At 33.5% G+C, this 60,706-nt stretch overlaps 2 protein-coding genes across 2 annotated transcripts; both read left to right on the forward strand.

Annotated features, from left to right (window-relative positions):
• Nucleotides 1-6,720: 6,720 nt before the first annotated feature.
• LOC107031779 lies at nt 6,721-19,784 on the forward strand. Its single transcript, XM_015233252.2, has 10 exons — nt 6,721-6,976; nt 7,072-7,327; nt 11,062-11,247; nt 12,853-12,945; nt 16,484-16,666; nt 16,750-16,852; nt 16,936-17,121; nt 17,558-18,672; nt 18,838-19,238; nt 19,316-19,784. The coding sequence occupies exons 2-10, from the start codon at nt 7,109-7,111 to the stop codon at nt 19,377-19,379; spliced, it is 2,550 nt and encodes an 849-aa protein (XP_015088738.1). The 5' UTR covers nt 6,721-6,976; nt 7,072-7,108; the 3' UTR covers nt 19,380-19,784.
• Nucleotides 19,785-46,150: 26,366 nt separating this feature from the next.
• On the forward strand, nt 46,151-51,218 carry LOC107031259 (probable serine/threonine-protein kinase WNK5). The gene is made up of 7 exons (XM_015232562.2): nt 46,151-46,588; nt 48,656-48,921; nt 49,013-49,236; nt 49,325-49,482; nt 49,807-50,128; nt 50,201-50,557; nt 50,637-51,218. Exons 1-7 carry the CDS (start codon nt 46,493-46,495, stop codon nt 51,023-51,025), a joined length of 1,812 nt encoding a protein of 603 aa, XP_015088048.1. The 5' UTR covers nt 46,151-46,492; the 3' UTR covers nt 51,026-51,218.
• Nucleotides 51,219-60,706: the final 9,488 nt, after the last annotated feature.

Below are 60,706 nucleotides of genomic sequence, written 5' to 3' on the forward strand. Positions count from 1 at the left end.
TTAGAATACTCTTAGTTTAGTAATTTGATCATAGATGTTCTTGTGGTGATGACTTCCAGATTTTTGGGGAATAATAGATGTTGAATTTTAGAAGTTATTGAATTGGTTTTTATTTATGAGTTTAAGTCTTCCGCATTACTTTCTGTTGATATTATATTGAAATGTTAGGGTTTAGATTGGTTGGTTCGCTCACATAGGAGGGTAAGTGTGGGTGCCAGTCGCGGCTCCGTTTTGGGTCGTGACACACACCAAGAGGGTAAGACATCAGAAGTCTTGATGCTTTGTGATGAAAGATGTTGGATTCAAGTCCCTCATTGATTTATGGCATAAGACGTTGGATTTAAGTCTCAATGCACCATATTGATGATATTATGATGACTAAGGAAAATAGTGAGTTTTTGATAAAATTAGTCATTAAATATATCTCGTTAAAGCAGATTCATTTTCCAAAGTGAATGTAGCAGTGCATAAATGTCTAAAAGAAGACAATTGATTAAATGATGAACATGAATATGGAATGAGGTACTAAGTTATCAAAATTTGATGTACTTAGATGATTGTGTTCCATTCATGAAGAATGAGAGCCTTTGATAAATGGTAAAAATACAGATCCATTCTTTAGAGTGAATGAGGTGATAAGCCACCGTGCTAGACGTGAATTTTCATGTAGTGATTGTTAGCAAGGCAAGCTAATTGTGAGACCATCATAAACGAAAGTTGAGATAGAATTCCCTGCATTCTAGGAACGTATACAAATATTTGTGGATCTAGTCATCCACCTAGTGGATTGTTTAGACATTTAATAGTCCTAATAAATGTTTCTTCTATATGGTCTCATGTGTGCCTATTATTATCTCGCAACTTGATGTTGCAAAACTTTTGGCACAAATAATATGTTACATGCACAATTTTCTTCATATTAGTTCTTTCAATTATTGAATCACGACTCACCTAAAGGGTGAAGTAATTGAGAAGAAATAATTACTCTTGGATTAATAAAATTGAAATTTACTCATATAATAGTAAATCAGAAATTTACTTAAGCAAAAGGCACATGGCGTAGTAAACTTGGAGTTTACGAGTACTACTAATTTAATTAGTTGGCATGAATAATTTGGTCATCCCAAAGATATGCATACTGAGTAATGGACATACATTGAAAAACTAGAAGATTCTTCAAGAATTCTTTTGTTGTTTGTTCTCATGACAAGTTGATTGGATCAACTAATGTTGAGATTAAATCTCTAAATTCTGAAAAGTATAAAAGGTGAATATGGGTCCGTTCCCCTATCATGTGACATGATAAAAGGATGCATCTATAAGATAATCACATGTGCGTTTGTTGTCAACCAGTAGTTTGACATTCACAAATTTATTTGTGCAAAAATAATTGAGTTAAGAACACAATTTCAAAATATGTAATCAAGACAATTTATCTTGATAATGTTGATAAATACTCAAGATGTTGTGACATTAAATGTCTGAGATAGTGAAATCATTGTCTATGAAAATAAAGCTCCATATGTTGATTTGAAATATAATACCGCATACAAAAGTAATTGTATGCATCAAACCAACAAATTATGATCAGATTTTCTTTCTGTTGATTTATGATCAGGGACCAAATATTTTTCATATGATTATTTTGGTATGTAGTATATAATCAACGAATATACAATGATGCACAAAGATAGATTCTCCAAAAGATTGAAATATATGTTAGTTTGTCTAACATAAGGGGGAGACTAGAAGCAACACAAGAGTTGTAAATACATCTATTGAATGTCCCTTAAGAATAAAGTCTATGATATGCATGAAGCATGATAGACTAATCAATTCTAAATAAAATAATTCTTGAAAAAGGGGGAGGATCAAAGAATCAAAATGATCATAATAAGGATACAATGTGCTTTTGGAGAGCCTACGACAACACTTTATAAAACCTCATGAGAGGGGTAGCTACCTAAAAATAATGAAGTGATGAGATCTCAAGAAGTTTTGTCGTACTGTGAATCGATACAAAATGGTATATCGTTGACGATATCTTTGATACAATAGCGCTCAATATTGTAAAAGATTATGAGGATATGAATTCTACATATATTAAAGCATACTTGTGTAGAAATAATTATCAAGTAAAAAGTGGAATGACGCATCATGGTAAGCGTAAAGCTTATTTGACTTGCAATCTAGGCACTAGAAAATGTCATACATCTAATATTGAATGTTGTTACTTGACAAAATTGATATGAAAATATCCAATGGGTTCTAAATCTAAAGCATATACAAGTTTTAGGAAAACTTGTTTGTCATCCTCATAGGATTAAATAGATTCAAAATGCATAGAGCATATTATGCAAGTTGATGACTAGAATTGAAACTCTTGGCAATAGATTATTTGCTTAAAGAAGTTGAAGTAAGGAACTTGCAGAAATCTTTGACCCTGAAGGGAAGAATTATAAAAGCAGATAGAAGAAACATACTTCTTCAAGATTTTTCTACACTCACAAGCTCCCAAGAATGGTGATATCAACATGCAAGAGGCCTGTTCAAGTAATATTATTGTTGAATTATTCACCAAGTCTATACCAACTACAACTTTCAAGAAGATGGTGCACAAGCTTGAAAAACGAAGATTCTAGTCTCTGAATTGATGTTTTCATAAGGGGGAGTTAATACGCGATGTACTTTTTTTTCCTCACGAGGTTTTGTCCCACTGGATTTTCCTTGTAAGGTTTTTAATGAGGCATCCATAATGTGTATTATTAGATATGTGTACTATTTTTTCTTCACTAGATTTTTTTCCACTGGGTTTTATCTAGTAAGGTTTTAACGAGGCACATAATCTACCGACATTCAAGGGGGAGTGTTATGAACAATTTGTATTATAGTGAATGTCTAATTATGTGTAGTCCTTATAGGATATGGTTAGGAATCCTACTTGGGGACCAAGTAAGGTTTTCCATATAAATAAAAGGTTTTCCTTCATTATAAATAAGATTGGTGAAATATCTATGAATCCTGAATATACTATGAATAAGAGATCTTTTCTCTTTGCTCTACTTTCTTCTTGTAATTTTATATAGTTTCATAACAATATATATATATATATATATATATATATATATATAATATTTTAAAAATAAATATTAAATATATTCAGGCATTACAACTAGGATCAATTGACTTCTTTTTATAGTAAAAATAAATTATTGTGTTATATAAGTTTTTTTTTTTTACTGTATGTAGTTTTTTTTGGTTGTTTAAAGTGCTTATATGTAGAATCAAGGAATTGCTTCACTGTGTGTATTTAATTAATTTCAATAATAAATATGAAATGTATTTAATTAATTATTATTAAATTCTATTTTCATACTTTTATTAAAAATTAAAATAATAATTAATAATTAAAAATTTAGTAAGTTTTTCCATAAATAATTTGACTTGAATTAAAATCAGTAAATAATATTTTTTTGAAATTCGTGGCTTTGAATTACACATATATAAAACATTTTCAACTCTTATAGTATTAAATATTACATGTAAATAGTTGAAATTTTACTTTTTATAAGAAAAAAATACCTTCATAATAGCTTAACATTAATATATCGTAACATAAAAAATATAATTGATCATAACTATTAGAATAATACTATAACAAAAAATTTATATGTATTAAAAAAATTCATAAATTATTTTTATGACATTTGAAAAAATTCGTGCAACGCATGGATATAAATACTAATTGATATAATATCCTCTACTAATATCTATATTATAAGAAGATTAAATAATGCACTTCCGTATTATAAGAGTACTAGTGCACTTGATTCAAGATTAAGATTAAGTTATTTACTTAGAAGACTAGATATTAATTCTTGCGAAACAATTTTTTAGTCCTTTTCTAATGCACTTATATCATAGAAATTTTAGATTTGCTATTAAGTACGATAGTACATTTTGCACGAGACTTTTGTCATAGTTCGTTCATCGTAAAAGCATCTCATTAATCTTTTATTACTAAAATCCTCCATTAGAAAGTAATAGTAGCTTTATGTTAATTAAGATTTTGATTGGTGCAAAAATACAAAAATAAATAAATAAATTATATTTGATGTTCATGTATTACGAATGTCCCGACTTGCATACTCATGTGGTAGTTGTCCAAAATTTAATATTTGTTATAAAGTGGTAAAACTTTAAAGTGGACCATTTCCCACAATGCTGACCTCTGATCATGACACATCCATCCTTTAATTTACCTACCTTCCAAATAAGGAAAATAAAACAAAGAAGAAGAACAGGAAGAAGAAAGAAATCGTTGAATTTGTGGACTGAATTATCTTAAAATTATAATCTTAGAATTGATCTAATGGACTTATGTTGAAAAATTAGCGAGTAAGTTATAGTTAGGATTGAAATATCACTCGCACTCAGAATTAGCTGGTCTCCTCAATTGTATTTTTGTGGTTATGTAATTATAATAATAAAAAATAAGATAAATTAATTTCAATTTTTGATAGAACAAAATAAGATTTGTAGAATTAAATATGAAATAAAATTTTATGATTTTTTTATAAACAGTAAAAATTTATTTTGGGATTAACTTATACTATTAACCAGAAATAGTATAAATTTATTAGGGGTATCAATTATGATACAACTCGAGATTATTTATAAAATTTACACCATATCATTTTTTCAATCATTTATATTATAAATAACGAAAATTAGCTTTCATAACCATTCAATTATCTCAGTTTCTCTTTAATGTTGATATGATTCGATTGATTTTCTTTATATTTTTTAAAAAAATATAAAAATTAAAACACATTATCATGTATATTTGTGTATGACTTTTGACACCTAGAAAGAATATATATAGATTCATCTCATTATATTATGATAGTGTAAAATAATATTAAGAACGAATTTTTTTTTTTACTATCACATGAGTGAAAATCAATCAAAATGAAACTCAAAAACTGGATTTACTTAATTTAAGTATCCAATAAGAAAAATTTAAACCATAAAAACGGAAAGTATATAATGATGTGTAGCTTGTTATTCAAAATAGTTGCAATACATTGTAGCTTACTAGTTACTATTCGAGAATTGAGATGTTATAACTAGTAAATTTGTTCGTGTTTTGTGCTATTATAAAAGACGATATAATGTTAATAAATATTTATCCAGAGATATAATTGATTTTGTTCAAAAAAAAACATTTGGTTAGTAGCTAGATGACTTCCAACAAAGTCATGAGTTACTCCTTTTAACCAAAAAATGTAAATTACGATAATTAATTTTTTTTATAAAACACAAAACAAAGAAAAATCATAAAGAGAGCTACAAAAAGGAAACACTATTCTTACCATTTTAATCTTAATTACTAAAAAGAAAAAAATATGAAATCAATATACAATCTTCTTGTCGACATCCATTCTCAGACAAGCCGATCACTATCAATAACCTTCATTTTATTCTTCATGTCAAACTAAAGAATGAATAAAATGAATATCCTAAACATAACAATTTGAAAGACTAATATGATCATTCTTCAAAGTCTTACAATACTTCTATCTATGAAATAAATAAAATTTTAAAAAAAAGATTATAATAAAGATGTTCAAGAGACTCAAAGACATTATTATGTAGATTTTAGTGTCATTTAAAACTTATAGTGAAAGATTTGTAATTGAAAATTCATCAATTTTTTTTTATTTAGACATTTTGAGGAAGTAAAAGGTCAAGTGATAGAAGAAAGTAGATAATTATGTGGTTTGATTTGGAAGAATATGATGAAGACTATTGAATGATGATTGTGGCTTGTGAAAATGGATATCAACAAGAGCTCGGAAGGCTATATGTATTGATTTCATATAATTAGATGTTTTAATGATTAAGACCATAAGAATGTTGTTGTATTATTTATTTATTTATTTTTCTTTATTTTGTATTTTATGTTGATTTCATATAATTGTGTCACGATGACTTTGAGTGTTAATTATGTTATCGTTTGTAATCACTTTTATATATTATCTTGAGTCTAAGGCAATTTTTTTAATGTTTTATTATTTTAAAGCTTATATAAAATTTAATTATTAGATACGATTCAATATTCTTTTGATTTATCTTTATAAGATAAAAAATCTATGCAATTATTCGATACGATTATAAATTTTTATAATAATTATCAATTATATTTAGAAAAAAAAACCTAAAAATCAGTTCAATTTATTTGATTGAGTCTTTTTTTTAAATACCATTGACACCCTTAATTTTTGACAGAGTATTTGTTTCCTCTTTATTTTTTTATTGACTATATACAAGCCATCAAAAGAGAGTAGGTGAGAGAGGATTAGTTCTAGGGTTTGAAAGAGTTAAAAGAGGAGTAATTAGACTTTTTTTTTTCCAGTCTACTAATAAGACTTGGACCAAAAAATAACAACATTTACTAGTAAGTAGTTACAATTTAATGATTTTTGCCTAAAAATCAAGAATGGTAAATGTATTTATCCAGAATATTAGTACACCATTATTTCAATCACCTAATCCTTTACCCAGACCCCAACCCCCAACACATACCCCCCAAAAAAAAGAAAAAGATTATATTATTATTACAAATTAAAGAAATACATTTTAAAAGCAGACTCTATTTAAAATCATTTTTGTTTTTTGTTGAAATAATTAAATTAAAAAAAGAAAACAGATTCTGGGACAAAAAAAAAAACCAACTACTAAATTCTCACTAAATGCCCAGTTTTTGAAAAATTAGTCTTTTCTTGATTCATGTTTTTTGAGTTTCATTTTTCTTGGAAATTTCAACTTTGATTTTGGCTTTTGTTTTTCTCTTCAATCTTTTCCCTTTTCTTCCATCACTCCCAAATTCCCCTTTTCAGAGTGAAAAAAGTTAGAATCTTTTTCATTCTTTACTCTCTTTTTGGGAGTTTGAGTTGTTGTTTCATTGAATCCAGTTGAGTTTCTGATCAAATAATGATTTGGGGTTTTATAATTAAATTGATAATAGCAAAGTTTTAATTTTTTTGTGATTTTTTTGGGTGTATTTAGGGAGCCAGACGACGGCGGTACAGTCGAGGAGCAGGAGATGTTGGTACCATCACAGTCACCGGCGTTCTTGTTCTCTTCTCCAGAGATACCTGCAAACCTAACTGTTTCTGATATTGGGCCTCAGAGATGGGCGGTGGCGGAGAAAGTTACTCAGAACATTCTTCGGAGAGTTCAGCCAACTACTGTATCAGAAAACCGAAGACAAAGAGTTATTGAATATGTTCAGAACTTGATCCGAGGTTCACTTGGTTGTGAGGTAAAGTGTTTTGATTAACATTACATTTTTAAAATTGTGTTTAATCTTTTGGTTGTTGGAAGTGGAAGTTGGAGCTTTAGCAGTTTAGTTTAGTATTTCTTTTTAGAAGCATAAGCTTAATGTTAATGGTTCAATTTGCTTGTCTTGTTTAAATTCCCACTGAAAGATAGTGGGTGCAGGTGCACATGCTGCTTATATACAAGATTCACGTAAGCTCGTGTTTGATTTACTCATGTTTATTATGTTACTGCATTATGACCTACAGTTCATGATTAAGAATTCTCACTACAACAAGGTCTTCTTGACATGAAATGACTGATTGATCTGCAATTTATGGACGTGATTTTTCATGATTGTGAAGTAATACGAGTAGGTCTACGTGGATGTTGTGTTCATTGGGGAAGGGATGTCAAGTAACTAAGTGATAAACTTGGTTAAGCATGACTTTGTAAGTTGAGAGTCATTAATACGGCTTCAGCTTATACAATTTAGAGTTATTGCAGTTTTTTGAGTAGTAGGTTTTCTATCGTGAAATTTCTTTTAGCTGGAAATAAATTTTACTTGAATGTTCTTAGTATTAGGAAGTCTTATACATCTAGCTGGAGTGCAGCATTTATATTATGTTGAGAGAGTTGTTTGGTTTATCTTTATCAATTGAAGGAAAACAATGTTTGGTTTGAATTCTAGTTTATGTAAGTGATAATTTTGATCAGTGTAGCTCATTCATTAAGTGCTATATTTATTGACTCAGTGTATTTATGATCAGGTTTAGGGCATGGTTTACTTACATAGAAACTTACTCGTTGATTGTCCATGCTATTACTATAATTTATTGAACATAGGAGCAGAATAACGGTGGAGTGAAGTCAAAGTATTAACAAAAAAGGGTGGGGCAGTGGGTGCAGATATCAAGAGGAGAAGGAGATTTATATGCCAGTGATACCAAATAGGTCGATCGCTTCAGTTTATGGAATGGGAACAAGGTTGCAAATTTTCCACAGAACAAACCATCAAGAAATTCCAACTTTAGCATGGTTTGGAACTTGGTGAATAATGGGTCTGTCCTTCCACCCTTCTCCACTTACATACCACACTTTTGGTCAATGGAAGGGAATGTGCACCTAACTTTCACATCATACACTAGGCTATGGTCATTTGCAACCAGTGCCCTAGGGCATTTTTTAGATTACACATTTCTTAATTTATATATATATATATATATATATATATATATATATATATATTTGAGTCAATTTAGATGGAATATTTAAGGTATACAATGGTAAAGTTTTTTTAGAGAAGATGGGTAACATCACATATCTCTGAAGGTTTGATTTGTAGTTAAAGCCAAAAGATGTTTGTAAATGGTAAAACATGAGGAGAATGATTTAAATTGCTAAATTTAGCATTCCAAAATCGCTACTGAATCATTTGATGAGGTCACAATTTTAATTTGCTACTGCATCTGTGAATCGTGGTTTAAATGGTGCTAGATGCATGGTTCAGGTGTCTAAATTATCTATCCATAATAAAACTTCCTTTCAAATGCACTACTGTAATTAAGGTAGTAAAATTAGAGTAGAAAACCTTTGGACTAAACCTAAATTACAAGAGACACAACTGCTCAACAAAAAGAAGATAGCTAGGCAGTATAAACAGTAATCTTCTAACCGTAGTGACTTCTTTCCATTTCAAATATGTTATGAATGTTTAGTATGTTTGTCTTAAACACCACAATTTAAGAAAAAAATGCTTTTGAAAAAAAAGTGCTTCTGACCTAAAAACGCTTGGCCAAAAGGCTCAATATTTATTGCCTCGGTATGTTATGATCATGTTTAGGGCATGGTTTTGATTACTTAGAAGCTTACTTGGTGATTGTTGATGCAGTTGCTATATCTTATTGAGCATTGGAGCAGAATAATGGTGGTGTGAAGTCGAGTATTAACGAGAAGGGGGTGGGGCGGTGGGGGTTGAAAGATCAAAAGGAGAAGGAGAGTTATATAACAATACTACCTCTAATAGGTAGATCACTTCAATTTATGCAATGGGAATAAGGTTGCAAATAGTCATAGAACAAACCATTGAGAAATTCCAACTGAAGCACAGGTTGGAACTTGATGAATAATGGGTCTGTCCTTCTACCCTTCTCCACTTACATACTACTCGACTTTTAGTCCATGGGAGGGAATATGCACCTAACTTTTACATCACGTACTAGTGTATTATCATTGAAATGAATAGGTCACAGTTTTTTCTTAATTCAGATGGAATATTTTGAGGCATAAAATGGTGAAGTTGTTAAGATAAGATGGTTAACATCACATTTTTCTGAAGGTTTGATTTGTATTTTAAGTCAGAAAGGCTTGTTAATGATACATCATGCGCATAATGATTTAAATTGCTAAATTTAACTTTCCAAAATTGCTATTGGATCAGTTGATGAGGTTACAGTTTTGATTTGCTAGTACATCTATGAATCATGGTTACCTGGTGCGTGCATGGTGCTAGATCCATGGTTCAGGTGTCCAAATTGCTTATCCTTGGCAAAACTTCCTTTCAAATGCACTACTATAATTAAGAAAGTAAAATTAGACTAAAAAGCCTCTGGACTAGCCTTCTAGATGACAAGATATCCTATGTTGCTTGGACTCTTTAAAAATGATGATGGGTGCATGTCTGATCCTCCAAAAATAGTGCATTTTTGGAGGATCCAACATGGGTGCGGCATCAACTGTGGAGAGTCCGAGCTACATAGAAGATAGCTAGGCAATATTAACAAAAAGAAGATAGCTAGGTAGTATGAACTATAATAATCTAACTGTGTTAGGTGACTTGCTTCCATTTCGGATATGTTATTAATGAAGACCTATTAATCTATATCTTTTGTTGGGTGATGTACCATGGTTAATTAGAGGTAGTGGGACATATTTTATTTTTTTTGGTTTGGAGTTTTTCTTTATCTTTTTTTGCAAAGGTTTGACAGGTCTTCGTATTTCTACAATTTTAATTTGATGCGTCTGTGATTTATGGTTATGCTGGTGCATGCATGGGGCTAGATCCATGGTTCAGGTGTCCAAATTGTTTATCCATAGCAAAACTTCCTTTCAAATGCACTGCTATGATTAAGAAAGTTTCATTAGACTTGAAATCCTCCAGACCAATCCTAGATGAGAAGATACACAACCATTCAACGAAAAGAAGATAGTGAGGCAGTATGAACAATGTTCTAACCGTGTTAGGTGACTGCTTTCATTTCGATTATGTTGTTAATGTAGGCCCATTTATCTATATCTTTTGATGGCTGATGATAGCATGGTTAATTAGAGTATGGTGACATGGGGGCTTCTCTATTTAGAGTTGGTCCCCATGAAGTATAATATGAGTTCAGGTTTAAGGGGAACATCGGTGGAGGGAAAAGGACAGCTAGGGGTAGGGAAATTGGTGAAAGAACAGTAAATCTCTTTCTATTTTTTTTAAAATAAAATAAAATAAAAGAACAGTAAATCTCGTTTGACACATTTTATGATAAATCATTTCCTCTACTCAATTTAAGACAGGATAGTTGAAGACAAATTTGTTTTTGGTTTAGAGTTTTTCTTTTTTTCCAATTGCAAAGATTGCAGACAGGTATTTCTACAATTTTTATGTTTTCATATTCTATATTTGCACTCAATGTCAATTTTGTGCTTTGAGTTCAAATCTTGAATGAAATGTTTTATTGGAACCAATTACAGGTATTTCCTTACGGTTCTGTCCCATTAAAGACCTATCTTCCTGATGGAGATATTGATTTGACCGCATTCGTTGGAAAATTTTTTGAGGATGCTTTTGCTGATGATGTGGTGTCTACACTTGAAGCAGCAGATCGAAATAAGGATGCAGAATTCTCTGTAAAAGATGTTCAGTTGATTCGTGCTGAGGTGCTAGTTGTACTGTTCAATATGTTATACTATCTTCGTCCGATTTTATGTGATGGTGTGTTATCAGGCACAAAGCATCTTGCAGGACTGGTATCTGGTCTTTATGTTTGATGTTGTTGGTTTACTTTCTAAGCTTTTAGTAATGTTTTACTTATGAAAAATATCTTATTTTGAGGCGTGTCCCCCTTTTTAAGGAAAGATAAGGTTTGTTCTTGGTAAATTTTTAAAGTCATGTTCTGTGAAAGTAGTAAACCTTTTAGTTGGCGTGTGCAATCTCAAGCGTTCGGCTTTGATTGCTAGAGGCCTAACTCTTTGATTGTGTTGCTCAAAAATGATTTTATTTCTATTATGTTCTTACTGAAGAAGCTGGAAAATCTAGGTTGTCTGTTGTTGTCAGTTGTGAATTAAATTAGGTTTATTGATACATCATTAGTAAATTAAAGCGTGCTCTTTCTAACCGCTGGATGAGATGGTCACATACTTTAACATGGTATTAGAACCAGCAGGGGTCTTTGGTTTGAGTTTCACCACCATCCATTATTAAAAAGAATTTTCATATGCTTGGTCCCTGAAAAAAGAATCAGGTCCGCACATGAACGCACATGAGGGAGCGTGTTGAAAACACAATTAAGTAAATTTAAGTGTGCTCTCTAACAATTGAAGCTTTTACATGAGATGGTGATATACTTTAACAAGGTTAACTGAACTTAAGTTGTTTGTATCAATGATCGATTTAGTGGAGTATCTGAATCGTCATAATCATCAAGTTCAACTTTGATTTCCGTGTTTATTCCCATGATATAACTTACCATCATGTGAGCTTTATTTCCTTTTCCTTTGTTTTTCTATTCTTTGATCGCTCTCTCCTTTGCTTTTCACATAACACACTGGACACTAAATTGCTACCTTTACTAATTTAGCTAACATCATATTTGGCATAGTTTTTATTTATTTTATATTTGTATAAAAGTTCTCAAATTTGGCATGATTAGAGTTTCTTTTTTGATGAAATCCAAATCATCTGTTTCCTTGGTGACCTGGATTTACTAGTTATGCTTTCGGGAAACCATTCGACTAGCAAGTTCTTTTCCCCTTCTTGTTGGTGGTGGGGTAAATCAAGATCTTTTTTATGAAGAGCACCAAGACTATGTCACGTTTAGACATAAATACCTCTTAAGTTTTTGAAGTCAACAACTAGGTATATAAAAGGGATCTTCAACCAAAAGTACAAACGGAATAAAAGAACAATGTTGACTTTATACACTGGTCTCTCCACTCCTAAGTTCTTGGCTGATCCTTTTTCCCTAAATTGTTTGAACCATGCAAAGAGGATTGCCTTTTGTATTTTTCCTGCAGTCCATTTCTCTACCCTCCAACTAGTGACTTCATCTGCCACTCTTTCAGATGATTGCCAAGTTATAAAAAAAAGGTAGTATATCAAGGCTCAAAGCTCTCTTGCAAATAGTATCACGTCCTGCATATTCCCTGCATGTTACACATGCATCTCACCAACTTTATTCTCTTGTTCCTAGCAAATTCGTGTCTTAAGTTTATCATTGTTAATGCTAAAGCTGTGAACTCTGACGTTTTACTCTCATATGGCAGGTTAAGCTTGTAAAATGCATTGTGCAGAACATAGTTGTTGATATTTCCTTAAACCAAATAGGTGGCCTTTGTACTCTCGGCTTTCTTGAGCAGGTAGGTGTAAACTTTTGTGAAACTTACCTCTTTTAAATATTAGAAGGTGGTTGTTGAACTGTTGAACAATACACTCTATATGCAGTTGATTGTGTTGTAAAATATTACTCTGCGCATGTTGTCTTTTTGCCTGTCTTGCTCTGCTAAATGTGCAAGATACAAGTATTAAAAGATTGTTTTTGCAATCTTGAAAAATGTGGGGCTGAATAGTTGCATTTTCAGATTTATTAGTTGGTTTGATATGTTATTAAAGTTATATCAGTTCCTTCCAATGTCACTGGTTGTGGACTTCCTTTTGGTAAGTAAATATTTTATTCACCAAGTGAACATTACAAAACATCAAAAAAGCAGGCTAGGACATGAAGCCCCAAATTCTGCTAAGCATCACATACTAATAACTATCCCTGCACACCTATTACATCAATAAAAGGTTTATTCATTGAGTTGTTGTAATCTACTACCTAATCTGTCTTGTTGGGAGCCTCTTCCATGCCCATGTCGTATGATATGTCTAAAATTCTGTAGTTGTGTTCCATCCTCAGGCAATAAATGGTTCCAGCCAAAGTCATCCTATACACTTGTGCTACACTATTTCGACCTTTTCACATGTGTGAGTGCCCACTGTACTTCTTGCCAAACGTATTGAATCACAAGAATGTTCCACCAATCCCAAGTATAGGTTTTTTCAATTACTAAGCGCTTGCAGAGAATGTTAGAATTCAGAAAGTGCAAAAGTACTCATTCTTTGTCCTCCAATTATATTTATACTTCAGAGATAGTATTCATAAAATTGTCCTTGGAGCCATTTTGGCGATCTTGATTAGACTCGCCAAACCGTTCGGCGATAAGCTGACTTGGTTTTACCTCGCTGTTTTGTCTTGTGCAATTGATTTTTCCTTCAGGCAACTATAATTTCAGGCGATGCATTTTGTCTTTGTCAAAGCACTTCGGCGATATGCCGAGTGGTCTTTTCTGTTGTTGGTCGTCGATGCACAGAAGTGGATTGAACTGTTACTTTCGACAAACCCCAGGCAGATTTGCAATACGCCAAACCCATTAGGCGATGTCTCACTCAAAATTTGCTCATGTCTTTCCTTTTTTGCCTGCTTTTCCTTCTATATCATGTTTAAGTACTCTCAGGACTCAATGATCTGAAACATAAGGAAACATTATAAAAAAGGCATAGAATGACATTGAGGACATCATTTTCATGTAGAAGATAGAGAAATTGAGTCGCTAAAACCCCGATCATCATAGGTACAACAAATAGTGTGAGAGATGGTAGATAATACCTGAAATCTAGGGACAATCACTATAGGAGAAATACGACGACTACTAGTAAGGATTAATAAGCAAGACAACACTTTACTACCTATTAACCTTCTACCTCAATCTGTGTCTTCCACAATCTTCTATCTAATGTTATTTCCTTGGTAAGCTACTGTGTTATTTCGTATTGCTTCTTCGTCCTACCTCTACCTCTCCTGAAACCGTCCGTAGCACACCTCCACATTGGGGCATCCGTGCATCTCCTCTTCATATGTACGAACCACCTCAACCTCTTTCATGTAGCTTGTCCTCCACTGATGTTACTCCTACCTTGTCCTAAATATCTTCATTTTTTAATCTTATCGCTCCTAGTAGGCCCTCACATCCACTACAACATCCTCATCTTCTGAATGTGAGAGTACTTGGTTGGACAATACTTCATCCCATACAACATTGTTGGTCAAATCACCACTTTTTAGAACTTCCATTTATGTTTTGTGGCACCTTCTTATCACATAATACTCTAGATGCGAACCTCTGTTTGATCCACCATGCACCAATACGATGTGTGATAATTTTCCTTTTCATTGGATAATAGACCCAAGATACTTGAAGTTTGGATGGCATGTGAATCATGTGAATCAAGACTTACTTCCACGTCAACATCAGGCGTTACGTCACTGAACTTGCATTGAAAATATTCTGTTTTGGTCGTACTCAACCTGAACCTTTAGACTCCAGGCTCTGTCTCCAAACCACCAATTTAGCGTCAACTCCACTACATGTCTCATCATCAGCACTATGTCATCTATAAATAACATGCACCATGGCACTTCACCTTAAATTTTTCGTGTCAATTGATCTATCACCAAAGCAAGCAAAAACGAGCTAAGAGTTGATCCTTATTGCAACATAATCACAACTGAATCAATGCTTCTAGTCTCCTCTAGTATTCTTACCTAGTTTTTGGCTCTATCGTACATGCCTTTGATCGGCGTAGTGTGCGCCACACCGACACCGTTATTCTTCAAGCATCTCCATAAACCTCCTTTGAGACTTTGTCGTTTGCTTTTTCTAGGTCGATGAACACAATGTAAAGGTCCTTCTTCCTCTCCTGACACTTTACTAGTTTCCTAACAAGATGGATGATTTCTGCAGTTGATCGTCGATTCGTCGTGACATGCATCCAAATGTATATCGGAAATCGACACACCCCTCCTGACCCTCAGCTCCACCACCCTCTCCCAAACTTTTGAAGTGTGACTTAGTAGCTTTATAACCCTATAGTTGTTGCAACTATGAATGTTACCCTTGTTCTTGTACAACAAAATCATTGTAATCCACTTCCACTCTTTAGACATTTTCGCTATCTTAAAAACTTCATTAAATAATGTAGTTAACCGCTCCATATATCATTCATACATAACAGATTGATGTGGTATATTCATATGATAATATGTGGTAGCAATCCTGCAACGGTGAGCTAACACCAAAAACCCGTCTTGGTTTCGTAGGAGCAAGTCATTTCAGTAGTTCTCAATAGCCACGTCAAACTCTGAATACTAGATACACGCCCTGCCTCTGCTCCTCCAAAATTCAATTGGTATCTCATCTGGCCTGGTCGCTCTTCCCCTGCGCATCCTACTAATGACACCTTTAACCTCATCTACCTTTATACACATACAATACCCAAAGTCACAACGCCTCTTTGAGTGCTTTATCTCCCCAGCATGACGTCTCTATCCCCCTCTTGGTTTTAGAGTTTATGGAAGTATGACTTTCATCTCTGTCTAATGAGCTTAGTCAGACTCTTCACTTTTGATGCCGCACCTGTGTCGGATTCTCCAAAAATACACTAATTTTGGTGAATCCGGCACACACCTGTTGACATTTGTAAAGAGCCCGAGCAACATAGCTAATGAGCGTCTCCTTTACCATTAGCCAATTTTGCCACACCTCTAGCATTAGCCGTAGTCAAATCTTGGGAGCTCAATTTAAACAAACTATTTCAAGGTTTAAAATGATTATAAATTGATGAAACCATGACTACTGTAATTGAGAAGATGTTGATGCTCCGATAACTCGAAGCTTTGTTCTTTTCTTGATAATCCATCGGGAAGGAGTCAGGGGTGGTGGCTGGGGTTTGAATGAGAAAGTGGAGAATGAGATTACTCTGGATCAACTTTTGTTTTTTGTCATTGTCTTTATCATTTTGTTTGTGACATTGGAAGCGAACTTATTCACTTATTGGGTTCTGCTTACTTTACAGGTTGATCGCCTCATTGGAAAAGATCATCTATTTAAGCGCAGCATTATCTTGATAAAAACTTGGTGCTATTATGAAAGCCGGCTTCTTGGTGCTCATCACGGCTTGTTTTCTACTTATGCCTTAGAAACTTTGGTTCTGTACATCTTTCATTTTTTTCATACAACACTAGATGGTCCCTTATCAGTGAGTTCTCCTGGCTTAACTGATGATATTTCAGGTTTCAATTTGATATTGATGAGCCTAATGAATGATATGGTGAATTCTAGGTTCTATATAAATTTTTGGACTACTTCGGCAAGTTCGATTGGGATAACTATTATGTTAGTCTAACTGGGCCTGTTCACATATCCTCTTTACCAGAATATGTTGGTAAGAAACATGTTCTGGCTGCAGTTTGTCCTGATCCTGTCACCTTTTGTTTGGTTCCAATGATTTTGTTTCCTATCATGCAGTTGGGGTGCCTGAAAATGATGGTGGTAATTTACTGCTCAGCGATGATTTCATTCAATATTGTCTTGAAAGGTTTTCAGTGCCTTCTAAAGATGGTGATTTAAATTCCCGGAAAATTCAGCACAAGTATCTTAATATAATTGATCCTCTAAAGGAAAGTAATAATCTTGGTCGCAGCGTCAGCAAAGGTATAATGTCTCCTAAACTTAATTCTCTATCCTCTTTGATACTGCCATATAATGCTCATGGTAATCAATGTATTTTATGCGGTATCATATAAAATTGGACATGTGGTATTTCATAGTTGTTGGGGCAGGGTTAAAAGGATGCAAATTAGGTTTAATTCAATCATAATTTTTGCACCTATAATGTGGTTTTGCATCATAGTCAACCCAGATTATACCCAGTGGGGTTCAGATTATTCTTTTTGCCAATTGAGAATGAAAAAACTATAATCAGGTAATTCCTAGTATTTCCTGATTATGACATTTCAAAACTAGCTTCAGAGAAAAGGGTAGCTTTGGTTGTGGAAGCGAATTAGGACATTGAACCAGTAAGTCATCCAAGGTCTTGTTTTCCTTGTCCGTTGAGTGCTATGTTCTATCATGTCTGTCTGTTATGCAGGGAATTTCTACCGGATACGAAGTGCCATCAATTATGGGGCTAGAAAGCTGGAAAGCATTCTTCTACAATCCGAAGATAATATTGTGGAGGAACTTTATAGTTTTTTCCCTAATACTATGGATCGGCATGATAGTGGAGAGAGGCCTGATGTTCAAAATCCGAGAAATGACTTCTGTCTTGCCTTTCCTGCTCCAAATTTTGATCCATCACAAATAGAGCAGGGAAAATCTGAATTAAGTTTTGCCAGTGATGGTGGAACACATGGAATTTGTAAGCTCAATCCTGATGGATCTTCTTGCAGAGAAGATGGACATCAGAAAGGCACTACAGAGGTGCATCAATCTATGCTGCCGTTGATGGCAGAGAGGCATGGAAAGGGAAGCCCGTTGGGTTACCGTCTTTTTGGTGATGCAGTAGATCTAGCCAGCTCCATTGAGAATGGCCTTTCAATATCTACAGATAGACCAGAATTTGGTTATTCAAGTATCAAAAGCTGCCAATTAACTCGGGGTATGCCTCATCATGCACCTCATATGTTTTTTGCTGACTCCCGTGCGTATAATAGGGAGATGAAAAATGGGATTTACCATAAGAACCAGTATGGCAACTCTGAGAAGAATGTTTCTTCTGGGTCCTCGCTGCCTACTTATGAGGGGAAGGATTTTACCGTCCATGGCTTGAAGCATACTGTATTGGATGTTAAGGAAGCTATCTCTTCTATTCCAAACTCTGGAGGTGATCATTTGAACTTGGATTTGGCGTCAACAAGTGGTGCTGAACTATCTTCGAAAGGTTTATCTGATCTAAGTGCGGACTATGATAATTACCTCAAGCATTTGCAGTATGGGCTCTGGTTTTATGAACATGCCTTGAATATTCCTGCTCTGGCTGTACCTCAAGCACCACCTTCTCCATATCACATGAAGTACTCATGGGAAGCTGCTCAGCAGCCGTCATATATGAATACAAATGGGTTTTCTCATGGGAGTACAAATGGTGTTATCCCAAGTCAAGCATTTTACCCCATAAATCCAATGTTAATGCATGGTATGCCTTATGCTGCCTTGGAAGAGATGCCAAAGCAACGGGGAACTGGGACATACTTCCCGAATTTGGTATACTCATGTTCAACCTGTTGTTTATTGGCATTTTAAATGTATGGGGCTCACATGCAATACTCATTGCATATGTGGATGTCAGTCCCATGCATACATTTCTTTCTGTTGTGAGCTAAAGTATGTTCCTTGTTTGGTAAGTAATTTATGGCTTAATTTTTGCAGAATCATCCTCCACATGGTTATAGGCCATCAACAGTGAAGGGTAGACATCAGGCAGGATTGAGATCTCCCAGAACTAATGGCCGGGGAACTTTCTCGGAGATGCACCCACTTGGGAGAAGTTACCATGAGCAGGTGCAATCTGAATCTTCTGCTGATCAAAGTAATGTCCACTCTTTATCATCCCCTCATAGTAGGGGACACCATAGCATGACAGGTATGGTTTTACCGACCGAGAGAACGGTTAATTTTGGTTCTGTTGGCATGGGGCCTTTGGGAACAAGCATCTCCGAAAGGAGTAGGCAACAAAGAACTGTTCCTTCTCTTACTCAACAGTCCAGCCCTGTATCTCCAGTACCAGCATTTCGGAGGTCAAATTCTGTATTTAGTAAGGAGCTTGATAGGTATGAGCGACTTTGATTAGTAGTAACTCCTACAGTATTCAATCACAAAACTCCTAAGTTTGCTTTTAAACATTCAGGGTTACCCTCAAGTCATCATACCATCTAAAAGATGAAGATGAGTTCCCCCCTCTCACTTTCTGAGTGTGGGTTCTGGAGATGCTCCTGGTGTTCTGCTAGAAAAGAAGTATGATCTGGGCATTTCTGCCTAATGGTCGTCGTAATTTCAAATACATGATGTATTATTAGTCTTTTTAATGTGTAACTTTGTTCAAGGTGTTTGTACAATATTACAGATGATGTGTTTGTGTGTTGCAACTGTATAGGATGTTAAAATCATAGAAGTTCTTTTATGAGTCTCTGCTCTTGATTATAAGTTGTAGGCTTGTCATAAGATGACTTTTGATTAAGTGCTTCGTTTGTAACAACAGGTAGGGAGTGAATGGAGATGTTGGAATGTAAACATCCCTTACTTATTCTGGTTTTAGAAGTTTGCTTCTCTGTCAAAAATCATGAAGCTTGAAGACATATATTCTATCTTTGATTTTACAGCCTCTTAGCATGGAGATTTTCCCTTCCAAATTATCTATAAGTGGTAATTAAGCTACAAGTAACATTTTCCAACAATTACTTTTTTAGGTTTAATCTCAACTTTCGTACCATTCAAAATAACGTTTTAAAATCTTAGTTTATCCACTGTCCACTTCGAACCATGTTGTGTTTCTAACATGCTATTAGCCTATTGATGGAGTCGTGAGTAGTGGCTATGTAGAATATGATGGAGTTGTGAGTACATGCAATTGTTTTGATATTTATTATTATCTCATAACGTGTTATCAATACGAGACTCTGTCATCTTGAGTGCGTATCTAACATTATCAAAGGTATATAGTAACTGTGGAATTTCATGGATTGAATTTGGAATTTGAGATTTGTCGTAGTAGAAGTGTTAGCTGCAGACGTATGGTAAAGTGATATGTTGTGGTTTAGTTCATGCAAATTATTAAGATAAGTAGCATATGCAAGTCAGAGTTTGAATTATGACTTTTAAGTTGAATGACATTTGATGCCTTCGAACATATTGTTGAGTGGTTAAATTTTATGGTACTTCATAAAATCTAAAATAACAACTGCTTTAAAATCTGATAATTCTCTCAAAGAGGCGTTAAAGAAAATTGGAAATTATGATCTTCCATTGGATAAATCCAAGGTTGCAAGATTTTAAATTTTTCTAAGAGTGTAAATCTTCAATGTTTGAAATTATTTTATTTCATGGTTCCAACTATCACTGGTCGTGATGTGTTGAAGAAAACTTTTATCACGTCTCATGTCTTTAATTTGCTCTTACAATAGTAATATCAAGAGGTAGTGTTAAAAAATTATTTTGAGCTGATTTCACGATCTTTTGTGGCTGAACAAAATAATAAGTTAGTTAATGAAAAAAATCATGAAAGTCGAAGTCTAGTCCTTCCCTGAAGTAAATGAGATGAGCTTCACCAAGCTTAGCGTGGAAAATTAGGTCGTGATCATACTCGAAAGAAAAAACAAATTCTCTATATTACTAATACTATGCATCAATTTGCTCTTGAAGTGACAATGTCTTAAAAGAAATTTTAAAAATTATCATATTTGTGGTATTCTAAACGATCTACAATTTAGTTAATTAATTAAATCATTGTGCTAATGAAACATGTTGCCTTAAGTGTAACAACAAAGCATAAGGAACATACTAATTTTATGTGGAAACACTTGATTCAAAAAATGTAAAAATTACGAGTATACTTCTACAAGATTTACTCTCAAACTTCACTAAGTCAGTGAGCCTATCAATAAAATATTACAAATTTATGTAATCTAAGAAATTATAAACTTTAATTCTAACAACACACAAACCTCCCAAAATATCTGTTTTCAAGTCTTGGAGTTACCTCAATTTGAAGATTATAATCATAATTTGTTAGTGAAAAAACTTACAAGATAATAAAATTGCAATATTACAATTGAAAATAAAATGAAGAAATTAATCTCTTCAGCCTGAGGCGCGGATATCTCGCTCTCTTTAAGGAGATTCAAGCCCACTGCAGCAAATGTTTTCACCGGTCCAGCAGTAGTCCTCTTTGACTTGTCCCCTCCAGGATACAACAGCCTTCACAAAGTATAACTCAACAATTCTGGACAAGAGTTGAGTCCAAAGCTCCACAAGAAGAACACCTCCCTTCAACTAATAAGAACTCTCTTTTAGACTAACTCTTTCACTCTTTGTTTTCTCTTGTGTTTTGTGTGTATTTCAAACCAAATGAAGACCCCCACTATTTATGCTAAAAGAAGTCTTCCTAGCAATGAATAGGAAGATAATGGAGGTAGTAAATAGTGAAGATAATGGCCTTAGGAGTTTCATAGGTTACAATAGGAGTTACATAGGTTACAAAGAGTAATGGAGGAATTAAGAATGAAATAAAGTGATGGACAACCAATGCTAATGGATGATGTAGAAGTTATCCATTCCAATGTTTATTGGAATGTTTTTATCTCACAATGAATTCAACCAATAAAGCGAAAAGTAATGGCATTACATGGCTACCAAGTCAAAGATGAATAACATGATTAAATTGGTAGTTTAAAACACAAATGCCTACAAATGGTCATTCTTATAACTCCAAAATAAAGAAATTTAATATGATAAATATTAATATTAAAATGCTAATAACCTAACAATCCCTCACTCATTTTAATATTTAGATAAGAGACTTTATCAGTTGAAGGAAGACTACTATGCATAAAGAAGGTGTGCTCTGCATTGAACCTCCACTTAGTGATACGATAACTTTTACTCCAGAGTCGTAGTGGTTTCACACTTGAACTATGACTGCTTAAGGGAAATAAAATATCACTGCTCACACATAATAATCAAGGTGTTGACATGAGCTTTAACAGTCAGCACGTTATGACCATGTGCTATTCCGATTTCATGAGTGCATCTGAGAATAAGCCCCATTCTCATAGGAAGCGACCTACTTCCACACATCACATAGGTGAAATCTGTTGAGAGTGCTCCTGTAAGATTAACACTCCACCCATCGGGTACAAATATTCATTAAGAGTTTTATCAACTCAACCTTCACAAACTACAGGAAACAATGCACTCACATCATAGGGAGGGAAAAAATAGTGCATTTTTCAACAACAAGTCATCATATGATTAGTTTTTCCCTTTGAACCTGGTTATAGGATCTCTAGTCCCCAGGTTGGGTTTCCTCATATATGACTCAAGGATTTGTAGGCTTCAATCTCATCCCCCTTGATGTGCTCCAGACCTTTTCTCTTGTTAAGGCCTTCGTAAGAGGATCTGCAAGATTATCACAAGATTTGACATAATCAACATTAATGGTACCATTTGTCAAATACGACCTTACATTACTGTGTTTCCTCCTTATAGGTCTTGATTTACTGTTGTAATAACGGTTTCGAACTGTACCAATTGCAGCGGTGCTATCACAATGAATTAAAATATGAGGAATTGGTTTTTCAAAATAAGGAATTTGAAACAATAAATCTCTTAACCAATTCGCTTCCTCACTAGCTGAAGCTAAAGCAATTAGTTCAGCCTCCATGGTAGAGTTAGCAATTATAGTTTGCTTTTTTGATCTCCAACAAACAGCACCACCACCTAAAGTAAAGACATAACCAGTGGTAGAACAGGAATCACCTGACAAAGTGTTCCAATCCGCATCACAAAAGCCTTCAAGTACAGCAGGATATTTTTTATAGAACAAACCACAATTTTTCGTTCCAATTAAATATCTCATAACTCTTGTTATAGCATGCCAATGTTCATTACCTGACTTGCTTGTAAACCTGCCAAGTACTCCTACTGCATATGCAATATCAGTCCTAGTGCAATCAGTCACATATCTCAAACTTCCGATTATACTAGCATATTCCTTTTGATTTATTACATCATTTTCACTTTCAACAGGAAATAAGTGAACACTTGAATCAAAAGGAGTAGCAACATGCTTGCAATCATGAAAGTTATATTTTTTCAAAATTTTCTCAACATAATGTGACTGGTCAAGGAAAATCCCCTCACATGTTCTTGTTATTTTTATTCCAAGAATAAAATTTGCCTCACCAAGATCTTTCATATCAAAATGGCTTCTGAGAACATTTTTAGCTTCATCAATAACATTCATGTTAGAGTCAAATATCAACAAATCATCAACATATAGGCAAATGATCACATGTGAATTATTCCAAGATTTATGATATATGCACTTATCACACTCATTTGTTTTGAAACCATTTTCAATCATGCAGGAATCACACTTTTCATGCCATTGCTTTGGTGACTGTTTCAAGCCATATAGGGATTTAGTAAGTTTACTTACTTTGCTTTCTTGGCCTGCTTCAACAAAACACTCGGGTTGATCCATATAAATTTCTTCATTTAGGTCTCCATTTCGAAAAGCAGTTTTTACATCCATTTGATGAATTTGCAAATCAAAAATTGCAGCCATAGCAACTAAAAGTCTAATGGATGTAATTCTTGTTACCGGAGAAAAAGTATCAAAAATTCTAGGTCTTCTAGTTGTTTAAAACCTTTTGCAACTAACCTAGCCTTGTATTTATCAATAGAACCATCCGGTTTCAACTTTTTCCTTAAGACCCATTTGCAACCAATTGTTTTACAACCCGATGGTAAATCAACTAACTTCCAAGTTTTATTAGAAATTAGAGATTCCATTTCATCATTTACAGCCTCTTTCCAAAAAATAGAATCATGTGAAGATAATGCTTCTTTCAAAGTTAGAGGGTCATTTTCAACATTAAACACATAAAAATCAGGACCAAAATCTTTTTCTACTCTAGCTCTTTTACTTCTTCTTAACTCAAAATCACCAACTTCTTTATTTTTCAAAGTTGAAGTAGAAGAATTAGGTAGTGACAAAATATTTTGTTCAATCCTTTGACCCCCCACTATTTTTAGTATCAAAAGGAAATTTATTTTCATGAAAAATAGCATCACCAGATTCTATTACAATATTATCTTCAAGATTAAAAAATCTATAAGTTGTACTATTTGAAGCATAACCAAGAAAAGCACAAGTAGTAACTTTCTTACCCAACTTTGTAATCTTGGGATCTATTAGCCTCATAAAGGCTAGACAACCCCAAACTCTTAGATATCCCAAACTTGGCTTGTAAACCTTTCCACAATTCAAAAGGTGTCAATTTAGACTTTTTATTAGGCACACGATTCAACACATAACAAGCAGTTAAGATAGCTTCACCCCAAAAATTTAAAGGTGCATGTGACTCAATAAGCATGACATTAGTCAATTCAACCAAAGTTCTATTTTTCCTTTCTGCTACTTCATTAGACGAATGAGAGTAAGGAGGAGTAGTTTCATGAATTACTCCCAATGATCTAACAAAAGAATTAAACTCATTTGATTCATATTCACGACCTCTATCACTTCTAATTCTTTTTATTTTTCTCCCAAACCGATTTTCAATCTCATTGAGATAAGTTTTGAAATTTTCAAAAGCATCACTTTTATTTTTCATCAAGTAAACATATGTAAACTTAAAAAAATCATCAATGAAAATGATAAAATATCTATTACCTCCACGAGTTAGAATTTCACCAAGTTCACAAATATCAGTATGAACTAATTCTAACAAATCAGTTTTTCTTTCAACTTGAAAATGAGGCCTTTTAGTGATCTTGGATTTACTACAAGCCTCACACTTTTCAAAATTCTTTTTAATCATTGGGATTAATTTTAAACTACTCATGATTCCAACATAACGATCATTAATATGACACAAACGAGCATGCCAAAAATTAGTGGAAGAAAGCATATAAACAGAAGTAGAAGTGTTATTCATTTCAACATTCAACTTAAACATCCCATCACATGCATACCCCTTCCGCACAAAAGTACCTTTCTTCACTATTACATATTGATCAGATTCAATAATCTGTTTAAAGCCTGCTTTATTAAGAAGAAAACTAGACATCAAATTTTTTCTCATAGAAGGAGTATAAAGTACATCTTTCAATGTTAATATCCTTCCAGAAGTAAAACACAATTCAACATCTCCCTTTCCAAGAACTTGAGTAGTGTGAGCATCACCAAGCATGATCGTTTTGGGCTCCTCAAAGTGAGTATATTTTTTAAACTAGTCTTTGTCATAACAGACATGACGGTTTGCACGAGAATCAGCCCACCATCCATCAACATTCTCAACCATGTTTATGTGGGTAATCACCGCCACAAAAGGTTCTTCGGTAACATTTGCCTGAGGGTTAGGACCACGTTTCCAGAATCTGCAAAATTGAGCAATATGCCCACTCTTGCCACAAACAAATCATGGTCCCTTTTCTTGAACTTGTTGATTTTGTGCTTGGTGATTTTCACCATTATTTTTCTTGGGAGGTCTACCATTATTTTTCTTGAATTTTTTCTTCTTAGGCTTTAAAGAAGTATTTTTGTGAGTTTCAGGAGTAGCATTATTCGAAGTAATTAAATTTTCCTTCGATGTGATGTTGTTCTCTTCTATTTGTAAAAGTGCATCTTGGCCCCTTGCTTCTTCTTCCATGCGGATTTTCATTATCAAGGTTTCAAGAGAGGTTTCCTTTTGTTTGTGGCGCATAATTTTTTGAAATTCCTTCCAAGAAGGTGGAAGTTTATCCACACTATGCCACAAACAATAAGGTTATCTCCAATTTTAACCTCTTCGGACCTAAGCTCTCCAACAATCATGATAAAGTCTTGAGCTTGATCTACCACTGATTTGTTGTCCACCATTTGAAAACAAAAAAATCTACTAACTGCATATTTTTTCCCTCCAGCCTCTTCGGTATCATACTTACTCTGCAATGCCTTCCAAATTTTCTTTGCACTAGATTAAGTTCTATCATAATAATCATAAAAATTATCAGATAGACAATAAAGAAGATAATACCGACACTTATAGGAATCACCATCGTACTTTTCCACTTTCTCTAGATGATAAATAGTTTCATCATCATTCATAGTGGTGATGTCTTCTTTATTTGGATTCTTCTCAGTTAATACATAAGAAACATTGAGAAGACTTAAGTAGAAAAGTACTTTACCCTTCCATCTCTTGAAATGATTACTATTGAACCGAAATGGCTTGTTAAGATCTCCCATCTTGACATTCGCGGTTTTTTCAATTGTAGCCATCGTTGAATCTCCTTAAAATTGTTAGTGAAAAAACTTACAAGATAATAAAAGTACAATATTACAATTGAAAATAAAATGAAGAAATTAATCTCTTCAGGCTGAGGCGCGAATATCTCGCTCTCTCTAAGGAGATTCAAGCCCACTGCGGCAAATGTTTTCACCGGTTTTATACTATTCACAACCTTTCAAAGATATCATCAGGTGCATAGTATTTTAACCTACTGAATATATTTCAGACATCAAAGAGATTAAGTTAGTAGAGTATTTCTATGTACTTCACTTTTATATTCATATTATAAATTGTGATAAATTCAGATCTCATTAAGTTGAAATAAATGTGAATATGAATCCTGACGTATTGTGTTTTGAATTTGTCTAGATTGATGATCGTTTTTTTTACTGAATTTGGAACTTCCTAAAAATATTTATATTCATATTAATTAGTACCTACAAAATGAAAATCCAAGTTAGCATAAAAAATAATCAACAAGAGTATTTCACTCCCTTAAGAAATGTTGTACTCTTACTAATAGCACCTCCCTTAGCCTGTTGATGGAGTTAACACCATTTTTACACTCCCAAAAATCTCCCAAACACCATTAAGAAATTATTTTCCCAGCAATATTGTTGTAAACCTCTTTTATAGCACTACTTATTAGACTTGTAGATTTTGCTAATTTCAAATCCTTAGCACCCACTAGATATCCTTCACATTTTTAAACACAAAATGTTTCTGCACTAGATCCTGGATTACCTCTAGAGTCCCATCAATATTGCATTTCCACAAACCATAGGGCTGGGGAAACCATTTAACCACTTCATACTAAAACCTTGGCCTGTAGCCATAAAGGAGTGCTACCATGTTGTCTTTATTTATTTTATGAATTTGCCCGGAGTCAACCGTAAGAATTATTATTATTTATTGTTAATTATTTTTTACTTATGACCCAAGTTTACTTGTAATCCAAGTAATACCATAAATAGTATTTAATAAGGAATATATTTTGTCCGTACATTGGTTACTTGATGGATGTACTAGATTAAATCATAACCTCTATAAATTGGTCCTCCCTCTACCCATTAGGATTAATCACATATTCTCTACAATAATTCCATCGCTGACGGTTGTGGTAACATAAAGTTAGGGCAAGGAGGTAGAAATCAATTTACAACTAACGCTTTTGATTTTCTCTGTGATGATGTGTTCCTCATCAGCTAAGTGCCCTTAACAATCTTTATGTAAGATTATCGTGTTCAAGATCCTGATATTATGTTATAATGTTTTTAATCTTACATGTGGTATCAGAGCCTAGATTATTTGAACCGATAATCTTCGTATATAAAATAGACATATTTAGAAAAATTGCATGAGGGAAAGATCCAAATTTTTCAGTGAGGATGGTCTCAAATTTTTTCGCCATTACTAATAATATTTGAAAGACTAAAGTAACTTTAAACTCGAGTTTACAATACAATATGTTGATGCAAAGTAATGTTCAACTGACAATTGAGAAACTTTTTGCCTTAGCCAATAATTGAAGTCCTAATAAACTTTTACACGAGGATATTGAAATATTAAAGTGCCATTACTTATAAATTTTTGTAAGTTATCTTATGATTTATTAAGAACAAGTAGTCAATGGTTAAAGTAGTAATGCTTTATTATCATCACTCGTGAAAAGTTTAGAATTGATGTTTGGAACCCCATACTGTAACAATTATGTTTTATTTTAGATTGTGCAACAAATTAAAGTGGTTGTTATGCTAAACAATAAATAATATGTGTATTATGTTTCTATAGTTTGGTAGTCACCAAAGTGGCCAAACTAAAGAAATTAACATCTACACATATCATGTTTATGATTAATTAATGCATGTAATATGTTTCTATTGTTTGTTAGTCATCAAAGTGGCCAAAATAAAAAAATTAACGTCTATACATATCATGTTTATAATTATTTGATGCGTGTAATATGTTTCTATAGTTTGTTAGTCATCAAAATGGCCAAACTAAAGAAATTAACGTCTACACATATCATGTTTATGATTATAGTTTGTTAGTTAACAAAGTGATCAAACTAAAATTTTTGAAATTATTTAACATGCACAAAATTTTATGACGTTATGTGTACCTTCTATTTATATAGTTTGTTAGCCACCAAAGTGACCAAACTAGAGAAAATAACGTCTACACATATCATGTTTATGATCACTTGATGCATGTATGTGAATCTATACTTTGTTAGTCACCGAAGTGGCCAAACTAAAATGTTTCAAATTATTCACATGCACAAAATTTTATGAGATTATGTATGCATTTGTATTCATATAACTTGTTAGTCACCATAGTGGCCCAACTAGTATGGTTAAGAAAAATATGCACTCATAAAATTGTTATTTATCTATGAAAGTTAATTAAATACCTATATATTGAAAAATAAATAGATAAATTGACATTCACTATTGCTAGAACTTAAAAAATTTACCCAAAGGTGAATCTATCATTCTACGAATAGTAAAAAATTATGAGATAAATTAATATTTTCAATCAAACATATATTGTATATCCAAAGATGTTGTATATGTTTGGCTAAAATTATTTAATTTCCTATTAAAGATTTTTTTTTTAAAATGACATTTAAATTATTATAGTGTGTCGTAGTATCTACCCAAAGGAGAATTACGATGTACTTTTATCGTTTTACTGAAATCACATTATTTTTTATATGTGAGCATGTATCTATTTGCAGTTATTCATTTTCATTCACATGCTTCATCTGTTAATGTGTTCAAATGATTGAACTTCTTTGAGTGACATGAACAAGTCCAGTTGCACTTAAGTGTGATGGATCTTGACTTGGTTCTGCTGAATGACAAGTCCACTGCCATTATCGATAAGAGTAGCGAGGATAAGAAGTCCTTTCATAAATCATAGGAGCGCTCTAATAAATTGAGCCTTATGTCATGCGAATGATTGTTGCTAACAATATTAAAAGTACTATTCCACAAACAGAAAGTGCCAGGAATACCTGAAGTTTGTGGAAGAATGTTTTTGTTCTGCTGATAAGTCTCTTGCTGGTACACTAATAACTGAACTCAAGATCATGAAATTTGATGGGTCGAGTAGTATGCAAAATCATATCATCGAGATGACTAACATTGCAGCAAGACTTTTGACCTTGGGGATGAAAGTGAATGACACCTTCTTGGTTCATCTTATTCGGAACTCATTGCCTTTTGAGTATGGACCATTCCAAATGAACTATAACACTATTAAGGATAAGTGGTATGTTAGTGAATTGTCCAGTATACTTACTCAAGAGGAGTCAAGACTTAAGAAACAAGGAGATCATTCCATTAACCTCATGGGTCAACGAGCTGGTAAAGGACTTAAAGTGAAAACCAACAAGTTAAAAAAAATTAAAAAAATAAACACATGCTAAAATTTAACAGGATGTTTATAAAGAACTCAAGGCTGATATATGTCGTTTTGTAAAAAGGAAGGACACTATCAGAAAGATTGTCTGAAACGTGAAACTTGATTTGAAAAGAAAGGTACATTTAGTGCCTTTGTATGTTTTGAATCAAATTTAGTTGAAGTTTCTAATAATACTTGGTGGCTTGATTCTGGTGCAACTACTCATATATCCACTATGTTGCACGGTTCACTACGATCCAAACTACGAATCCAAATAAAAAATATTCTTGTTCATGGAAAATTCAATGAAGGCTAAAATTGAAGGCATAGGAACTTATCGTTTGTCTTGGAGACCGGACATCACCTTGATCTATTACAGACTCTTTATGTTCCTTCGATTTCTAGAAATTTGATTTTGCTTTCAAGACTTGATGTTTCTGGATTTGATTTTAAGTTTGTACATGGATATTTCAATTTATAAAAGAATACTATTCTATAGTTCTGGTGTTCTTATTGATGATTTATATAGATTGAAACTCGATAATAATTTTTCTGAATCCCTACTTACTATCATCAAAATGTTAAAATTAAACGTAGTTCACTAAATGAAAGTTTTGCGTATTTGTGGCATAAATATTGGGTCATATATCCAAAGAACGATTAAAAAGATTAGTAAAAAATTAAATTCTTTCGAATTTAAATTTTGTTGATCTTGATATATGTTTGTATTGCATTAAAGGAAAGTAAATCAAACATACCAAGAAAGGTGCCACAAGGAGCACTCGGCTTCTTGAAATAATACACACTGGTATTTGCGGACCCTTTGATGTTCCATATTTAGGTGGAGAAAAATATTTATCACCTTTATCAATGAATTTTCACGTTATGAATTTATCTACTTGTTGAAAGAGAAATCTCAAGCAGCGGGCACTCTCAAAGTATACGTCAATGAGGTTGAAAGACAACTAGATAGAAAGTGAAAATAATTAATTAGGTCAGATAGAGGCGGTGAATATTATGTAAATTCAAACGAATCAGAACAATGTCTAAGTCTATTTGCAAAATTTCTTGAGAATGGTGAAGTTGGTGGGAGTGTTGAACGATAAAGTGCGGGAATTAATGAGGTAAGGGTAAACATTTCATAGCCCATGAATGTACCTACTTCCGCAACAATCACAAATGTTTTTCCTCTTATTGAAGAACACTTTAACAATGTTGATCAACATTTTGAGTGAAACACTTCAAGAAGGAACAAACTCACAAGTATGTGACGCAAAAAAATCACAAACAATGTCATAAAGAAAATCGTTTGTTATGTGATTTATATGCAAGAATCAGATTTTGACATTAAAATTAATAAAAATTTGATTTCATTTTTCACAAGCCACAGAAAACAATGAGTCTGATTAAATGGATTGATGCCATGAATGATGAGTTAAAATCTTTAGAATACAACAAAGTCTGGGATCTCGTTCAGATATCAAAAAGTTCTAAAATAATTGTATGTAGATGAGTCTTCAAGACGAAACGCGATTCAAATGGTAATATTGAACGATACAAAGCCATATTTGTTGCAAATGAATACACTTAAAAGGAGGCATTGATTATAAAGAGACTTTTTCACCGGTCTCAAAGAAAGACTCATTAAGAGTTGTTTTGGCTTTGGTATCTCATTATGATTTAGAGCTATATCAAATGAATGTGAAAATTGTCTTTCTTAATGGAGACCTCGAGGAGAATCTTAATATGGACTAACCAAAGAGTTTCGAAATTAAAGGAAAAATCAAATAGTTTGTAAACTAAAGAAGTCAACATATGGACTCAAACAAGCCTCATGAAAATGGTATATATAAAGTTGGGATAATGCCCAAGTACCCCCTCAACCTATGCCTGAAATCTCAGAGACACACTTATACTATACGAAGGTCCTATTACCCCCCCTGAACTTATTTTATTATTAATTTTTTACCCCTTTTTGACCTACGTGGCACTATCTTGTGGACCCAACGATGATTGACTTTTTTTTAAAACTAGTGCCACGTAGGCTAGAAAGGGGTAGAAAATTACTTATAAAATAAGTTCAGGGGGTAATAGGACCTTAGTATAGTATAAGTGTGTATCTGGGATTTCAGACATAGGTTGAGGGGGTACTTGTGCATTTTCCCTATAAAGTTTAATGATACCATAACATCTTTTGGATTTAAGGAAATTACCGTTGATTCGTGTATATACCAAAAGATCAATGGGAGTAACTTTACATTTTTAGTCCTGTATGTCGATGACATTTTACTTGTTGCTAATGATTTAGGCATACTGCGTGAGACAAAAGACTTTCTATAAACTTTGAAATGAACGATATGGGTAAGACATCCTATGTGATAGGGATAGAAATTATTCCATAATAGATCACAAAAATTATTGAGACTGTCTTAAAATGACTATATCAAAAAAGTTCTAGAGAGATTTAACGTGAACAATTGTTCAGCAAAAATAGTTCCTATTTAAAAAAATAAAAGAAAAAAATGACAAATTTAATCTCATGTTATGCCCAAAGAATGATGTAGAATTATGGTCTCAATTCCTTAATCTTCTATTGTTGGTAGTTTGATGTATATCTAAACTTGCACAAGACCATATATTAGCTTTGTGGTCGGAATGCTAGGAAGATATCAATGTATCCCTGGAATTGATCACTGAAAACCTGCAAAGAAAGTTTATGACGCGTTATGAAGCCATAATGCACACATTATGGCTGCGAAACTTTATGGCGGGACTTGGGGTTATCAACACGATTACCAAGCTGTTGAAAAATTTATTGTGATAATGTTGCAGTAGTATTCTTCTCTAGGAATGATAAGTACTCCAAATGTGCCAAACTTATGGAATTAAGATACTTTACTGTCAAGGAAGAAATTCAAAAACAAAGAGTGTTACTTAAGAATATTAGAACGATCTCATGTTTGCAGATCTGTTAACAAAAGGCTTACAACCAAAGTCATTTAAAGAACATGTTCAAAGAATGAGTCTTGGTTTTACTTATGATTGATACATTTATGGTGTTTTACACTCTGAGCTCAAATTATGTGTTTCTGATATACATCTTGTTTCTCATAATGGTGTACACATTATTATTTTGAGAAATTACAAGATCATGAGTCTCTATGAGACATTATTGTGGACCGTGATGTTATATATTTTTATAGCTTATGAACCTAGTATGATAATGTGCTAATGTAGTAGCATATGAAAGGAAGTATGTAACTTAAAATTTATGCACAACCGCCATAACTCATATTAGTAGTTTGTTATATTGTGGTATGTATGATGGACATTATAGAAGATATCTATTGTATGCGCAATTAATGTTTATTAAATATTAATGATATATGGTTATTGGGCCAAGTGGGAGAATGTAAAAAATTATGATTATTTCTTACTTATGACCCAAGTTTACTTGTAATCCAAGTAATACCATAAATAGTATTTAATAAGGAATAGATCTCGTCCGTACATTGGTTACTTGATGGACGTAACAAATTAAATTATAACCTCTACAAACTGGTCCTCCCTCCACCCATTAGTGTTAATCACATATTCTCTACAATAATTCCATCGCTGACGGTTGTGGTAACATAAAGTTAGGGCAAGGAAGTAGAAATCAATTTACAACTACCTCTTCCGCTTTTCTCTGTGATGTTGTCTTCCTCATCAAGTATGTGACATTAACGATCTCTATGTAAGATTATCGTGTTCAAGATCCTGATATTATGTTATAAAATTTTTAATCTTACATCAACTACTCAAGGCAGTGTATATTTGGACTAGATCGACATACACGTTTCATCCTTCTTTGTCGATCATCAAAACTATATAGATCCAATGAGTTCACCAGAGTTCCAAATGTCCTGGTAATGAGTTCAAAAGTAAACATTTTTTAATCCAAACCTCATTTTCAGAGTTGAGTTTTTGAGTTGTTTTGACCTCGTTTTCAAATAATTTGATTTCGGTGTTGTTAATTTCGGATTCTTATTGTAATTACTTGATTGAATTAGATTGTGTGAATTTGGACATTGTTCGTTAAGGTAATGCTCATGTTTTGAATCGATTTCGATTGAAATTGAGGAAAGTGATTTTTTGAACTTCATAATAGTTGATTCATGTATTTTCTTTGATTATGTGTGTGTTGGGCAGTAATGAGAACGGAGTGAAGGGTTCATTTGTTCACTTGCTTGATATTAATGAATAAGGAAATGGGTTAAATAAAAGTCAACGTGTTAATTATGATACTTTGTGAAATTGCCTTGTTGTGAACCCTAATGTGATTATTGATGAAATGCTTTAATGGTATTATAATGGAATTTAATTTCTTAAGTTATTAACTCTTCTTTGTAGTGTTAAATTACTTATTTGCTATGATTTCTGAGCACCGTGATAAGGCTTCTGATGGTTATTGATATCGAGGTCATTACAAAAGAGTGTTATTGATGTTGAGGTCATTGTTGACGAGTGTTATTGATGTCGAGGTCAGTTCCAATGAGTAATATTTATGTCAAGGTCATTTTTCGTGAGTGCTATTTATGTCTAGGTCATTACCGACGAGTTCATAAACTATAGGTTGTTCCCATGAATTTCTATTGATTTTGTGTGAGATAGGTATGTGGATTTGTATTCAATGTGCTTGATTGTTGTGCTTTGATGGTCTTGCTACTTGCGATTGACCTATTTGACACTTGTGATTGTCATGCTTGTTACTTGATGATTGTTGAATTGTGATGATTGGACTAAGATCATGAAAACTTGTGAGTTGTATACTACGAACTGTAGTTTGAGGAAGTTTGATTGGAATGAAGGGGTGTTCGTTTTAAACTAGTTTGGTTATATTAGTGATAATATTTTGTGTGAATGTTGTGTAGCTCTAATGGTTAAGTTTATCACATGTCGCTAAATGGGCGTGTGTTTGAATCTTGGCAGCATTATTTTTTTTAAAAAAACATTTATTTTAGGAGCTTTAATTGTTTATTGAGAAAAAAATGAAAAATAAATAAGTAATTGTTTACTGATATTTTTCTTTTATTCTTTTGCCTTCTTTTTTTCTTCTTTTAATATTTGACACTATTATTTATAATGAGATTATTTCCAAAATAAAAATTTATCGAGAAAAAATTAAATATTTTTTGAAAAATCGCTTGCAAAAAGTCATGTACTCCACTCAAATATCAATTGTGTATATAATCAGTATATTTTATGAATATTTAAAAAATCGTTTTAAAAAAAGATTTTGTTTACTCAAATATTTTGTTAAATTAGTATTAGTTAGTTAGTGGACTATATTTTTGAATTAATTAATTTATAATTATTTTATTTCATTAAAATTAAAAAATTTATTAATTAATCTTATTTAAATCATAGCTGAATATAGAAAAATATCGTTGCATTCTTAATTAGAATTGACCATAATTGAAATTGATTTGACTATGCCCTTAAGCCTACTTTTTATATTATATACAAACGGTATAATGCCACATAAAGACCACCATTTTAAAATTATTTTAATAAATCATATTTTTGTTTTTATCCTAAAGGACCATTACAACTTACAAAACTTTGTTCTCTTCTTCACTACTAAATATTCTAACACACACACTCTCTCGTGGATCTTTCTCTCTTCTGAACGACCTTCAATTTCTCTAAAATGGTGAATTTCCCAATTCCCCTCTCAATTTTACTTCTTCTCGGATAAAAGAAACCAACTTTCTTTTTTGTGTATGTATGCAATAGACAATGGCGAAGATGAATGGAATTGCTGAGAAACAAGAGGGAGGTGGTTGTGAGGCAAATAAGGAGAGATGTTGGTATGCTTCTCGATTCCTTTTCGGATTCCACTACTCGTATTCAGGTACTTTTTTCCTATGACTTACGGTTAGGGGCTTAATTGATTCATTTGTTATTTGAATAATTTATATGTGACCTCGAAATCAACTCTTTTATCAGTTTATGTATCATTTAGCTTGAAACATATAATTTCCTTTGTTTCAAGATTATAGCTTGCAATGTGTTTACTCATTTGAAATTTAACCTTTTAACTATTGTTCCAACCTGAAAAATTGTGTATTTAACCAGACTTAGGGTACTTTTTCTCATTTTTCGCTTATGGTTGGGAGCTTAGTCGATTGATTGATCAATTGAATAATGTAATCAACTTGTAGGAATGGGGAATTTGGTATATATATATCATGCATGATGGTCATCACTATCCTATTACTCATAATTCAGTCAATAGTTCTTATGAGTGCATTCTTTTTGTTTTGTACGTCCAACCCGTCATTCTTCATTTGATTGACTTGCTATCCTTCCAAACCTTTTTCTCATTTATACTTTACATTGCGAGCTAAGAGACAAATATGTAATTTTCTGTCATGTTACTATTACTGCTTAGAATAGTATGAAACAATTGTTATAAGTTGTTTTTTTTCTGTTATATGAACAGGTTTTTCTGTTATATGAACAGGTTAGACATTTTTTTCTGCACTGTTATATGTGAACTTGTGAAGAGATGATTTCTCTTCAATGCCTTTGGATATTGCGGAGAGAGTCAAGTAGGAGCTTGTTTAATTTGGAATGTGGTTGGAAAGGGGGGGGGGGGTTATTTTTTTACTAGTACAATGTTTTTGACTTGTGGACTAGACGTTATGCCTATTATTCTCCTGACTGCTAAATTCCTGTTATTTGAAAAAAAAAAGAAGCAAAAATTATCAATTAAAATGGAATGTTCACTGGCAGGAAAAATCTTTATGTTTTATGAAAGTAACACATATGACTTAAGTAATCTTATATATTAAGGTATCTATATGTTTTATGAAGCCTGGCCACATGACATGAATGCCATCTAAATTTTTCCTCAATACTTTTCAGGATATTTAACTACATTAATTTTTGATTAGTATGGTATCCGGATATGCCATCAATAATTATAGATCACACTTTCAAAAATTTTTACATTAGTACTAGGGCATTTCTAGCATGAAGTGAATGATTATGGACCTTAATAAATATTATGAAAAAATATGAATGGTGAAAGATTTTCTCTCGTATGGTCTAAGGAGATATCCTATGATAAAACAAGAGGCGAATGCCCATGTCTCTTAATGGTAAGACAAGTTAAGATTAATAACTATTCCATAAGATTTATACTTAGCACCGAGAGGATATTGAGATAGAAGCACTCCCGTAGCTAGAGTTTGGGTTTCTAGTAGCACTCTCCTTATCTCATACCTATGTGCCACCATAAGATGATTGTCTTAGATAGACATTAGCTATTGGATCTATGTAAGCTAGAAGTTCATGGTCCTTACCTTGGCAAATAAGACACTCTCTTATCAGTGTGGGAGGATTACACTGTATTCTAGGTTATAGCTCACATGGTCTATGTCAGTAAATGGATACTTCTTACAATAATGAACCAATGTTACTTTTAAAAGTATTTCAAATGTGTTTTAAAGACGATTTAACTTGCATTAACCTTGATCACGATTTATGTTTTCTAACCTCTTATGTTTTAACTTGATCTTTGCATGTCATGAAAAAACCTTTTAGCATGATTTTATAACTATTATGCATTGCTATAATACTTGGCACCATTTTGTACTAACGCATACTCTTTCTTACTTTGTTTCCCTAATATAGGGTCTGACACTCCTAATCCACATCTTCATGGCTAGTGATCTCCTTAGTAGCTTTTGGAGAGTGGTGAGTCCTCATGTTCCAAGGATCGAACCTTTATTGCTTATTGTCTTTACTTTTCAGATATTATATGTGATGCATGTGATTGGAATACGTTCCAATCATTCTTGATGCAATAGATTGCTTTGAGACTATGTTAGACTTCCGTTTTGTATTTGACAAACTCTTTGATATAAAATGTCTTTTGAACCCTATAAATTCTATTATAATGTATGTTAAGTGGCTTGTGTAAGAACCTTCGGGGTCTTATACACCATGTCACATCTGGGGGTACTTTGTGTCGTGATAAAGATTTTTCAAATAGACAAGAAGTTTTCTTTCTTGAATAGCCTACATAGGAAGAAATATATGTTAAGCAAATAGAAGGGTTCAACGTGCCACAACATAGAGATATGATTTATCTATTAAAGAAAGCTCTATAAGGAGTAGAGCAAGCTCCTAAATCTTGGTATAGCCGAATGGATAACCTTTTGCTAGACTTAGGAGTTTAAAAAAGTGTAAGTGAATCGACTATTTATGTCAAGAAGTTATCTCTAACATTATTATTATTTCTCTATATGTTGACGATTTACTTGTACTGGAAATAATATAGGGCTGATTGAAGAATTCAAGGAGGATATGATGAAAGTCTTTGAGATGACAAATTCTGGTGAGATGAATTATTTTCAAGGAACGGAGATCAAGCAAACTCATAGTGAAGTCTTTATTTGTCAACATAAATATATGAAGGAGATTCTAAAAGGATATAGAATGAAAGAATGCAAGAGTGTGAGTACTCCAATGATCAAACAAAAAAGTTGAAAAGGATAATGGAGTTGAACTAGTTGATGAAGGAGTGTATTGAACATTAATTGGATGCTTGATGTATCTCAAAACAGTAAGACCTGGCATCTTGTTTCATGTGAGTGTTTTGTCCTTGTTTTAAATTATGCAAGTGAGTTACACATGATGACTGCCAAAAGAGTGGTTAGGTATCTTAAAGGAACTCTAAACTATGACATCGATCAAATTTAGAAAAAGTAAGAATTTCAAACTTAGTGGATATTCTGATAGTGATTCAGGCGGGTCAACTAGTGATATGAATAGCACGTGTTATTGCTTTACTTTTGGATCAGAGTGTTTCTCCAGGTGCCCAGGGAAGCAGGAAATAGTAGCATAGTCACCAATACTAATCAAGCACTATGGCTTAGGAAATTTTTGATCGGTTTGCAGCTGGAGCAAGAAAAAAGCATTGAGACACTTGTGGATAATCAAGCTTCCATAGTCATATCCAAAGATCTCATGTTTCATGGAAGGAAAAAGCACTTTAACATCATCAAGTTTTAAATCTTGAGGGAAGTGCAGAAAAATGTGAAGTGGTTTTATGCTATTGCAAATCAGAGAATCAAGTGGCAAACATTTTTACAAAGTCATTCCATGTTAGCAGATTCAAATTTCTTAGAGAAAAGTTGGGAGTTTGTAGCTCCTAATTCAGGAGGAGAATGTTCTCAGAATATGCTTTTAATGGGTTAGAGGCTTCATCTTATTGTTTGGAGATTAGTTTTTATTTTAGTCATTATCCTAATAACTAGTTATAGTTGATCCTATTTTATAGACATGCTAGCAGTCTTTTAGCAGTCTGTTTTTTTTCCAGTTGTACTGCTCCTTTATGGTATCAAAGCCAAGGTATTATCTGAGTATGCTCTGTGGTTGCAGCATAGTCTGAACTTCCACATCAGAAAAAGATTTACTTTGGTCACTGCATTGTTAGCTAGTAAATAGTATTTTTAGTAAAATGGGAGACAAGAAAAATGATGAGTCCACATCGAGTGTCAATGATACGTCATCATTGGCATCTTCGCTTATGACAAGAATTGTGTCAAATGCGAAATTTGCAGTTGAAATTTGTGACGGGTCAGGACATTTTGGAATGTGGCAAGGCGAGGTCCTTGATGTTCTTTTTCAACAAGGGATAGATATTGCCATTGAAGAAAAGAAACCAGACGGTGTAGGAGAAGAAGATTAGAAGATTATCAACCGTGTTGCTTGCGGTAACATTCGATCTTACCTCGCAAGAGAACAAAAGTATCTATACACAAAGGAAACATCCGCAAATAAATTATGAAATTCATTGGAGGAAAAATTCTTGAAGAAAAATAGTCAAAATAAACTTTACATGAAAAGAAGACTATTACGCTTCACTTATATTCCTTGTAGCACAACAAATGATCATATCACCATCTTTAATAAATTGGCGACAGATTTGCGGAAGATGGACGTGACTTTTACGGATGGAGATATGACCTTAATGTTGTTAAATTCACTTCTTGATGAGTTCGAGCATCTTGAAACGACTCTACTACATGGGAATGATGAAGTATCTCTCAAAGAAGTTTGTTCTGCCTTATACAATTATGAACAAAGAAAGAGAGAAAAACAAAAAGACGGAGAACAAGAAGCATTTATTGCAAGAGGTCATTCTCAAAATCATATGAGAACGAAGAAAGGGAGATCCAAGTCAAGATCCAGACTCAGCAAAGATGAATGTGCCTTTTGCCGAGAAAAAGGGCACTGAAGAAAGACTGCCCAAAGTTAAATAGCAAAGCCAAACCAAATAATGGGAAGGCTGTCATGGATTCAAATGTGTTTGATTGTGATGACTCTGATTACTCACTAGTTACGACAGATCCATCTAAATCATCTGATTTATAGTTGATGGACTAAGCTTGCAGCTATCATATGTGTCCCAATTGGGACTGGTTTGTTGATTTACAAGAAGGAGAATGTGGAGTTATTCACACCGCAAACAATAATCCTCTTACCGCATATGGTGTTGGTTCAATCATGTTAAGGAACCATGATGGATTAAGTTACTCATTAACAGATGTTCGATATGTACCAGATTTGAAGAAAAATCTCATTTCTGTTGGATCCCTAGAGTCAAAGGGGTTCAAAGTCATTGCATATAATGGCGTGATGAGAATATGCTCTGGTGCACTGGTGGTAATGAAGGCAATTCGAAGAAATAATAACATGTACCACTATCAAGGTAGTACAATTATTGGAACAACGACAACAACATCAAATGACGAGAAGGAGGAAGAAATGACCAAGCTGTGGCATATGCGCTTGTGACATGCTGGAGTAAAATCCTTCAAAACTTTATCAGATCAAGGATTGCTAAAAGGAATGAAAACTTGCAACTTGGAGTTTTGCGAGCATTTTGTCAAGGGAAACCAAAGAAGGGTTAAATTTGGAACATCTATTCATAATACTAAAGGTATATTGGATTATGTTCATTCAGATATTTGGGGTGCTTCCAAAACACCTTCACTAGGTGGGATACACTATTTTGTAACCTTTGTTGATGACTTTTCTCGAAGATTGTGGGTGTATACAATGAAAACAAAAGATGAAGTATAGGGATTTTTTCTCAAATGGAAGGCGATGATAGAAACTCAAAGTGGCAGAAAGATCAAGTCTCTTCACACAGACAATGGTGGAGAATACAAGAATGATCTTTTTTTAGAAAATTTGTGAGAAAAATGGCATCGCCAGACATTTCACCGTCACAAATACACCACAACAGAATGGAGTGGCAGAATGCATGAATCAAACTTTGCTGGAGAAGGTTCGATGTATGTTGTTCAATGCTGGTTTGGGCAAAGAATTTTGGGCTCAGGCAGTAACATATGCCTGCCACCTCATTAATCGTCTACCATCTGCTGCTATTGGTGGGAAGGCACCATTTGAAAAATGGTATGGAAAACCTACTGAAGATTATGTTTCTTTATATGTATTTGGCTCAATTGCATATTATCATGTAAGAGAATCCAAATTGGACCCAAGAGCAAAGAAAACTTTATTTATGGGAATTACTTCTAGAGTCAAAGGATACCGTTTATGGTGTCCAGAGACAAGAAAAGTTATTTTCAGCAGGAATGTTACCTTTGATGAATCTACCTTGACAAATAAGGTAACAGTTGAAGAAGACAAACAAATTGATGACGCTTCAAAGCAGGAGTTTGAGGGAAAGATAGTTTTCCCAACTCAGGGATCAAACGAGGAAATAACAGAAGATTTTCCTCTTGAAGGAGAGCAGTCGAAGAGGATGTTCCATCTCAAGAACCTCAACCACAATTTGAATCAATAGCAATCGGCAAGCCAAAAAGGACAATAAAAACACCTGCTCGACTCATAGATATGGTGGCTTGTGCGGACTCAATTGCATCTGATGACATTCCTACCACTTATAAAGACGCAGTCCAAAGTTCCCAAGTAGATAAGTGGAGGAATGCCATGGATGAAGAAATGCAGTCCCTTCATCAGAATCATACATGGAGATTGGCCAATCTCCCAGAGGGAAAGAAAGCAATTGGGTGCGAATGGGTATTTGCTAAGAAAGAAGGATTTCCTAACCAAGAAGATGTTCGCTACAAAGCAAGATTGATGGCCAAAGGATACGCTCAAAAGGAGAGAATTGACTATAATGAGGTGTTGTGTCCAGTTGTAAAACACTCCTCCATTAGAGTTTTGTTGGCTTTAATAGCACAATTGAATTTGGAACTGGTTCAGTTAGATGTAAAAACTACATTTCTACATGGAGACTTGGAAGAGGAAATCTACATGACTCAGCCAGAAAGATTCAAAGTTGATGGAAAAGAAAATATGGTGTGCAAACTTGAAAAATCATTGTACGAATTGAAACAATCTTCTAGACAATGGTACAAACGATTTGACAAGTTTATATTGCAACAAAGGTATGTAGCAAATACGATCATTGTGTGTATTTGCGCAAACTTGAAGATAATTCATTTATATAGCTTATCCTATATGTTGATGATATGTTCATAGCTTCTAAAAGTCAAGAGGAAATTGAGAAGCTAAAGATTCAACTAAGAAAGGAGTTTTACATGAAGGATTTGGGTGAGTCAAAGAAGATTCTTGGCATGGAGATAAAAAGAGATAGACATTCAAAGAAACTCTATTTATCTCAGAAAAAATATTTGAAGAGAGTACTAAACCAATTCGATATGAATGAAAAATGAAGTTGGTTAGCACTCCGCTTGCTCCTCATTTTAAGCTTATTGATGCTATATCACCTAAGAATGAAGCTGAACGAGAATATATGCCAAGAGTACCATACGCGATTGCTATTGGTAGCTTGATGTATGCAATGTTTTGCACAAGGCCAGATATTTCAGACGCTGTTGGAGTTGTAAGCAGGTACATGCATAATCTTGTAAAGGATCATTGGCAGGCTGTAAAATAGATTCTACGGTATATTCATAATACTGTGGATGTTGGTTTGGTTTTCGAGCAGAAAGATAGTCAATATCTTGTTGGATATTGTGACTCAGATTATGCAGGTGATTTGGATAAACGAAGATCAACTACTGGTTATGTTTTCACTATTGCAGATGCACCAGTTAGTTAGAGGTCTACTTTGCAGTCAACAGTTGCTTTGTCTACCACTGAGGCAGAGTACATGGCAATTACAGAGGCTGCAAACGAAGCAATTTAGCTTCAAGGATTGCTGAGAGAGCTTGGTATTGGACAAGAAGGAATCACAATACTTTGTGATAGTAAGAGTGCTATTCAATTAGCAAAGAACCAAGTTTATCATGCAAGGATGAAGCACATTGACGTCCGATATCATTTCATACGAGACATCATAGAAGATAGTGGATTCATAATGCAGAAAATTCATACTACGGATAATTCTGCCGATATGTTGACAAAAGTGGTGACTGCGGTCAAGTTTCAACATTGTTTGAACTTGATCAACATTGTTGAACATTGAAGATTGAGGTTGAAGACACAATCAAAATTGTTGTTGAGAGAAAGTTGAAAATAGAGAATCTTGCCAAGGTGGAGATCTGTTAAATTTGACAAGATTCAAAAATGGATTAATGAGAAGATATGATAGTTAGGAGGATAATTCTTCATTGGTTGAAAAGTCAAAGATAACACCTTTTGTAGGTGAAATTTAGGTGAACAATAAATTGGTTTCACAAGGTAAATCTTGACATTTTGACATGTTGTGATATCATAACTGACATCAATAGAAAGAATGCACTCCTATAAATAGGTAGCTCTTAATTCATTTGTAACACATCTTTCACTTGCCTTCTCATCTCCTAAGGCATTTGTTCTTCTTTCTCTCATGTAGTATTTCACTTGTACTCTTTTAGAGTGAAATAAATACTGGTTGATTGTGTCTGAGGAGTAGGCAAAAGAAAATAAAATGAACCTCGTCAATTCCTGGTATTCTTTTTATTATTGTCTCATTTACTATTAATTAGCTACCTTAAGATATAGCAATTGTGATTCCATCATTCTCTATATATTTGACTTCCGCAACACTTTACTTATTTAGTGCGGCTCAAGACTTCCTTAATTGTCTTGGGAACAATGACAAAGTGCAGAGAAACAATCATAGATCTATATATAGAGGATAAATCGCCTTAGAAAACAAAAAATAACAATGAAATAAGTGGATTTACAATTATGTGTACCATAATGAATAGCAATAGGGAAGCTAAGATCTTCTAGAGGATCAGACGGATGATGATCCGATGACAAAGGGACAGGTGCATGATATGTATCATGGCCTCTTGCCTCATCGAGTAAATTTGTACAACTGGTGGTCTTGCTACCAGTTATAGGGATGATAACATGGCTTATTTAAAAATTGTTATATTATATTCAAAAATATATTGCAACAGTCATAACTGTTGCAACAAATAATATATTTCTAGGATCGTATAACCGTTGCTAAATAACCATTTAAATATATATTTTACAAGGGGAATATTGTTAAAAAAGACCTCTTATAAAAAGTTCTTGGCCCACCCTTTAGTGCGCGAAGCACAAATAGTGAAGCACACATAGACTCAATAGTTGGAAATAAAAGGAAAAAAAAAGTCACAGTCGAGCTTTTTTTTTCTTCCCTTTTTAGCTTAGCATCTCAAACAATAGTAATAATGAATTATATATATTCAAAATATAACTATAAAATCTCTCAGTATTAATTATATTTATTCAAAATATAACTATAGATCTCTAATATATAATAAACCTAGACGAATAATGTCGGCGCATACACGGTTTAATATTTATCTTGATATATATTTGTGTGTATTTATCTATATATATATATTTGTGTGAAAAATGAAAATCATTTTTTAAATGTCAATTTGAAAGAATCAATTACTTATGATGTGAGTAACTAAAATATTTTTAGTAAATATATATTTACAACATATTATTCATACGTCGCATAAATTAAGACCAATCGAATATACACTATTGTACGGAAAATGACTCCAAAACTAAGGTAGCCAAATTTTCAACTCTAAGCTAGTTACAACACTGACATTATTGGCCAGTATTTTGTATATAATTTATACACTAATGAGAAAGATGTCATTAAAAATTCCCAGAATTGCATTTTTGTGTTCATCTCCTTCTTTTAAATCGTACTAATTCATCGTCTTAATCACATCATATTATTTCTTTTGGGAATAATGTTCCATCAATTTATATAAAAAGAAAAGGAAAAAAGTGTAGTTTATGGGTAAGTAAAGGGGGAAGATCACAAAGGATGAACATAACATAGGAATGAAGAATTTGGCATAAAAGTCATTTATAACACTGAGATAGCAAGCAAAATCATGTGGAATAATATTAAGAATAGGACTATTAGTTGCAATGACAAAACCGTCCTCAAGAAAATGAATTTATGACCTAAAGCACACATGTTAGTACCTCCACTCTTCTAATATAGTAGAAAGAAAAATAGTTATTTATAATTTCTAATAAACTAATAATGAGATTATGATACAAATCATTAAAAAAAAAAAGAATAAGTTGTATAAAAAAAATGCTTACTTAAAAAGTACCGATAATGATATGACAAACGCAGAGACTCCATTAATAATTAACAAATTAAAAAAGCTTGGCCAATCGTTTCTAAGTACTAACTTCTATAGTTGACCTAAAACTGTTTCCAAATAAAACTTACTAGAAATAATAACAAAAAAGGACATATGACCAAATTGGAAATAAAAGGAAAATTTAAAAAAAAATCACACATTGGCATATAGAGAAAAGGTCAACAGTGTTACAGTAATAAAGTCATCTCAAAAAGGCCATATTTCACCATAAACACCCCACCCTTTTGTTAATCCCAAAAGTCTTCTTCTACAAAATCCCTTTAATTCAACCCTAATATTTCACACAAACACAAGATTAAAGTTTTCTCCATCTCTTTTCTCTCAAATTCTATTCTTTTTATTAGTTATTCCATATTCGATCACATCGCTCTCTGGTCCAAAATCTCATTTATGTGATTATCTTCCGCCACTCAAAAAAAAATGTCACTTCCAAAACATGGCCATAGATTTTTCAAGTTTAGAATCCCATCAATTATATTTGTTGTCAAAAAGTACCCCACTTTTTAAAATTCCTATTGAAAAGTTGTTGTCTACTTTAATTTAGTTATATTCTCTTGATTTGTTGATTGCATCCTCACCTCTTATAGTGCTTTTTTTTTTTTGTGTTAGACTTATTCCAAATGATTTGTGGGGATTACGAGTTTTCCCGTGAAGTTGTAGCCATGTCTTGGATTATGCTAAGGATTGATTACTCAAGGCTCTTTTGGTTATTATTTGGTGTTTTCTCTTATGAAAATCATGAAGGAAAGCCTCGGCTTCAATAGCATTAGCTTATCTATTATATTTTTAATTACATCACGAGAAACTACATTAGTTTTGTGTTTTTGTTCTAATAAAATTTAGTGATAATCATATGTATATATAGAGAGAGAAAGTAGTTGCTTGTTAAATATATTTTGTTGGAGTTGTTTGCTTCTTTGTGTATGTATAAGGGTTTGGTTGAACATGCATAAAGTTGGGATGAATGAAATGCTTGATGTTAATGGAACAAATTTGGAGTTGGAGTATGTGGAAGTGGATTCATCTAAACGCTATGGACGTGTAAGTTTTTCATATCTTTTTTCCTTCATATATATTGTTGTTTTGAACTTTATCATCAATTTGATAAAATAAATTTAAATCATTGATCTCTTTGAGAATTACTCTATAGACCAATGAAAAGTCCACTTCTCTTCTTTTTCATTTAATTTTCTTGTTTTTGCGTTTAGAAGTTCATAGCTCTTTTTGTCATACTTCTTTTGGGTGGAAATCTTTTACTGCTGGACAGTATTTAGTTGAATTTAATTAGAAATATTTTTTTTCCAATAAAGATAAATATAAGTAAAGGGGCTAGATCTTATCATATCAATTCTTAAGAGGTAACAAATTTGTATTAATTAACAAATATAAAGAAAATAAAATTATAGAAAACTAGGAAAAATTCTCAATAGAGATAATTAAGTACAAGCAAAGGGCTATAGATTTTATCATCCCAATCCTAATGAAGTAACAAATCTATCGATAAGAATGAAAGAAAATAAAATCTAGGAAAACTAGATGCTTTGTGATCTCGCAGAATTTGTACACTAAAATATTCCAATGAGGACTGGTAATTAGATAAAAAATTAAAATATTAATTATTGGCGATTATTTTCTAAATTTCATTGGGCATTATTGCTTATGCTGGTAAAAATTAAATAGGTAGCTATGGACATAATTGAAACGTGGCTCAACCTAGTCCTACATGACTATTTATAAATTGCCATTTTGATTATCCTCAGAAATAGCATGATATAGGGCGGCAAATGTTGGTTGAAAACATCCAAATTAAAATGGCCGACCTCATCATTATTAATTAATTAAGAAGCAAGTTGACTTGTAGAATATATATATATAATTTTTATTTGTTAATTTTACACAAGGTGGTTCTCCCCGTGATGATAAAAATATTCCTCCTTTTATTTTGTTTTGGTAGGTGACAAACTTGTGTGGTATAGGGATTTGGCTCATTGACTTTTTGGATTTTTCTCCCCCTTCCTTTTTATATTAATCTATCATAATTAGGTTGTAGAGGTATAGAGGGCTTGGCTTGACCCTACAATATTATGTTATGCACAAAGGAAATAACATGAGGAGGACATGAAAACCTTGTCTCTAGTCTATAAAAAATAGATTGATATCGCCTATATAAAGTAACAAATCTTCGGCTAGCTAGAAAATTGACTTTTGGAGGATATATACATTTGGTTCTAGAGAAATTAATTATAATTATACTATTATAATGTGACAAGTTAAATGGAGTGGCACGAACAATACAAATTCATATATGGTTGATATTCATGATAAATTGTACTTTTTTATGTTTCATTTGAAGTTTTTAGTTTGACTGCTAACAAATAAAAAAAAAATTAAGTTTTGTGATTTTAAATTAAATATATTTATATAGTTCTTTACGTCTTGTGGTTTAAAATGTTAAAATTAGACTAAGTATAGAAGGGATAAGAAACAAGTATCTCCCTCACTATGATCGGAATCTCAGAGATACGTCTTACTTAAACTAAGGTCCTATTATCTTTTCGAATTCATTTTTTTTAATTTTGTACACTTTTTGGCTTACGTAGCATACTTCGTGACCTCATGCACTTGAGGCGTGTGGGAGATATTTGGATGCCACATAAGTCAAAAAAGTGTATAAAATTACATAAAAAATGAGTTCAGGGGTAATAGAATCTTAATTTAGTGAATGTGTGTTTCTGTGATTTCAATTATAGTTTAAGGGGTACTTGTACCTTATCCCAATATACAAGAAACACTCTTTTTAAACCGACTAACAAAAAGTAAGACAATTAAATTGGGATGGAGGGAGTAGTTAATTACTTCATCTGTCCCAATTTATATGACTTATTTTCCTTTTTAGTCAGTCCCAAAAAAATAATATATTTTTATACAATTTAACTTTAAAATGTCTATTTTATCTTAATAAAACGATTTATAGTCACACAAATTTCTAATACTCATTTTAAACCACATATTTTAGAATTCTTCATTTCTTTCATAAATTTCGTATCGAGTTAAACTATCTCAGATAAAATGGAAGAGAGAAAGTATGATTGATGTGTTCTTTTGTAGTACAAAGAGATCCTTGGGAAAGGAGCAACAAAGATAGTATACAGAGCATTTGATGAGTTACTAGGAATGGAAGTAGCTTGGAACCAAGTGAAACTCAATGACATGTTTAGGTCACCTGAAGAATTACAAAGGCTCTACTCAGAAGTCCATCTCCTCAAAGAACTTGATCATGAAGCCATCATGAAATTCCATGCATCTTGGATCAATGTTGAAGGCAGAACCTTCAACTTCATTACTGAAATGTTTACCTCTGGCACCCTTAGAGAGTAATAACCTTTGTTCCACGTCTTGAAAAAGTTTTAAGTTATATACACTGACAACTATATCATAACACCGCACGTATGTTTACTGATGTAGGTATAGACACAAATACAAGCGATTAAACATACACGCAATTAAGAATTGGGGATGTCAAATCCTTAATGGTCTTTCTTATTTGCATTGTCATGATCCTCCAGTTATACATCGAGATCTCAAGTGCGACAACATCTTTGTAAATGGACATCTTGGCCAAGTCAAAATTGGTGATTTAGGATTAGCAACCATACTTTGTGGATCACACCATGCTCATAGTGTCATAGGTGATACATTACCTGACTTTACTATTTTTCCATACTTCGTGGCCAAGATTCTACTGATTCTGTTTGTTACTATTACTGCTTATATTAGGTACTCCTGAGTTTATGGCACCAGAACTATATGAAGAGGATTATGATGAACTCGTTGACGTATACTCTTTTGGCATGTGTGTGTTAGAAATGCTCACTTCCGAGTATCCGTATAGTGAATGTTCAAATCCAGCTCAAATATACAAGAAAGTCACCTCAGTAAGATCATCAATGTGGTTTCCACATTTTATTTTCATATCAAATATTTACACAATTAGATTACTTTAAAGTATAAATAGTTGCACATAACTCCATATATAATAGTTCACATCAGCAAAATGGACAGATAGTGACAATAGATTTTCTTTTTAACAGTAATATTTATTGCCTCAAAAACGTTTAACAACAATTGAGTTAATGTCATTGCATCCAGAGTCGCTAAAACATTTTGTTACATTTATATAGAGTGTTGGTTATAAATACTCGTATTATATCGTTAACCTGTTAAATCACACTGATAATGAAAAATATTTTGATCAACAGGGAAAGCTACCAAAAGCGTTTTACAAGATAAATGATCCAGAAGCCCAAAGATTTGTTGGAAGATGTTTGAGTCCTGTTTCTGAAAGGCCATCTGCTTCTGAGCTATTAAGGGATCCATTCCTTGCTGTTGATGAACATGAAGATTTACCTCCAGCCATAAATTTGTCATGTCAAAAGTATATGCCAAACGAAAAACAGAATGAAATTATACCTTTTCAGCCTGATGATTCAGTACTAGATGGTACAAACATGACAATCACCGGAACAATGAATCCTGAAGATTATACCATCTTTCTCAAACTACAAATATTTCAAAAGAATGGTATTGTTTCACCTTTTATTCTTCACAAGTACTTAGTTAGGACTTGTACTGATTGAACTTGTCTACGTGTAGGGCAAGCGAGGAACATATTTTTCCCTTTCGACATTTCTAGTGACACAGCAATGGAAGTGGCTGCAGAAATGGTGAAGGAGTTGGACATAACAGATTGGGATCCTCTTCAAATTGCTGATATGATTGACACTGAGATTTCTGATCTGATTCCAGAATGGAAGAACTCGCGCTCTCTTCAGAATCATGAACAACAACATAGTTTCAACTACGTAGAAAACGATGATAATGATGAAAACACTCCCCATCCTTTCTATTACAATTCCTCCCACTCTTCTTCCCAACTTTCTCTACCTGGTCTCCTCCCTTCATATAAGTCCACATTCCATCAAGGGAAATTAGACCATGATTGGCTTCAAGGTTTGTGTGCTTTATTCTTCCCTGTTGAAGTTATTTCCAATGTTCCATACTCTTATTTTCTTTTTCATGCTAATTGCAGATGAGTTGAAATTGTATGATGATTCAAGTTCTCAATGCTCGATGAACTCATACGAGTCCTACAACAACGTAAACTTTCATGAAAATGATGCTGATTGTATGAGTTCCAAGAAAGCAGAATCTCAGTGTACTCAGCAGACAAGCAAATGTAGTACAAGGTTTTGTCCTGAAACAAGCACGTTGTCGAAGAATCAGAACACAATGCAAATGAATAATCAACGCCCAAAATTGACTAAGGTACGGTCACTTGTTGATATACGTAGTCAATTGCTGCATCGTTCTCTTGTAGAAGAGATAAACAAGAGGAGATTGTTCAAGACCGTTGGTGCTGTTGAGAATATTGGCTATCATGAACCTGGGATCGGAAATGGCCATGGCTTAGGTTGGTGACGCTCATAGCACTTTACAGGATGATCGTACAAGGTTTGAAATCGTTAAGTCTAATAAAACGAACAAAATGATCTCGCTCTTTCTTTCTTTCTCCTTGTTTATGCTTTTGTCAAGTACCTCCGAAAATAAATTACTCATCGTGTTATTGTAAAATATTACAGAATCTCAAATGATAAACATAAATGTTTATATGTGAACTACATTTCCCTGTCATGTCAAATATTGTTTGTATAGCTCATTCTTCGGCTTCACCAACGCTCACTGTTTACGGATTAAAGCAGTCGATGCAAAATTATAGTGACTCAATTATAGGTTGTGGTCGAATCCCACAAAGAGCATAGTAGAATTTTTTTATAATTTGAAGTTGACATTCAAAGCAACAACTTGGATTTGTATCAATAATAAATGCGAACTAGAATTATAGTTCTTACATATTGAAACTTAAACATGTACTATACTATCAATTCATTATGCAGAACTGATAAATTTATATATCTCCTTAAGTCTCTCGACCGAATTAAGAGAATATCACCGTAAGTCCTTTTTTAACACTTGGGATGTCAAATTAATTTGGTCATTCATAAAAAGTCTCAAGTAAACTATCCTTCCTCGAGCTCAAGTTATTAGATGGTGGCTGGTAACAACAAAATATTGGTTAATGATCCATTTTCCTAATCTGTACATCTATGGTGCTAGCAAGTCAGAATATATACGAGTTCTTTCGAATGTTGTCAATCATTCAAAGAAAATACTAAGTACGAAAGGAATTTAATACAGGATGATTTGATCCCTTCAAGAAAGATATTTATTGTAAAGTATTCAGAATTATCATCCCTATTCTAAGTTCCATAACCCAAATTACAAATTTAGCTACTCATAACTAAAAAAAGAATAGTAAACATAATAAATCAAATTACTTGGGAAAATGATTAATGCGACTCTTGAAAGAGATTTGTTTTTTTTTGTAAAGCAACTTTCATTCCTTTCAGACCAAAATATTGGAAATACAAAACCAAATAGATGGTGACCACCTATTTCTCATTCTATACTAACCTGCAAGCTAAGACTAGTTAAACAAACTACTATTCTTACTATACAATAAATAAATAACAGAAATGTTCTACAAACAATTTCAACTAGTTTTAGGATACTTTTAGGAAGCACAAATATTTGTGCCTAGTAAGTTTGAATAACAAAAATACCTGACTTGATCAATTGTGTCCTTCCAGCATATAATAATAGCTTTCATAATCAGCATATGAGTTTTCTGTAATTATACCATGTAATTACAAAAATTCAAAATAATATAAATAAAACAATTTTTTAAAAAAATAGATACGGAAATAAAAAGAGGAGAATCAACTTGTAACTATATCATGTAATTAGCAGTATTCACAATCCCTCCGTAAGAATATGTGAGTGTAACTACCTGTGTCAATTACGTTCAATCATTTGTTGACCAAGTAATTACATGTAATGATCCAGAAGGTCTTTTTTGAAATTTTTGAAAAATTATTGTTTAACTGTTTCGATAGTTGCCTCGAGCATGTCTAATCCATTTACGAGGTTGGTTCATTCAAAATATTTAACATTTTGGAGACTTTAAGTTGTTAAGAACGACTTTTTTCAACAACCAGAGGTACGAGTTTGGAAACGAAACTTCATCAACTCTAGAATGCAGAATTTTGTCTAGGAGTGTTTTCGTCATCAATTTTAAAGTCTTTATGTGGATTCATGCTCTTGAGTGTGAAGTTAAGTGTATTTAGACCAAGAGTTGACATTGGTCAATTTTCGTGATAAGAGACTCACCAGCTGTGAAAAGTACTGGACAATTGTAAAGGTTGTCTACATCAAGGAAGTTGGTGAAGAGCAGTGTACTCACCAATCAAAATCAACTATTGTTTTGTTTGATGGATAATGAATCTTTATGATATATATCAAAGAAAATATAAGACAATACTCATTCATTCACAAGGGAAAAACTCTCCAAGCATCAAGTACAACAAGAGATCAGCCAAAGCGTTTTCAGTTCTTCTTGTTATTGTTGTTTCCTATTTGCTTGTAATTGTTCTCAAATTGTAGGATTCGTTTCACCTTGATAGAAACGTATCAACCTTGAGTGATTCATTGTAAGGGCTTGGGTTAAGGGTAACTTAGGCTTTTACTTCAAGACTATATTAATCAGGTAGAATTAGTATAGGGAGCAGCGTTCTATCTGCTCATGCTCAACTAAAAGATAGGGTGTATTACATAGTGAAGAGACTAGAAGGTTAATCTCTTGTTTTGTAATCGACTTTGTTGAATAAAAGAGCCATGAAATGTATATCTAGATCTCCATTGATAGAGCTTGAAGAAGAAACAGAAGAAGAAGAGAAGAAGAAGAGGATCGCACTCTTCTTAGATGTATATTGATAGAGAATGGTGTAAAACCATGAATGTAAAGTAGTATTACAAATGAGTCTGCATATCTACATATATACACATAACTAACTCAATTAACCAACTAATCTACAACTAACTAATGGAAATGTAACTAACTAATTGAAGCCATGTAACTAACTAATTGAAGTGTAAGTTGTTATGTAACCAACTAATTGAAGTGTAAATTGTTTACATATATATAAATCAATACCCCCCCTCAAGTTGGAGGTGCAGCAAGCAGATCCAACTTGCTGAGAATTGCTGAATGCTTCACTCCAGTGAGTGCTTTGGTCAGAATATCAGCAAGCTGTTCACCAGTTCCAATATGATGTAGTGAAATCAACCCTTCTTGAAGTTTAGCCCGCACAAAATGACAATCGACTTCAATATGCTTCGTTCTCTCATGGAATACAGGATTCTTGGCAATTTGCAATGCTGACTGGCTATCACAGAAAACAGGAAAAGGACTAGCACACGGCACAGTTAGCTCCTCAAATAACCTGCTTAACCATACCAATTCCCCTACTACTTTTCTAATGGATCTGTATTCAGCTTCAGCTGAAGAAAGAGATATAGTCTCTTGTTTCTTTGATTTCCAGCTGACAGGACTTGTTCCCAACAATACAATGTAACCAGTAACTGATCTTCTTGAATCAGGACATGATGCCCAGTCTGAGTCACAAAAGGCTTGTACCTTGTAGTCATTAGTAGAAGACATGAGCAAACCCAAAGTTGGATCTTTCTTTAGATATCTAAGTAGATGATATGCAGCCTGCAAATGAGGCTCTCTAGGTTCCTGCATAAACTGACTTAGATGTTGTACTCCATATGCAATATCTAATCTTGTATTGGTGAGAAAATTTAACTTTCCAATCAATTTTCTATATGACTTGGGATTTTCCAAAAGTTTCCCTTCACTGGCTTTGAGTTTGATTGTACAATCAAGAGGAGAAGCTAGACTAGAGTATTCTGTGCAATTATACTCTTTGAGAAGATCAAGCACAAATTTTCTCTGAGAAATAAGCATTCCAGCCTCTGTATATAGTATCTCCAAACCTAAGAAATAGTGTAGCTTTCCTAAATCCTTGATTTTGAATTGGTTATGAAGATAGTTCTTTAACTGATCAATCTCTTCAGCATCATTTCCAGTAAGTAGAATATCATCTACATATACAGCTATAAACACAGTGGAAGAACCTTGTTTTCTATAGAACAAAGAATAGTCATTTAAGGAATTACTGTATCCCCTAGACTTCAAGGCCTCAGACAATTTTGCATACCATTGTCTGCTGGCCTGCTTTAAACCATATAGGGACTTATTGAGTTTACAAACCATGCCTTTTGTATCAACATTCAAGCCCTCTGGAACATCCATGTATACTTCTTCATGCAATTCTCCATGAAGAAAGGCATTGTTGACATCCAACTGGTATACATTCCAGTGTTTCTTTACAGCAGTAGCTATCAAAACTCTCACAGTTGTCATCTTGATGACTGGAGAGAAAGTCTCTGTATAATCTACTCCATAGTGCTGAGTGTAACCCTTCACAACTAGCCTTGCTTTATACCTTTCTATGCTCCCATCAGCTTTATGTTTTATCTTATAAACCCATCTACATCCAACAGCCTTTTTACCAGCAGGAAGAGGCATAAGTTCCCAAGTATCATTGTCATGTAGTGCAGTCAACTCTTGTGTCATTGCATCTTGCCAAGCAGGGTTCATTGCAGCCTCATTAAATGATGATGGTTCACAATCATGTGACACACTCAATATAAGTGACTGACTATCAGGATACAAGGATGTAGAGGCTATATGATGGTGATGTGAAAAAGATGCATGTAGAGAGGTCATGTAGTCTTTAAGATAAACTGGAGGTTTATGAATTCTAGTAGATTTTCTGATGGAAGGATCATATTCTGAGGGTGTGAGATTTGGTGAAGGGGAAGTAGTCTCAATGGGATCACATTGCTCAGACTCTGGAGAGGTGAGATTAATATCATTGCTGTCAAGAAAAACACTATCAAATGTTGAACTTGAAGAAGGATTGCTGGTAGAAAGATTGGTGATTTTAGAAAAAGGAAATACTGTTTCATGGAACACAACATCTCTAGAAATATGTACTTTATTGCTGCTCAAACTCAACACTTTGTAACCTTTAACTCCAAAAGGATATCCTAGGAATACATGAGGTGTAGCTCTAGGTTCAAATTTTGGTTCAAATTTTGTTCTCTGATGTTTGTGTGTAGTAGGAAAGCAAAGGCAGCCAAAGCTTCTCATATGAGAATATTGAGGTTCTTGATTATACAAAATAGTAAAAGGACATTTGTTGTGAAGATAGGTAGAAGGAAGTCTATTGATTATATATGTGGCAGTAAGTATGCATTCCCCCCAATACTTGATAGGTAATTTGGATTGGAAAAGAAGAGCTCTAGCTGTTTCTAAAAGATACTTATGTTTTCTCTCTACCACCCCATTTTGTTGTGGTGTATAAGGACAAGATTTCTGATGTAATATTCCTTTGGATTGAAAATAAAGGACAGATTCTTGATTCACAAACTCAAGACCATTATATGATCTTATTGTTTGAATACTTGTTTTAAACTGATTCTCTACCATGTTGACAAAAGATTTTACAATGTGTAAGGCATTACTCTTACAACACAACAAATGTGTCCATGTAGTTCTACTAAAGTCATCAACCAGGGTAATGAAGTATTTAAAATTGTCATGAGTGGACACATGATAAGGACCCCATAAGTCGATATGCAGAAGCTCAAAAACCTTTGATGTATTATGAGTCTTAGGTGGAAAAGATAGTCTAGTCTGCCTGGCCATAGGGCAAATGTTGCAAGTAAAAGACTGTTTAGATGAAAAATTCACAGGAATGGATGTAATCCCTTTCATTTTTATAAAAGGCACATGCCCAAGTCTATAATGCCACAACAAATCACTACAAGAATCATGAGATAAAAGAGGTATAGAATCAGCGAGTACATTATTTGTGTTACTAGGAATTGTGTCCTTTACAGTTGATTCAGCATTTTGAGAATTGAATGAAGGCTTGCAAGAATGACAGATGGTACTACAAGAATGAGAAAAACATTTACATTGAGAGCCTATCTTATTGTTATGAGAAGAACAAGGCATTGAAGATAAGACCTGTGAAGTGAAGTGACTATCCTTTTTCCTTTTTAAACAATCTGAGCAAAGGAAGTATAATCCATCTTGTTCTTTACCAATCTCCAGAGGCCTCTTCATTGAAGGGCCCTGCAAGGTACAAGATGAGTTAGAGAAAGACGCAGTACAATTGAGATGTAGAGACAAGGAACTAATCGAAACCAAGTTGTACTTAAAGGAAGGGATAAAAAGAACTCTGAACAATGTGATCATGTCATTGATTCTAACATCTCCAACTTTGGTCACTTTAACTTTGTATCCATTTGGCAATTTAACTAAAAGAGGATATGGTAGATCAGTAATATGTGAGAGATGGCTGATATTAAAGGTCATGTGATGTGTAGCTCCTGAATCTAGTATCCATAAATCAGTCCTTGATTTGAGACAGCCACACGACAGTTTATCAAAATCAATGGATGAGTTGCAAGCTATCATACCTGCAAAGTTTGCAGCTTCACAAGTTGCTTGTTCCTCAGAATCAGCATTTTCAGGTTGCTCTAATTGAAGGTGCTGTAACAAGTTAATAAGCTGTCCACATTGTTCATTGGTGAGATTAGCACTACATGCTGTATGAACATCAGTTTTTCCCATTGAAGAATCTGCAAAAACATTAGCTGCTACTCCTTTACCTCTAGCATATACCCTTTGATTCTGAACATTATTGTATCTTTGCTGATTAACACCTTGTCCATTAGAAGAGTTATTTTGATTAGGATAACCATGTAACTTGTAACATTTATCAATGATATGCCCTGATCTTTTGCAGTGTTCACAAAAAGGCCTAGGCCTATTGTTTGCAGGATAATTGTTTGGTGCATAGTTTGTTCTAAATACTCTTCCTCCTGTTGAGTTTGACGAACCAGCATTAGTAGAATTTGATCTCCCACATGATGAATTAGATGAACCAACACGTACAGATGAATTCATTGAACTTCCTTCAGCAAACATTTGACTGTGTGGTTTAAACTCCCTTTGTTTCTCTTCTTGTACAAGTAATGCAAAGGCTTGAGCCATGGATGGTAGTGGATTCATCATCAGAATACTACCTCTAATAACAGTATAGACCTCGTTAAGCCCCATTAAAAATTGGATCAACCTTCGATCTTGTTCAGCCTTATGCATGATCTCTTTACCCCCACAGCTACAAGCACAACTACATTGGTTCTTGATCCTCAGATTACTTAGCTCTTCCCAGAGTTTCTTCATCCTAGTATAGTACACAGTGATATCAAGAACTCCTTGACTTAGATCATTTATATCCCTTTGGATTTGAAACAATTTTGCACCATTTGTTTGATCATATCGATCTTCTAACTCTTTCCATAACTCTACTGCATCAGAAACATACTCAACACTGTCTGCTATATCTTTGCTAAGGGAATTAAGGATCCAAGATATTACCATGTTATCACATCTCTCCTATTGACAATATTGTGGAGATGTTGAAGAAGGGCGTTTGAATTCTCCAGTAATGAATCCCAATTTATTCTTCACAGACAGTGATCTCATTACACCTCGTCGCCACGATCGATAACCAATTCCTTCAAAAACTGCTGGAACTAAGATCAGACTTGGATTGTCAGATGGATGTATGTAGAGAGGGTTACTAATATCGATTTTGTTCCCTCCTGTTCCTGATGTGGAAGTTTGGCCAGAAGTAGTCGTCTCAACCATGATGAAATCGATTCATAGGAAACAATTACAGAACACTTAAAGAGATCAACAAGAAGACAAAAACAGAACACACTGAAATCGACAAGAAAAAACGAGAAATCGACCTTCAGAGATGAGCGCAGAAATCGATAGTAAGATGAATTCGATTTTCTTCAGAGATGATTTGAAACTTTAATCGGCAAGAAGAACAGTGATCTACACCTGCTCTGATACCATGTTGAATAAAAGAGCCATGAAATGTATATCTAGATCTCCATTGATAGAGCTTGAAGAAGAAACAGAAGAAGAAGAGAAGAAGAAGAGGATCGCACTCTTCTTAGATGTATATTGATAGAGAATGGTGTAAAACCATGAATGTAAAGTAGTATTACAAATGAGTCTGCATATCTACATATATACACATAACTAACTCAATTAACCAACTAATCTACAACTAACTAATGGAAATGTAACTAACTAATTGAAGCCATGTAACTAACTAATTGAAGTGTAAGTTGTTATGTAACCAACTAATTGAAGTGTAAATTGTTTACATATATATAAATCAATAGACTTTTACTTTTGCTTGTTGAAGATTAGTGATAGTGGTTGTTGAAAAGTCCTGTTGAGAACATGTTGTGGTTTTACTCCCTTGAGCAAGGAGGTTTCCACGTAAAGTAACTGTGTTCGTTAATTATTGTGCATTAGTATTGAGAGGACCAGGTCCCATCTATGTAAGTGGATGCATACATTCAAACAGTTTGGATTTTGAATGCTCGAATGAATTTTCAATGACTTTGTTGGATTCAGATGGTGATGTTAGATTAAGGTAAGATTCGGGGTAAATTTCCGGAGGTTCTAAGGGAAGCTTGGTCTGTTTGAGTGGAAAATAGTTTATATTGACTTTAACAGGCATTGGATCAAGGAAAGCTCTAATCCATATTTTATTGTTTTAATGAGTCATGCACTTCAAATTTAGTTGAGCAACATATCTCGTTTGTGCGCACGAGATTTCGAATAAATCTGAAGGTACAAACTGTGAATAATTTGTGTTTTGGTGTTGGTTTCCTCCTCTATGTTCGCGGAGCCTTGTCCATATTTGCAAAGGGTAGGGGAGTTTAGCCTCTGTGTTCCCATGGCCTCAATTGCTACTGCGGAAGGATGGAATGTTTGACCTTCGTGTTTGCAGAACCTTGCCTCATTCACGAACTCTCAAGCCTTTGGCCTCCACGATTATGGAGGGAAGTTCGCGTTCGCGAAGGGTTAGGCCTACGGTGTTACACCTCACAAATTTGTAAGTTGAGTTTGCAAGGAATGTTGCAGAAAAGTTGTTGGTTTTTGTTTGAATGAGTCCACCTACGGACCATACAAGGCCATATAGTCCTTCGAGTGGTCGTGGAATAGGTCTTGCAAAAATTGAAACTGTAAGTCCTATATGAAAGTCTACGGAACGATAGGAAGGTCCATAAGAAGTGCTCATAGATGGAGATCCAGACTTAGTGTATTTTAGTGACTACAGTATAAGGTCCTATATGGTCCATAGCCCATGGGTCGTATAATGGTGATGGGACTAAAAGAAATTTTGGACCAAGGGTTCTATAAAAAGGACATATGGGTCGTAGGATAGCTGACGGGCCATAGATCATGTGGGTCATGGAAATTATTAGTATTCAGTTAATGTTAATATTAAAGTATTACCCGAAGTCCCACCCCCACACAAAAAAAGAATAGAAAAGAAAATTGAATTTTTTTATGTTTTTGAAAATAAATTTAAAATACTTTCTCACCCCACTACACCATCATCCCTCCCATGCACCCCTCCCACCATAAAAAAGAAATTTAAAATATTTTATTATTCATGCAAGATTTCATCTGAGATCTAAATATATTTACTCCATCCAAATACACGTATCTTAAATACATCGGGTCAAAATTAATGTAATTTAGTCTAGATGAATTATATTCAAGTGGATTCACATGTATTTGATTCTTTCACTTACCTCTCTCTTATATCACTCTTTTTCACCCTCTATCGCTTGTAATTCTCTCCCTACACATGTATCTATATTTCAGAATATATCTAGGATGTGATATCTGATATACATATATCCAATGTGATTCACATGTATCTAGAATACATGACTCTCTCTCTTTCTCTCTTGCACATCCCTCACATCTCGCTTGCCTCCCTCCTATCTCGTTCTTTTCTCTCCCTCTCCCTCTCTTCCTATATGTTTTTATTTCATAGTGTATCTGGTGAAAAAAATAGATGTATTAGGCGTATTTGAATTTGAAATCTAGTATTAAATTATTAATTAGTGATACAATATGTAATTATTTAAAAACTATAGTTAGAAGTTAATATGAAAGAAATGTTTGTGTAATTAAATAGTTTTATAGGGTACATATATTTTGTGAATAATTCACCC

The sequence above is a fragment of the Solanum pennellii genome, chromosome 9 (assembly GCF_001406875.1).
Source record: "Solanum pennellii chromosome 9, SPENNV200".
Classification (NCBI taxonomy): domain Eukaryota; kingdom Viridiplantae; phylum Streptophyta; class Magnoliopsida; order Solanales; family Solanaceae; genus Solanum; species Solanum pennellii.

What these genes read in the sequence shown, in the direction of transcription:
- LOC107031779 (XM_015233252.2), top strand. Translation starts at nt 7,109, where the DNA reads ATGTTGGTACCATCACAGTCACCGGCGTTCTTGTTCTCTTCTCCAGAG. An exon ending in GAGGTTCACTTGGTTGTGAG is followed by an intron (nt 7,328 to 11,061) that starts GTAAAGTGTTTT and finishes AACCAATTACAG; the next exon opens with GTATTTCCTTACGGTTCTGT. An exon ending in TGGTCGCAGCGTCAGCAAAG is followed by an intron (nt 17,122 to 17,557) that starts GTATAATGTCTC and finishes TCTGTTATGCAG; the next exon opens with GGAATTTCTACCGGATACGA.
- LOC107031259 (XM_015232562.2), top strand. Translation starts at nt 46,493, where the DNA reads ATGCATAAAGTTGGGATGAATGAAATGCTTGATGTTAATGGAACAAAT. An exon ending in ACCTCTGGCACCCTTAGAGA is followed by an intron (nt 48,922 to 49,012) that starts GTAATAACCTTT and finishes TTACTGATGTAG; the next exon opens with GTATAGACACAAATACAAGC. An exon ending in CCATGCTCATAGTGTCATAG is followed by an intron (nt 49,237 to 49,324) that starts GTGATACATTAC and finishes TGCTTATATTAG; the next exon opens with GTACTCCTGAGTTTATGGCA.